This window comes from Thalia democratica, chromosome 7, assembly GCF_965202585.1.
Source record: "Thalia democratica chromosome 7, ktThaDemo2.hap1.1, whole genome shotgun sequence".
Classification (NCBI taxonomy): domain Eukaryota; kingdom Metazoa; phylum Chordata; class Thaliacea; order Salpida; family Salpidae; genus Thalia; species Thalia democratica.
In genome coordinates, this window is record NC_139171.1 from 49084293 (window position 1) to 49145544 (window position 61252).

A 61252-nucleotide genomic window follows, 5' to 3' on the forward strand; every position below is an offset into this window, starting at 1 on the left:
GGACCTGGTGCACGAAAAAACCTTTCGGTTATCAAGTCATTATTAGTTTAGTTATTGTGTAATATTATGTAAAAATTTTGTAGCCTGAAAGCATAGAGGTACTAATGACAGCTTTGAGAACTGTTGCCATATTGTAGCCCAGTGATTGTCACATATAGGTTGTCCTGACAAGTTTAATGTCCTGAACAAAATATTTAGTAATTACCTAGCATGATGTCACATCAATATCAAACTGAAATTACATTAATTTGATGTCTATTTTAACCTTAATTTTAGGCTAAAATTCTATGTTAAAAGCCTAGTATGTTTAGTCTAAAAAGATACTTGTTTTAAACAAACTGTATAAATACATAAATATAGTTAAATGTATTTATTATAAACTAATAAAACTTAAGTATTTAATCACTTTAATTTTACAGTACTGTATTGATATAATCGATTTATATTGTAAATTGAAAACAATTAAATGTTCAAGTTTTATTTTTTTATGATAAATAAATTTTATTTTAATATTTATGTATTTATAACATGTCATTTTTAGCCTAAAACTGTTGTTAAAGTAGACCTCGAATAAAATAAAATTTAAGTTTGATATTAACAACATCATGCTAGGTAATTACCAAATATTTAACTTTATATTGGTGTATTACTTGATAACCAAAAGGTTTTTGTACACCATATCCTAAAACCAAAACTTTTGAGTGCTTGATTTTATTTTACTGTTCAGTAAACTTAATGAATTAACTGAGTACTCATAATAGAATTATAATACAATCCCAGACACTTTTCAGCTTAATATTTTTATTTTGATTATGTTTTAACAATTTCTGTTGACTAATGGTGATTGTGTCATTCAAACTGTTAACTTTACAACATCTAGACTTTAGATGTAAAATATTACAATTATAAAAGTAAAATTTGAAATGACACTATGGTGAATTTTACCATTTTTAGCCCTGGTTGTAACATTATCTCTATAAGTTACTTAAATAAAATTATAGTTTAGTAAATCTAAGTTAAAAGATTAAAATTGAATTTGAAGTATAAGAAATTTCATTGTAGGTAGATTGTAAATAATAAAAATTACATTTTTTTTAGTCAACTAAAGGTAACAGACCTTTAAAATGTTATAAAATGTTGATTCATACTTGACAGAAATAAAGTTGCACTTTTTTAAACTGTTCAATCAAGAGTATTATTTTACTAATTGAAAACTCTGTATTCATCTTAAATTAGTTTAAGAAAAGTTCAAAAACAATATAAAAATAAAGATTTTTGCAACTGTGGTTTAAATTTCAATTCAATAATATCAATCTAAAAATTGCAAATCTGATTTAATATGACCAGTTATTGTAATTCTATAAAAACTAAGTTGTTGTATAAACAACTATATAGTTTACATTTTTTAAGTTTAGTACTCCTTTTATAATTTTTTAATATGAACTTTAATGTTTTTATTTCAATATATTTTTAAGCTTAAATGATTTCTTTATTTAATTAATTCACTATGCTTTGATTTATATACATTGGTTTTATAGATGCGTTTATATTAATTTAATTGATATAAATAACAAAAAATGTAATGGCACTTAAGAAAAACAAAGAAAAGAAAAAGGATAAGTTTGTTTCTTTGATATTGATAAATGTACATATATAATACTATTTTGTACCATTTAAAGGTAAAATTAATTATTTATGTTAAGATTATTAAGTACAATGTGAAATGAATTTGTCTTTATAAGCAAGTTATTACACTGGTTTCATGATATTTAAAAGTGTATAAATTAATTTACTTACTATATTAACTTTGTTTACTCTCTTCATTATTTTTTTATTTTTATTCTCATTTAAAGCATATTTAAGAATAAATTTTGTTGTTTAATTTTATAGTAACTATTAAAAGAAAATTTCAATAGGTATTTCAACAAAACTCTGTATGGATATTTTCTTAAACATGTTAATAATATCTTCACCTTACAGTTTCAAAGTGAAATACAAACTGTAGTATTTTATTTAAAGACTTCAGCTATTGCCTTTGAAAAAGTATTTAAATACTTTTTAACTTTTACTAAAAACATACCTGTTGATAATGTTTTACTTTATGAAGTATTTAGATTTTTTTTGATGATATAGCAACTAATTTATTAATTAAATTGCTAACAGTTGTCAGACGTTTTTCAATTTTTAATAGATAAACTACTTGAAAGAAAATATTGTAATTAAACTGTATGCAGAGCTCTCAATATTGCAAAAATGATCCGAGTTGAAAATAATATTTAATATTTTATAAGTAACTTTTAACTGCTAGAACGTCTAGATTTCTTTTTGGGACAGTTTTTATCTGAATTTATCTTCACTAATTATTGTTGATAGATTTTAAAACTTTATTTTAAGTTGGTAAAGATGTCATTATGAGTAATAATTTTATAAGAAATGTTTATAGTTTAATGGTGTAGTGTGCATAAGGTTTTTTTTTACTTATCTTCTGCTCTACACCAATTTTAAAAAGTTAGATAACCACTAATTTAAGCATCTCTTTCTTTTATTTATTTTTGACATCATTTAACTAGTTGGTATCATTGGTACTCTTTTGATCATAAATTTAAGTAAATTCTATACAATATATTTTTTAAAGAATGTCTTATTGTGCTATCTTTGAAAAAAAAATGCAAAACATTTATTTTAAACAGTATAAAACTAAATTTAGGAGGAGCATCTTAGCAGATCAGTAAAAATATAATAGGATTGAGAGCTCTAGGCCTTTCAAATGCTTTTGAAAGGATAAATCTTGTTATAAATAACTAAAAATTTAAAACCAACAGTTGAAATTGCTTTGATCCGTAGTACTTGACTTGACATAAAATAAGTACAATAGATAATCAATTATGAATGATTTATTTGTAAATAACCTTAGACAATTAAAACACTAAAGTTAATAAACATCACTTGATAAAAATTAAGTTTAAAAGTTATATTGTCAATAAAGTTTACGTATTCTAATTATAAAAGTTGTTGAAATTAATTTTATATGATAAACATTTCTAATCCTTGGATGGTTAAAAACTTTTTAAATTTAAATTCCTGTTTTACCAGCTTTTTGAATAAGATTTAGTGAACCCTTATGATAAAACTTGCTGTTATACTGAACTCAAAAAAAAAAACAAGTCTCCAATAATGTATCCTTAAATTTTTTGAGTTTAGAACTCTAATTGTTTTGCTTCAAAACTAGTTACCTTCACATTAAAACACTTTATTTTGAAAATTTCATAATCAGGTTTTACAGTTTTATTCATTAAACTTTGCCTGTTTTTAATTTTTTTTTATTCCAGTAAAAAAACTGAAGATGAAAAAGCAAATAAAAAGCCAATTGAAGAAAAAGTAATTGATGAAAAAGAAGCAGAAAAAAAGTTATCTGAAATTTTACAAGCCAAATTAGATGTCTGTCAAAAAAGCCGCAATGAGTTCAGGTTTCGGTTGTTTTCAGTCTACCTAAACTTTTTTATGGATATATTTATTAATTCTAGTATTTTTTTATTTTTACGATCTTGTGTACTTTATTTTATATTTATTATCTCTAATATAGTTTTCGTTTTTACTAATAAAGGTATTTTAAAAATAGTTATAGAATCTTAAAAGTGAATATAATTTTTTTTTGCTTTTGTCCTTTTTTTTTAGTTGTTACAGTCGGAATTTTTCTTGTAATGCAACAACTTTCAAGTAACTGAAATTGAAGATATATTTTTAAAGACTTTTAAAAATTTTAAGAGCACTTGCAAAGAGGTTTTTCTTCCAAATGTTTATATATAACTTACTTTATTTCCAATGTCAAAATATATACGTATTATAATCACTATTTTATAATATATAATTTCAACTAAAAATAAGGACAAATAGTAGTTTTTTAAATAAAAAGTTCTTAAGCCCCGGTTGTTTTAATCCAAGCTATACAAAATTAAAGATTAAGATATAAATATTTATTTAAAGGCATTTTTTTCGACCTGATTATTTTTCAATATAACCTGCTCAGCTAAAAAGATGGTTAGCTGTAGAACCCCTAGTAATTTTTTAGATTTTGATTATTTACAGCATTTTAGTTGCAACATCTGCAAAAACTATTTACCCAGCAAATCTTTTTTCAAATCAAGATCTGGCTGGTATCACATCATATGATCTAGTAAATAACTGATTTAGGCTACTTTATATATAAAGTTTTACCAGTGATAAAAAAGTTTACTATAAAAGCAACCAAAAGTTAATAAATTTGAGAAGAAATACTGATCTATGTTTGACTTGTAATTAATGAAAAGTTTAAAACTGTTACTAGCTATAACATAGCAACTAATTTTTTGTGAAAGTTTTGCTGAAAAAAAAAAGTGTTTATAAAGTTTAATTCTTGTAACATTTATTTTAATTACAGTATTATTAATTTAAATGTTTTTTCTATAAAATAAAGTAAAAGTGTTATCTGAGCAAAATAGTTTATCTTGAAATTTATTTTATAGTTAATGCAAGTATAAAAAAATAAGCATTGTCACTATTTTTTTTTAATTTTTAGTAGTTAAGGGCATATGGGGGTTCAACATTGTTTGTTTTTACAAAAGTTATTATTAGACCTTATATGTGTACTCTAATTATATACTGTAAGATACTTTTCACAGAATAAAAAATTGTTATTAACTTTTGAGGTATGGTCAGTTGTATAAAAAATTTCCTATAAAATAAATTGTTACCGATTTTATCTGAATTTGGAAAAATTCACTAAAAATCTAACTTCTTCTTCATTTTTAGATCATTTTGCTTCAAATTTCTTGGAAGTATTCGTTGCTTTAACAAAAAATAAATCGTATAGTAAGAATTAAAAAAAAAAGTTCAGAATTTTATGACTAAAATTAAAAAATTTTTTTTTTTTTTTTTTTTCAAAAAAAAATTCTACTGAAGTATAGAAAAATCTTACAATATAAATTTTTATTGTTTAGTTGAGATTAAACTGAGAAAGTTTCAGAAAGATTGCTTAAAAACTGTAGGAGAGGAAATATTTTTAATGAAATAGTCTTTTTTTTGTCTTTTTACTTTGGTCCAAAGAACTTATTGAGCTTTCCGACTTTGTACCCTCATGTCTCAAAAACTTGTTTTAATTTTACAAATGGTAAAAAGCAACTTTAAGCTAGATTAAAGATCTTTAAAATAAGATCAACATGTAAATAAATGCCTTACTCTCCCTATGCCTTTAAGTAACTCTTTTATTTTTGTTTTTATCTTTTTTTTAAGTAACAAATACAGTTTTTTGTTGTTTTTATTTTGTTCTTCAAGTTATTATTTTTATTTAATTTTAAGAATATAGACTTAATATCTGAATACAATAATCAAAGAAAACTGCAATTCCTGTTTTTACAATTACCTTATATTTTGCATCCTTTATTTTTTCTCAGTTTTTCACTTAATTTGTTGTAAAAAACTAGCTTAACTTTTAAAAACGAATTAATTTGTTAAATTTGGTAGCTTTTTATGCTGTGCCCTTTTATAAATGTGTGAAATTGATATTTTTACTTAATAAAGAAATATATGTAAGTATATGTTAAACTGTTTTAATATTTATAAATGAAGTAAACATAGCTATATTTAAACTTCATCTTTATTGTTATTTACACATTTTCAAAAGCATAATAGCATGTTAAAATATAAAATTGTTATGAATAAAATTTATAATGGATTGTATAGAAGTTTGTTTTTATTTTAATTTATTTATTTTAAAAGAGCTTCTTGAGAATCTTCTAAACTAAACAGAAAATTGTGAATTATAAAAACTTTTGTATACAACTTTTATCATAATTGGAACGGGTTTTAACCTGTTGTGGTGGCCTTTTCATCTGTCTTTGACTCTTGGCTTATCCTGTGAACACTATTTAAGATTTCATACAAAAAAAAATGTTGAAGATATTTTGCTGTTAACTTAATTTTTTACGATTGTATAGCGTAGCAAAAAACTGAAACAAATTTTTAATTTAATTTGATAGAAAAGTTAGTTGTAATAAATAAATATAAAAAATGTATTTCAATTTAAAAAAATCATAAACTTAAATTACTTTATTAATAAAAGTCTTTTAAAGTATTAAAGTTATGACGTTTTCTTGTGCCAATTTAGTAATACAGCTATAGAGATTTTTTATTGGTCTTCTTGTAAAATTAATTTTTATATAAATGCTAGTAAAATTTGAAGACTTAAGTTATGAACCAAAAAAAAAATAACACCAATGATTAATTAAACTTATTTTTAATGTGTTTAAAAAAGAACTTATATATTTATTCTTGATAAGCTGTGAACTTGTTACGATCAACAGAATATACTATTTTTATATTTTTTTTATTTTTTTTAAATATAGGGATAACTACAAGAAAGTGATTCTGGAAAATGAAAAACTTCATCAAACACTATTCCAGGCTGAAAAAGATACAATTGAAGTTATAACGTACTTGAAAAAAGAAGATCTAATAAAGGATGAACAAGTATATATTATAGTAAAATTAAAAATTAATTTAACTAAACTAGTTGCAATACATATTTATAACAGTTCCAAGATATAGAAGCCATAACTAGAATAAATCTCTTATGTTAGTTTTAAAGTATAAATTTTCAAAATTTTCAAGAAAATTTATCTAAACTAATCTTTTTTTTATACCAGTTCAATATATAAGCATAAACTTAATATGCTTAATAATTTTAACTTATTAAGTAATTTTAAGTTGTATTTGATTAATGGCAGACTTTTGTACTTTTAAATGTATGTAAGGAATATACAGTCAATATAACTTGTATTAGCATAAAAAATAAAAATAAAGTTTATGTTTAGAACTTTTACAGTTAAAAGAATAGTTACATGAATAGTTTATTATAAATTAAAAATTACAACATTTTACACATTAAAAAGTTTTTCAATATAGTTTTAAGCTGATGTTGTTAGTTAGTCTAAATCAGAGTTTCCCAAACTCATTTCATTATCGAAATCTAAAAAATAGTCGCCCTGTTTATTAAAGATGACCTAGTAGATTACCCATAACTTTTTTGCTCCTTAACTAATTTTGGAAAACCTTGGTTTAGATCAGGGGTCGGCAAACTGCGGCCCGCGGGCCAATTGCGGCCCGCGAAGGGTAAATCTGCGGCCCGCGAGCACGTTATTTTTTTGAATGGAATGCGGCCCGCGAAAGAAAGTTTTGTGGCCCGCGAGCATGTAAAAGTGGCCCGCTGAGCAATAATATATTTCAAGTAATTTTTTTTTCGGTAATTCGATTTAATTTGTTTAGTTTGGTTTTAAGTCTCTGTATAACATTTAAAAATAATTAGAAGAAGTTACTACTTAAATTTAAAAATGTGAAAAAGACAGATTAGCATTCTAACAGGATATTTGTCTGAGTTTCATAATAACTTCTATTTTACAACAGCAAGTAATTATCTGAAAAAAGAGTGCTTGAATTTAATAAGTTAGTTATATTATACCTATTTATCAAATAAACTAAATGCAAATGTTTCCCATTTTGTACAAAAGTAATGCACAGTAATTAACTAAAGTGTCATTTATTTATAGCTTAGATATTCTTTCCAATATTTTTTATACCTAAGTTTCTTTTATATATTTTTTATTTGTAAATGTTATGTTTTAGTGTATAGTAATAAGAAAAAAAGGTTTATTTAAGTTTTGTTTTGACACATTTTAATTTTTTAGAAGTTTTCTTTGCACTTGAATTAATTTATATGCACACCAACTTAAAAAAATGCTCATATTTTAAACCACTTTTTATAAAATACTTTAGTTAGTTTAAGTTTAGTTTATGCATAATTTTCTAAGTGTGTTTTTTGCATGTAATATCTAAATTTGTACAGACACAATTAAAACAGTATATATGACATAAGCTAATATAGTTTTTGTTAGGTATACATTTTCATTTTTCAAACATTGATTTTGTCAAACTAAGTTAACTTTTATGCTTTGCATATCAATACACACATTTGCTGTTATTTGGAGCTACCTATTTAATATAAACTAGACTTAGGGATAGTTTATAAATATTGACACACACTCAGACTATCACTACTTGAAGACTTCAAATCTCAGGCCAACTAAGTCATTTTATAAGTTTTTGGCTAGAATTGTTTTTTGTATACAAAAATATCAGGAATGTTTTTGTTAATTCAGGCTGGCTTTTTTGCTTAAAAGAGTGGCAAATTAAACTTATGATGTAAGTTTTGCTCAACCCAAAGTGTTAGTTTCAGTTATAATATATGTTATAATATATCAAGCTTTGAACTTGAAAATTTATGCTTAAAAATTTTGGAAAAAAACTTGAATTTTGAGAATTTTTGAAAATGCCTGGAGTTTCAAACAATTTTTACATGCAAAGTAGTGAAATTTCAAATTGACACAAAAAATTAGCAAATAAACATTTCTTTATTAAAAAATATACTAAAGTAGCTTAACAGTGTTTTTTAATATTGATATACTTTATAAGACACTTTTTAAACTTTAATTAAACTTTATACTAAAAATAAAAGAAGGAATTGTACTTCTAAAAACTTTTGGTGCATTGCACCTTTACTTGTAAAATTTCACCGATTGTTGTGCTTCGTGTTTGAACTAAACCAAGAAATTATGCTAAAATGTCAAAGTTAAAAAAACAACTCTAATGAAAATTCTCAGATGAGCAATAGTTTTTCTATCAGTGCTCTCATCTTAACATATTGATTAAAGTCATAATTTGATTTATGCGACTTTATAACCTTAATGCATTTCCTAAATAGGACTTTTTGTTGTCATTGAAGAAACAAACAAAAGTTTCTCATTACTGCCAACAAAAGTTCTTTAAAAAAGTTTTCAATTATAAATGGTATCTCATTATTAATAATAAATTTTGCTACTTTATAACTTGCCTTAACAACTTTTTTCTGATAATTCTGTAGTTACTGAAGATAATCATGTGCTTTGTTGGAACTGACTTTGGTGATTTGTTTTTTTATCGTTTCTCGCAATAACTCCTAACTAACGTTTTTTTTTGTTCTCGTCTTTTATTTTACAACTAATATTTTTAAATTCTTATTGCAGATAAAGAATTGCTGTAATGCTTAATAAAAAAGAAGTTTTTCCCTTCGCTAATGACTAAATTAAGTTTTATACTTTTGTTAAAAATATTTAAGAAAGTTAATTGTCCATTCCAGCTGACTTATATTTTTTTGGCAAGTAATTTGTTTACTGTTAATAAGTTTTGTTATTTCTTTATGTTGTGAACTTTGTTTTAACTGGGTTGCTACACAAACAGGCTATTTTAAAAGCTTGAAAACTCAGATGTGTGTGAAACTTTTATTTCAAACACTTAAATAAATCTAAGAATTCCCAGAATAGTTTTTATGACTGTAGTGTAGTTTACTAATTGTAGTTTTTTCTTTTTTTTTTACACTTTGTGTACTTTTTAATGATGATGATATTTTTTACTAGGTACTTAAGCTTGATTTACAACAATTTACTAGCTTTTTAAACTTTTAATGAACTTAGGCTGGTTTGATACAACTCAGACATTTTTGCTTTTTAAGTGACAACCATGTAAAAGACTAGTTATTAATAAGATATTTTATTTAAGTATTCGAGAATTAACTATGTTAAAGAATTTGTTCTAGCTTTCTATAATACAAACAGGTATTAATTTTATTAAATTAACTAATTACTAAGTTTTTTAATGAATGTAAACTATTTAATACGCAAAAACTTTTTTTTGAAGTTAATATTCTTAGAAATATGAAAAAAGGGGTTAATAATATAACAAATATATAAAAGTAACTAATAAATTGTCTTTCAAGTTTGGTTTTTATAGAGAGTTAAATTGTATGTAAAATTACAAAAGTATTAAATTTAACTTAGTAAGTGCTTATGAAAGTACATAGTTTATAAACACTTAAGTATATTAGTCAATGTAAATTTTATTCTAATTTTATTTAATTTAAATAGTCATTCTATGTATAGCTAAAAGTTATTTAAAATGATAAGGTGAATAAAAGTAAAACTTTTCTCTATTGTGAATAAAACTAAAACCAAAAGATTATTCAAATGTCACTAAAACTAAAACTGCGGCCCGCGAAGACTTTGTAAACTTGAAATTTGGCCCGCGACCACCAACTGCCTGCCGACCCCTGGTTTAGATAGTTACTGCTTTTATAACTTGAGTTTAATCTTCTAACCTTAAGGTTTAATTTCTATATAATATCAAGATTGTAAACACAAGATTTAGTGTTATGTTAAGTTTAGTTATACAATGTCCTTTAACAAATTAAATATTCTTGGAAAACATATTAGATATTAGATAAGTGAATTTTTCTTATTAACTAAAATTTTTGAATAAAAAACAACTAATCCACCTTATTTAACCAATTTAAGGCCATAGGGGGGTAGGCCATGTTTTTTACAAGTTGATCTTATTTTATAGAGTTTTTACTAAGCTTCAAGTTGCTTTTTACCGTTTTTAAAAATTCGAATTAGTTTTTGAGATATGACCGGCCAAAGTCGGGCCGCATAACAGGTTCCTTATGGGGAAGGAAAAACTAAAACGGCGAAAAAAGACTAATGCATTCAAAATCTATCTCCTCCTTCATTTTTTAAGCAACCTTCTTCAAACTTTCACAGTCTATTCTTTATACAATAAAAAAAAAAACGTTATTTGTGACTTTAAAAAATTTCAAGTAAAAATACCTTTTTTTTGAAAAAAAAAAAAATTTGATAAAAAATCACTTTTTTTTTTTTTTTTGTCATAATATTTTTATTTTTTAAAATTATTAAAATTCACAAATAACGTTTTTTTCTCATAATGTAAGGAACATTTCCTGAAAATTTGAAGAAGATTGCTTGAAAAATGAAGGAGAAGATAGATTTTAAAGCCCGTTTTTAAAAACTCGAGAAAAACGGCTTTAAAGTTACCCTTTGTATACCCTTTATAAAGACAACCCTTTATATAACCGGTCATAAAAAAAAAAGTTACTTAATATTTTTAGAATCTAAAAAAAGGATCTGAAAGATTATGAAATTTACTATAATATAAGTCTATATGTTATTTTTGGTCAAAAAATGGCTTCTACCCCCCCCCCCCTATGGCCTTAAATAATATAATGTTTATATACTGTAAATAAACGTATATCTAACTTTTAAAAATATTGTTTTTAACTATTTATTGAACCAACATAAACTTAATGGCCTTAATTATCATAGATAAAAAAAGTTAAACTATGAAAAAATACCTTAATAAATTATATTTCAATTGAAGAATATTTCTCCAATACTTTTTGCAACCCTTTTTCAAAATATTTTTTTTAATAATAATTAAATAAATTCCTTTTATTACCAAAACTAAATTTATTAGCTTATGTTATGTTATTTTTTAAGATTTGCAAACTAGAACAAACTGTACAAGATCTAAAAGAAGATCATAGACTAGAAGCGGGAGAGATAGTTAGTCACACATATTTTTGTAACTTTTTCGTGTACTGTATACTAATAAATACTCATTTTCTTACTTTTTATATATAGTTTTAAACCTATATGAATTATAAGATTTTAAATTTTTTGATTAGTTAAGTTTTTTAATCGCTACTTTTTAAATTGATAACCAACTTTTAAAACTAAGACTTAAGAGCTTTTGCAATACATCTTAGTTTTAAATTTATGATGTAACAGGTTCTAAAGTTTTTTCTTTAAATAAAACTAGACAATTTTTTTTACTGTTCAGGGTTGCCAAAAATCCTGGAAAAACCTAAAATTTTGAACAAAAATCACTTAAAAATCTGGAATTTTAAACAATTTTAACATGTTAAGTAGTAAAAATTTCGATTTGACACAAGAAATCTATCATATAGAAAACTTTTTTTTTGTCATCATCAATTTTTTTTATTAAAAAACACATTTGAAGTAGCTTTACAGTATCTTTTCAATGTTTTTATACCTTAAACTTAACTTTAAACTAAAAGTAGACCCAAAAACGTTGAGGAAATTTTGAAATCCTGGAGAAAATTTGCCAAAAACATATGGCAACCCTCATTGTTTCTTTGGCTAATTGTACATTGAATTTTTGTTTAAAACTAGAACTAAAATAAAATAAAATTTCATAACAAACTTTTTTTAAACACAATTTTAACCAGTTTGCATAAAAAATTGCTACCAGGCTATAAAAAAGTAAAACAGTCTTATTTTTATGTGGGTGCACGACTATTCAAATTCGGACAATTCAAATTCCGACAATTCAAATTCTTAATAAAAAATTGAAACTGCTTAAAATAAAAAAGTAATGTATATTTGTCTAAAATAAAAAAAATGCATATATAAATCATATAAATACCTACAGACCATTTTTTTCTTTTTGCAAAAAATTAAATATTTTTTGAGATATGGATTTATTAAAGAAAAAAATTAGTTATTTTATATAAAATTTAAAATATCTTGAAAAATATTTAAGATTTTTATAAAAAAATAAAGTGGCTTTTAGATATTAATAAGATCTACATAAGCATTTTTTATGTTTTTTCAAATTTATATTACTTTTTTAGATATAGTCCTTTAAACATTTTTTTAAGAATTTGAATTGTCGGAATTTGAGTTGTCCGAATTTGAATTGTCATGTAACCTTTTTATGTTAGGAAATTTTCTATTTACTAATCTGTATAAACAAACTTTCAGATAAAAGAGTTCACGAAGCAGGTGGCGGAGCTGCAGCAGCAGCTGGACGAGAAGAGCGAGGAGGTGAAGATCATGCAGACGGAGCTGAAGCAGGTGAAGGAGTTCAGGAGGAGGAAGGCGCAGATGCAGGCGGAGCTCGACAGTATCCGGGAGAGTCTGTTCGAAACCAACAAGATGCACAAGATCACCATGCAGCGGATGGAGCACAAGGTTTGTGATTTTTTTCTTGTTTGTTTTAAAGTATCCGAGTGGGATATTTAAAAAATATATTTCTAAAATTTTTTAGAAGTGTTATGTTAAGTTCTTATTAGTAAGCTTTTTAAATACTTTTTTAATTTAGTTTTTTTTTTCATGCAGAGGATGCAGCACAAAGAATTTTTTGTCTTCTCATAAGTTCTCTAAGTGTTAAAGTTTAATATTTTAAAATTATTTGTTGTATAGTTATTGTAAGTCTACATAAGAAGCATAAGTAATAACCGGGACACGTTCAAAATCCACCCGCAATCAAAATCCACCCGCGATCAAAATCCACCCGATCAAAATCCACCCGATCAAAATCCACCCGATCAAAATCCACCCGAGTCAAAATCCACCCGATCAAAATCCACCCGGGTCAAAATCCACCCGATCAAAATCTACCCGGTTCAAAATCCACCCGATCAAAATCCACCCGGGTCAAAATCCACCCGATCAAAATCCATCCGAGTCAAAATCCACCCGAGTCAAAATCCACCCGTTCAAAATCAACCCGGTTCAAAATCCACCCGATCAAAATCAACCCGGTTCAAAATCCACCCGATTAAAATCAACCCGATCAAAATCAACCCGAGTCAAAATCCACCCGAGTCAAAATCCACCCGTTCAAAATCCACCCGTTCAAAATCAACCCGGTTCAAAATCCACCCGATCAAAATCAACCCGGTTCAAAATCCACCCGATTAAAATCAATCCGATCAAAATCAACCCGAGTCAAAATCCACCCGATCAAATTTCACCCGGTTCAAAATCCACCCGGTTCAAAATCCACCCGATCAAAATCAACCCGAGTTCATTTTTTTTCGAAATAAGAATTAATTTCTAATAGAATTTTGTAATATTGAATAAAGTTATATGTTTAAACAACTATTGGTATAAAAAAGAGTAAGTATTTATAAAGAAAGAAATTTTAATTTATTTATTAAAATAATTAAAAAAATAAGTTAAACAATATAATTAAACAGCATTAAAAAAAAAATTCATAGTAGCTTCACAAGTATTTAAAATGTTTATAATTTATTAATGTTAGTAGTGTTGGTGTTACTTGTAAGCATTGCGCCTGCTTCGCACTGCTTTTGTGAAGAGAAGAGAAACCTTTTTTCTTCGAGAAGCAGACTGCATAAAAATAGACGTCGCAAGAAGGGCGTAGGCATTCGGCATAGGGTTTTTGATTATACACTTTGTGAAGAGACATTCTTATTTCGCAGTCAGCGAGGGCTTTTAGTTTTGACTCACTTAACGAATACATTCGACATAAGGCCGTATTAGGCGTTTGTTATCACTTAGAGAGGGCTTTGTTTGATTACACTTTAAGCGAAGAGGCTTATTTTTCACATAGCCAGTCCGCTAAAACGTTAGATCGAGAGATTGAGTTTCAACCCGAAACGATTACCGGCGTTAGAAACCAGCTCGAGACGTCTTGTAGTAGTCAGCCCAGTGATTTGTTGTGGTAATTTAGTTCCTGAGCTTTTGTCCTGCACGAGTGTGAGTGTCTTTTTTTGTATCGTAATATTAGTTTTCTGGTGTAAAATAAACTTTGTGTTAACAATTCTCTATCTAACAGTTTAATTTAACTAACTAAGTTTACAATTATCTAAGTTAGATTATAGTAAGTTAACGGTAGATTACGAAAGTAGCATTTGTTAAGTATTTTTTTAATTTTTAATTGACTACGGTAAGTGGTCATTATTACACTAAGTCGAGCCTCGACTAGCTATACCTCGTTTCCAGTTCGCATTACTGAGCTCATTCTCGGTTAAGTGCGGTGAAAAATCAACAGACCGCATTACTGAGTTCCAACTTGGTTAATTGCATAAGAATTCGCACCAATTCGCATTACTGAGCGTTGACTTGGTTAATTGCGGAGAATTCTTATCTGTTTGCATTTCTGAGTTCTATCTCGGCTAATTGCAATTGATTTCTTCACGGAAACTCCGCGGTTAGCTTTTTCCTGGAAGAATGAGTTCCAAAAATAAGAACCCCAAGGCCATGTCAACAACCCACATCTCTGACATGGTCAAGAAGCACACAAAGCGTGCACACTCGGCCGATAAAGCGTCAAGCTTTAAGAGGCGAGACCAACAAAGTAACTCCGAGCTGTTAGCTGATCCTCACGCAGCTACAACCAAACCTTCAACTGTAGAAACCGTACCTACTAAACAAGAATCAAACAAAGATGAAAACAGAGAAACAACAGCGGAGAGTTATAGTGGCGTCCTTAACCGCCCGACTACTCCAACCTTTCAAAACACAAATGAATATATAACGAAGACGATGACAGAAAAGAAGCGAGAGATGCGCAAAACCTGCTTCCCAGAAGGCGGGTTACCATCCATGCCAATGGGAAGTGATTGTGGATCTATGTATCCAGCACCCGGCCACAACCAGGCCGATCACTATTTAGCACCGGATGATGCTGACGAGTTCAATTTGAAACAACAAAACGAAGAACTCAAAGCTCTTTTGAGCGATTGTCGGTCAGCGTTAGCCAAAGTTACACAAGAAAGGGAAAGAACAAACATGGCTGACGCACGATACAACAATTGTCAAAATAATTACGTTTCACCAGCGTTTGACGCTTTGAACATGAGGGAGGGCCAATGCTCGCAAGAGTACAGACCCTCTGTCAGAAAAATGACTAATTATACTTTTGACAAAATGGCGAATACGCGATGTAGTAGAGGGCCAAATTATCTACCGACTTTCAGAAATTCCAACACCGAAGATGAACGTCATGTGCAACAAGCACCTCCCACCAACCAACTCATACATCAAAATGAAGCAATGATTATTAAAAATGAGCCGGTTAGGGATGAGCGGCGTATACAAGTGATGCCTGCCCCCGAAAATATCAACACTAGGGACAGTCGGTACCCGGGACAGTCTAAATTTTGCGACTACCGTGAACCGGTCTACAACAATTTTAACGACAATTCGTATATAAATGTTAGCGATAACGATCTCGAACGTAAGTTCCATCGGTTTAGTAAAATTACTAACCCTCGTCAAACCCTGAATTATTTCATAGGAGAATTTGAACGGTTGAACGTCACAAACGATAGAACTAAATATAATATCATAGTCGGAAAATGGGTTCCCGACGAAGTATCTCAATACTACGGCTTGACCAACCCTGAAGATCGTAATTTTCAGACGTTCAAGGAGTTTTGCGAGAAACGTGATAATTTACTGACACCCATTCTCAGCAAACCTCCAGTTCACACGAGCAAAACACCTTTCAGTGTTTACCTAACCGAGGCTACTGAATGGGCATATGCTAAAGAAGATGATCGTGTAAAATTTTTCCTATACTATCATGCACCCGTCTCTTTAAAAAGCAGGATTGAAGAGTACTTCTTGGAGGACCTGTCACAATTCAAACGTCGTGTACAATCCATCTGGTCCCGCCAGGATGACGACTACTACGCACGAAACCAACAAGTAAATTATGATAGGTCAAGAAGAAACCAAAACCAACGGTTTAGTAAGCGTCGGAACAACGGGAGAGATAATTTCCCTGACCAAAATTACATAGATGATGGTAACTACGATCAGAGTTTCGACAATCGAAACCAAGATCATGGTAACAATGGGAACTACACCCAAAACTCCAATAACCGGAACCGGTACCACGGAAACGGTAACAATAACAGACGAAATTACAACGCTCGAAACCAGAATTACGGCAACAATAGTAACTATGGCCGTAACGCCAATGGCAGAGACCGGAATTACAACAACGACTCCGGTAACGAACGTAATTATAACAACAGAAGGAACTCCAATGACGATTACAATGACCATCGTAATGTCACTCATTCAAATGAGCCTCCTTCCAGGCCGAATAGTGTAAACAATTACCCACGACAGGGAAACTCCCTCCCACCCTCGCAGTAACGCGAGGCTCAGGGGGTGGGGTTAAAAAGTCTCGTGTTAGATTCGCCGAAGATACCCCAAAAGCCTGTAATATAGGTTATGGCCGATCTGACATATCTGATTCTGTACATACTTCACAAGAGGGAAATTCCCCTAATTCAAATGTATATATCCCGGAAACACACGTTGATAGAGACCTAGAGAGGGAACGCAAACATTATACAAAAAGCAAAAATTCCGTTCCTTCACAGGATGTAGATAATGGCGATCATCAACGCAGAATTGGGATTACCGTCGATAAGACGCCAAACATAATTCCTGTTGTACATAAAGAAATGAGTACTCCTGGTTGCTCGAAGAACTATCAAGAAACCAGTCAGATTAAAAATTATAACGTACATGATGACGCTACGATAAATAAAGCGTTACATTCAAATGTCCATGATGAGGACAAAGCCGAGCCACATTGCTCGAAGAGCCATTCGGAAAATGATACTCCGAATGAGTTTCACCTTCATAATGTTTCTAGGGAAGAAACATTGATTTTTCATTCAAATGTCCATGATGAGGACAAAGCCGAGCCAGATTTCTTGAAGAACCATTCGGAAAATGATACTCCGAATGAGTTTCCTCTTCATAATGTTTCTAGGGAAGAAACATTGATTTTTCATTCAAATGTCCATGATAAGGACAAATCCGAGCCAGATTGCTCGAAGAGCCATTCGGAAAATGATACTCCGAATGAGCTTCCCCCTCATAATGTTTCTGAGGAAGAACCATTGATTTTTCATTCAAATGTCCATGATGAGGACAAAGCCGAGCCAAGTTGCTCGAAGAACCATTCGGAAAATGATACTCCGAATGAGTTTCACCTTCATAATGTTTCTGGTAAAAAAACATTGACTTTTCATTCAAATGTCCATGATGAGGACAAATCCGAGCCAAATTGCTCGAAGAACCATTCGGAAAATGATACTCCGAATGAGTTTTCCTTTAATAACGTTTCTGAAGAAGAAACATCGATTTTTCATTCAAATGTCCATTGTGAAGACAATAAGATCCAAATCTGCTCGACGAGTCCCCAAACATCCCTAGAAGAGGTGGAGGAACCTCCCAAAAGAACAGGGGAGAAGACAGGTCTTCCCGAACCACTGGAACCTAAACCTCCACCCAACTCGTCCTTAAACATTAAAGCCCAAGCTGAGAACAGCTGGATTTTCAGAATCAAAAAACCCATGAAAATTAACAAAAATAGTCTGCCTCAACAGTTGTTATATGTTGTGGACAGCACTTCGGGCGTCATTTTTATTATTGACACGGGAGCCGAGATTTCTCTCATTCCCAAGTCATTGACAAATGGCATAGATCATTACTTCCGCCCCAAAACTCGGGCCATTACGGGAATCGGAAACTCTCAAATCTATCCTGTGGGCAGCACAGAAGTTTGCTTGAAACTAGGGGACTTTGACGAAATAAAACACACATTCTTAGTAACACAGGAAAAAATAGACTTCGGTGTCATAGGTCTAGACCTGTTGTGCCCGCACCAACTAGTTATTTCACCATTTACGGCCAAACTGATCAGTAATCTTACAAATCGCTCAGTTGATTTGTATACGGCTGATACCTTGCCGGCTTCAACGTTTAACGTCATCCAAGATGAAAATAACCACAATGAGACAAAAAGTCTAGAAGATCAATGCACACAGATGCTAGATAGATACCCTGAATTAACTGAGTGCCCCGATTACACTAAACCGGTTAAACATAACCATGTTCTCGATATAATCGTAGATGACTTTCAACCAAGACTAGTCAAAGCCCGTAAATGTAACGGCGCCAAGAGGACTGCTGTAGTTGAGAACTTTGCTGATCTCGTACAAAGAGGTGCAATGTCACGTGGTATAGCTGACATGTGTGCCTCTCCAATTACCATTGTGCCAAAAAAGGATGGCTCGATGAGGGTCTGTGTGGATTACTCGTTCCTTAATTCTCACACTCGACCTTTGTCATATCCTCTGCCTAGGATCGACGACCTCCCTGAGATCGTACCAGGAGGAACAAAATTCTTTAGCAATCTAGACTTAAAGGAGGCGTACTATAGCCTGCCCATACACCCAAGCTCGCGTGATTATGCAGCCATCGTTGCTCATCATGGGGTATTCGTTCCTAATCGAACCACATTTGGTTTGAAGAATGCCCCCATGAGATTCCAGCAGATGATGGAATGCATCTTATCACCCTGTGCACAATTTATTTTCGTATATCTGGACGATATTCTGGTATTCAGCTCATCTGAAGACGAACATCTAGAACACGTTGAAAAAGTTTTCCAGACCTTGAGCAAACACGGCCTTTATCTGAATAGAAAAAAGTGCGTTTTTGCCAAATCTAAAGTTACTTTTCTAGGCCATTCGGTAGGCGTAGATGGTATTGACATCTTAGAAGAAAAAGTCAGGGCAGTCAAAGAGTTGCCCATGCCGGGGAATAGAAAGGAACTTAAAAGGTTCCTCGGTATGGTCAACTACTATTTTGACCACATCCCAAAGTTAGCTGAAACGACTAAACTTCTAAATGAAGTTTCAGGGGGCCCGAAATCTACCAATAGGAGACCTCTAAAACTGAATGACGCACAAATATTGGCTTATCATAAAACAATCGACGCGTTAGCAAACGCCGCCACTCTAGCATTTGAACACCATGGCAAACCACTGATTATCTACTGCGACGCAAGCGATACACATATCGGCGCTGTGCTCGAGCAGGAAGGGAATGACGGAGAGCGGCGACCTCTAGCATTTTTTTCCAAGAGCTTATCGCCCCTCAAACGCGTCCGCTCAACTTTTTATAAAGAGTTACGAGCACTGTACGTAAGCATCAGACACTTTCAGAGTCGGATAATAGGTAGGGATCTTATTATCAGGACGGATAGTCAGGCTGTGGAGAAAGCTGTTAATAATCCTTTAGGGAACCAATCCCCTACAGAGCAACGTTATATAGTTGCCATAAAGGAGTACAACCCCACTGTCATACACATTAGTGGCAAAGACAATCAAGGAGCCGACTATATGAGCCGGCCACCGCCCCCAAAAGTACTATACGCTAGATCATACTATGACGATCCAGACTACATCTGTAGCTCTTCGTCGGAGTCTGAAGACTCAGAGTCTGAAGATGATGTTTCAGAAGAAGAAGAGCAATTGATAACTGCTAAATCTTTAAATAGAACAGAAATAGCAAGACTACAAAAAGAAGAACGGGATCTTATCGACCAAGCAATAAAACTAGAGAAAACGGTTGAATATGAAGACCCTGAGGGCATTGCGATCATTCGAGAAGAAGGAAACGCCAAAATCATACTGCCCACTCTACTACGCCTCACAGCGTTTGAGATAGCTCACGGATATATACATCTAGGTAAAGAAAAATCCGTATTAGCTACCTCTAAAGATTATTGGTGGCCAACGTTAGCCAAAGACGTTGAGTACTGGTGCAAAACCTGCGTCGATTGCCAGGCTACGAAAGTAACCAGGTACAATCGACCCAGGATAGGGTTCTTTCCAGATAAAAATGAGCGTTTCCAATACGTTCACATGGATCTGGTGGGTCCTTTGAGAACAGCATCAGAAGAGAACCGCTATATATTGACCGCCAAAGACCGGGGTACCGGTTTCTTGGTGACTGCACCAATTAAAAACAAGAAAGCTGAAACCGTTAGAAACGCATTCATACAAGCCTGGTGCGGAGTGTTTGGCGTTCCACAGGTTGTTGTCACAGACAACGGAAAAGAATTTAAAAATTCCGTTGTTGCAACCGCTTTTGAACAATTAGGTATCGATCATCACTTTGTACCAGTATATAGCCCTTCTTCAAATGGTTTCATCGAGAGGCAGCATCGAACAATCAATGTGGCTCTCCGTGCTTTAACCGATGAAACGAACTGGAGTTTACATCTTCCATTAATCACTGCTGAAATTAACAACGCATTTTTGGAAGGCTCTCCGTTTACACCGTCACAGTACGCGTTAGGTGTCTGCACGAACCTTAGCGGCCGCGTACTGTTTAACAAAGTAGGAAATGAGAAAACGGAACCCGGTGTTTTTGATACCCTACGCTTTTTGTTTTCCATGTCGGGAATTTCCCGAAACCATAAGAAACACTACAACAAATCTATATATTACGAACCTGATTTATTTCAGTGTGAGAAGATCTGGCTGAAAAATCCCACTAAAACACACCTCAGCCCATTATATAGCGGCCCTTATCCAGTTCTAGCAGCAAGTGATTGCTCAATGATTATACAAAAAAACAGTCGTGTGGTTAAAGTTCCCATAAAATTGGTAAAGTCATACTACCCTCGAGAAGATTTGAATGCAAACGGGGAAAAACAGGGACGAACTAACCGCTATTACTTACGAGAACGGAATATAGCTCAAAAGTACAATGAAGAAAGCTCGGGAAGTGACTCTGAGTAACTTATAATTGAAGAAACGAATAACCGTCGCATTAAATCAACAACTTTTCATTATGCGACTGATTCTTTAAATAAACTTCGAGAAAAACCTTAATTTCAACGATTTCTATAGTTAAAAATTTGCAAAAATTTTTTCCATTATTAAAACCATATTTTAGTCAAAATTTACGTGGCATAAAACGTTAAATTCTCTGACATCTACGATTACGATTCTTCGTTATAATATATGATACTTCTAACCAAACTGAAGTTGCATATTGTATAACTTTACCAAATCGAAGCTAACGGGCATATGAAAACGAAGGCACAAGTTTTTTCTTTTCATTTGCAAACATTTTTACGTCTTTTGACATCTTTCAATGGCAAACACGGTTATTTAAAACTCAAATGTTTTCTTAAGTAATATAAAACAGTTTCGAGTTTTAGCCGATTTCGGTTAAACCGTAAAAACGACAAAACGAAATTTGTTTAACTACTAGATTTAGTTACGTTACTTAAAACAAATTTCATTTCGCAGCAAGTGCATTACAATAACAACTACTGAATTACAAACTAAAAACTCGAACGTTGTTTTTGAAATGCTTCTGTGTGAAAATGTTATCGAAATTCAAACGAAACATTGCGTTGTAAATTATTGCCACTTATAAACTTGAATCGAAACTTTCCGTTTTTACTTCGAAAAATTCAGTGTTTGTAAATTTCTTTCGCAACCACAACTATAAAATATTTTAAAGGGAGTAAAAAGTTGAAACATTCCAAACTTTTAAACCAGAAAGTGATAAAGAAATTCAACTTTTCAGCACCAATAAACGTAAAATACAGCTGCATTTATTTTGAATTGCTGAAGTCTAGTAATAGATGCTTAACTTCGTGGGAAGTCGTAAAACTCGTTTCATTATTTCAATTGTTTTTTTGTTTGTTACGTAAACATCGAAACAACCAAAAATAACTTTAACGATTGAAACGAAGTTACAGACTAGTAAAAATAATACATTAAAATCACATTAGCGAGTTAGAGACTAATTATCATTAGTTAACTATCGCACACGTAGCTAAAAAAACTAACTTCAAATAGTAAAAATAATAGTTGTCGATATTCATAAACAAACCAGTACTTGAAAGTTTTAGTAATGAATAACAACTAAACCTTAATTGAATGGCGTACAACGTTAAAAGTGCATCTAACTGTAACTAAGGTAATGTTGATCGCATAGTTATGCCGAGAAATTTAAGTACAAATGAAATAAACTACAAACTATTGAACTTTAGCATAAACTAAAAACCTAATAACTCAACGAGAAGCATCAAGTTTCACTAACTTTCTTCATGTTTACAAAACAGGTCAAAAGTTTAGTGACTTCCAAACTTACTTGGTTTTTTCGATAATTAAATTAGTGGTTTAGGTTTCTTCAAAAGTTTTTTTGATTAATAGTGAACTCTTCACTCAAACTCAATGACTGTAAAGAATTTAGAAACTAGCAATAAGAAACTACTAGGTTCAACTTTTGGCCTTTAAGTTCTTTCGAGTAAATTTGTTTTGATACATTTTTATTGCTCGCATACAAAGCGCCAAAAGTTTATTGATACTGCTTGAAAACAAGACGCGATGGGAGTTCACTTAGTCGTTATTCTCTTGTGCACTCACTTGTAAATTTTTTTCTTTTGCAAATTGATGAATGCATTTCACTTTTTAAATTCATTCACAATGGCAGCATCCAAAGGTAGCAAGAAAGCAGTAAAGAACGTCCCAGCTGACGGTAAGAAGAAGCGCAGGGCTCGTCGCAAGGAAAGCTTCAGCATCTACGTGTACAAAGTACTCAAGCAAGTACACCCCGATACTGGAATTTCGAGCAAGGCCATGAGCATCATTAACTCTTTCGTCAACGACATCTTCGAGCGCATTGCCGCTGAAGCTTCACGTTTGGCTCTCTACAACAAGCGTTCAACCATCAGCAGTCGCGAGATTCAAACTGCTGTTCGTCGGGTTGCCCGGTGAGTTGGCTAAACACGCCGTATCTGAAGGTACCAAAGCAGTCACCAAGTACACCAGCGTGAAATAATCCAGAAGAAAAGAAAAAGACATTAACAATTAACAATCAAACGCACGCTAACGACACGTAATAGGGACCAATTTTTTGTTTTTTTTGAGTAACTCTTTATTCCTTATAGCACTACGTTTTATGAAACTTTTTAGATAATTTTTCTGAAGCTATAAACATTTTAAAAAAGTAAGTATTGTTAGTATTAATCACTTCACTTTAATGTATTAGTGCTTAAACTTTTTAGAGAAATTTTTCTGAAGTTTTACAGACAATTTAAAAAAGTAAATATTGTTAGTATTAATCACCTCACTTTAATGTATTAGTGCTTAAACTTTTAGATAAATTTTTCTGGATATATAGACAATTTAAAAAAGTAAATGTTGTTAGTATTAATCACTTCTTTAATGTATTAGTGCTTTAACTTTTTAGATAAAATTTTCTAATGTCTTATAAACAATTAAAAATAAATAAATGTTGTTAGCACTAATCACTTCACTCTAAAGTATAGTGCCTTTAACAAGTTTGATTTTTTTCAAAAAAACGTGCGTTTTCCTTGTTAATTGTCGTAATGTCCATGTTTTAAGAGATACAATTTCTAAAATTTAACATCTAGATGCTTTTTTCAAAGTAATTCTACTTGTGTACACTATATCAGTATTCAAGTTCTTTACAGATTAAGATTTTCGAAATAATCGATGATATCTGTTATTGTAAATTGTACCACTCATGTGTGTTTTAGAATTTTGTTATTAAATATTAAAAACTTGATTTGAGGGTTTCTTAAAAAGTTTGGAACGTTTTTCAGATAATGTTGTCTAGCTGTTATGTTTTGTTAAATTCTGCAAACTTTACCTTAGTTTAAATCTTAAAATTTATAACACTAACCATCGATGTAAGTTGACGCTACTTTTACGTTAAACGCTACCCCTTTCCAAATCGTTACCATTACAAAGGTTTGTAAACTATTTTCTGTATTTGTGAACTTGTTTGTGGATTTGTAAATTAATGGGTTATAATACCCTTGCATGCTTAGTTTTCTCTTTTCACTTTTTTGCGTTAGTATTATCAAGGCTCAGGGGTAATTGACCACACAAATCCATGGCATTTCAGAAAGGAGGGCCCTGTCCTGTTTTCTTTTAAAAAAATAAAAAAATTAAAATTTAGGGGATAGCAGGTGGCGGTGTAAGCATTGCGCCTGCTTCGCACTGCTTTTGTGAAGAGAAGAGAAACCTTTTTTCTTCGAGAAGCAGACTGCATAAAAATAGACGTCGCAAGAAGGGCGTAGGCATTCGGCATAGGGTTTTTGATTATACACTTTGTGAAGAGACATTCTTATTTCGCAGTCAGCGAGGGCTTTTAGTTTTGACTCACTTAACGAATACATTCGACATAAGGCCGTATTAGGCGTTTGTTATCACTTAGAGAGGGCTTTGTTTGATTACACTTTAAGCGAAGAGGCTTATTTTTCACATAGCCAGTCCGCTAAAACGTTAGATCGAGAGATTGAGTTTCAACCCGAAACGATTACCGGCGTTAGAAACCAGCTCGAGACGTCTTGTAGTAGTCAGCCCAGTGATTTGTTGTGGTAATTTAGTTCCTGAGCTTTTGTCCTGCACGAGTGTGAGTGTCTTTTTTTGTATCGTAATATTAGTTTTCTGGTGTAAAATAAACTTTGTGTTAACAATTCTCTATCTAACAGTTTAATTTAACTAACTAAGTTTACAATTATCTAAGTTAGATTATAGTAAGTTAACGGTAGATTACGAAAGTAGCATTTGTTAAGTATTTTTTTGATTTTTAATTGACTACGGTAAGTGGTCATTATTACACTAAGTCGAGCCTCGACTAGCTATACCTCGTTTCCAGTTCGCATTACTGAGCTCATTCTCGGTTAAGTGCGGTGAAAAATCAACAGATCGCATTACTGAGTTCCAACTTGGTTAATTGCATAAGAATTCGCACCAATTCGCATTACTGAGCGTTGACTTGGTTAATTGCGGAGAATTCTTATCTGTTTGCATTTCTGAGTTCTATCTCGGCTAATTGCAATTGATTTCTTCACGGAAACTCCGCGGTTAGCTTTTTCCTGGAAGAATGAGTTCCAAAAATAAGAACCCCAAGGCCATGTCAACAACCCACATCTCTGACATGGTCAAGAAGCACACAAAGCGTGCACACTCGGCCGATAAAGCGTCAAGCTTCAAGAGGCGAGACCAACAAAGTAACTCCGAGCTGTTAGCAGATTCTCACGTTTCAACATCAATATCTAATACTGCTCAAACTGCAACTACAAATCAAGAAGCATTCAAAGCAGAACCCAACAATATACAGAATAACCCAACAAACATTAATGAAAACAGAGAATCAACAGCGGAGAGTTATATACTTTTAAAAAAATAAGTTAAAAAAAAATAAAAAAAGAATTACGCTCAGTTTCAATCCATTTAAACTTCCTTCTAATTTAATTTCCCAAAGTCAATCATAATTAAATAAAAATATTTACTAAGAATAACTCATAGTAAATTAAAATATCAAAACTATAGAAGTTTATAAATTAGAAGAATCTTTAATAACATTTATTAAGCTAAAGAAAATTACAAAAATCAAATACCAAATAATGTAAATTTATGGAAAATGTTAATTAAATGTTACAAAAAGAAAATTAAAATATTAATCTAAAATTTTTGAGCTTTTTTTTTTGATGTAAAAAGTTTTGTGTTTTGTGCTTTACTTAAATTTCAAAATAGTATTACATACAATATTTTATTATACAAAAAATTTCAACTAACAGTGTTTATAAAAAATAAAATATAGATAAAGAATAATATAAAATTGCTACGTGATAATAAAATAAAAATCCTTTGTTAAATTTAGAAAAACTATCACCTATTAATTATATTTTAAACAATATTGTTTTCGACGTGGAAAAGACGTTAAAAGATATTTTTGGTGTGCGACTCGATAACTTTAAGGTATGTTCGTGCAAGAGGACTTAAGACCAAATATTTTGAGCGCTTTTATTTGTCGTTTAGTAAACAATTTATTGACGTTTCTTTTATTAGTAATTTTTAAAAACAAAACATAAGTTTTAATATAAAAATACGAAAAATAATTTACTAAAAATATAAATGAGGAATATGTAAGAAATCAATAACTGTTTTAAAACAATTTTATTGTTTTCTATCTAATTTTTGTTACAAATATTTTTTAGTTATTTTTTTTTAATTTATACAATAATTTTAGCTGCTATTATCTTTTTTTCAAAGTGTTTAAGTTAATTGAATTTTATTTTATTAAATGTTTTTTTTATAAACCATCTATTTTTGAAAAAACTAAAAATAGTTTCGTCTAAAGTAACTAAAGTTATAAGTTATTTTTAATTAGATATCAACTTAATTTGCTAGTTTTTAACTAATAGTACAAATTAAAGAGCTAAACATTTTTCTATGAATTCTAAAGTCCTTTACATAAAACAAATATCGACTCTACAATTCATTGAGTTTGCTCAAATAGCTTGTAAATTGCAACTAAAAAAGTTAGTAGTTAGACTTGAGCTAGGGAAATTATATACTTTAGAACTGTAGTAGTAAACAAATAAGTTGAGTTTTTTAGAAATGACACTATATTTATAACAAATATTACGAAAAAAAAACATTTTTAATTTATTATTAAAATGTTCTATTTTTACATAGGTTCATTAAAAAAAGTATGTATTTCAGACAAGAGAGTTTAAATTCAAGTATAAGTTATTTTTATGAATTTTTGTACCAGACTGTATCAACTTAAACAATCGTATTATTAATTTTATTAATAGGTTAAGGCCAGTTTTGAAAGTGATTAATTGAGTGGTTTTATAAAATTTAATCTCCTTTGGTTAACGTTTAAATTTTAAATTTAAAATTGTCTAATCTAAAACTTTTAATTTACATGCGATAAATTTTCTTGAATTAATTTCCGACAATTTAGTTGAAAGCTATAACTGCATGTTTTTAATTAATTAGTTGTAAACGTTTTATGTTTTTTTATAAATATAAAGTTGCATAGAAATTGTAATTAAGTAAGATAAATTATTATTTACTGTTCAATATTATATTGTTAATTGATATTTTTTAATTGATAGAAATGGAAATGTTATTATTTACCACTATTTTTTTTAAATATAATCTTCATATAAAAAAAAGTCCATTTGTTAAAACTTAAGAAATTTTAAGTAATTAACTAAAAATGAAACAATATTAAAATTAAACAAAATTTTATATTGGTTATAACGAATTTAAACGGTAAAGACAACTATTGTTATAACAAATTGTTTAGTAGACAAATTAACTTTAAAAGCGTGAAAATTTTGTCTAACAAATAAAACCGAAAATTAATTAATATTTAATTTAAAGTTAATATTGAAAAATCTTTAAATGGCAATACAGTAAAGGTAACTATCTAAAGTAAATTAGTGACCTTTTCTTAACAAAGAGAACTTTTATAGATAAATATCTTGTTAAGACCTTTCACATAAAAAAATTATATTAAAAAAAACACAAACTAAATGAATTTTAAACGTTTGCCTTTTACTTTTTTGTAATTAAAAGTAACGAAGATGCAGTTGGATTTAATCAGAGTCGGCAGACAATTGTTTATCTCGGGCCAAATTTCATGTTTCAATTTTTTCCGCGAGCCGTTGTTTTATTCAATTTTTGTTTTTAATCTGTTTTAGTCACGTTTATCTACTTAAAGGGATCAGGCCTGGCATATTTAAAATGTATATTTTTTTCTTAAGTCGAAAATTATTTTTTTTAAAAACTTGTGTCATATTATTATTTCTATCATTATTTACAAGGTGTAGATCATTAAAAACAGGTGTAGATCATTATGTACACTTTTTATAATCAATTTCTATTATTTTATTTGTATTTTCTTTTTAGTAGTTAAAAAAAATCTTTTTTTATTTAATGCACAGCATATCACGTATTTAAAATTTTAGTGATTTTGTTAAACTAGTTAAAATATAAACAAATATTAATACTTTCATTCCAAACAGTGTAAGTTTTTCTTTTAAAACCTTTAAATACCTTAATAATCTATCTAAAGTTTTTCGGGTTGCAACTTTTTGAAACAAAAAAGTACAACAGTTACTTCAACCCAGTCACCGTGTTTTTAAAAGTTAAAAACATGTAAAATTGCCAATTAAAAAAACTTTGCAATATTATATAAGTAATTTATCCAAGTACGTAAGCTTTTGTTGTTTAAAAGGAAAAGTAAAGTCTAAACTTTAAAGAAAAACTTCTAGATTTACTATCTGTCTTTTTTCACATCTAAGGCTTAAGCATAATAAATGATTTTTAAATGATATTCAGAAACTTAAAAACAAACTATTATAATTTCTTTTTCTTTTTTGAAAATTTCAATTTAAACTTTGTTTTGTTTAGTTGACCAAATTTACATGCTCGAGGGCCACATATTTACACTTCGAGGGCCGCAGTTTGCTGACCCCTAAATTAAATGGATTAATTTGTAGTATAAATGGTAGCTTTCACTTGTAATACTCAGTTTTTATAAAAATTATATCTAGTGACGTATTTGTTTAAAAATTACTTAAAAGTTCTAAATTATTAAATTTTATACCTAGAAACAGTAAATTATAATTGATTGTCGTGTAATTGTGATTGAGATAATACAAGATTATTTTTTCTGGCACATCCTTTAGTTTTCTAAAAGTTTTAACATAGTAATATTTGTATAGTAAAACTTTAATTTATTTATCCTGACGTTGTTAAACTTTTATTAGCTCTTATAGTTATACTTATATCAAAAACAACAGTACCTTTAAAAGCTTCTTGCCGGCTGTAGCTATTCAAAATTATATTCAGTAATCAAAAAAACAAAAATATTTTTGTCAAAAATTCATTATAATAAGCAAAAATACCAAATAACAACTCAAAAAACCTCACAAAATAAGTTCAATCTGTAGTACAGTTTTTATATTCTTAAGTCAATTTATAAGGGACAAAAATACAAGATTTCATAAATGTTTTTTAAATAAAACTTGTTTAAGATTGGTACTTTAGAGTGGTGAGATTTGTTTAAATGATACTTGATTTAAAAAGAAATAAATAAACAAGGTGCTTGTTTCGATTCGGTTGGATTTTGACTTTGGTTGATTTTGTTTCGGTAGGATTTTGACTCGGGTTTATTTTAACTCGGATGAATTTTGATCGGGTTGATTTTGACTCGGGTGGATTTTGATCGGGTGGATTTTGACTCGGGTTGATTTTGATCGGGTGGATTTTAAACCGGGTGGATTTTGATCGGGTGGATTTTGAAACGGGTGGATTTAGAGTTGGGTTGATTTTGATCGGGTGGATTTTGAACCGGGTGGATTTTGATCGGGTGGATTTTGATCGGGTGGATTTTGAAACGGATGGATTTAGAGTCGGGTTGATTTTGATCGGGTGGATTTTGAACCGGGTGGATTTTAATCGGGTGGATTTTAACTCGGGTGGATTTTGATCGGGTGAATTTTGATCGGATGGATTTTGAACCGGGTTGATTTTGATCGGGTGGATTTTGACTCGGGTTGATTTTGATCGGGTAGATTTTGACTCGGGTGGATTTTGATCGGGTGGATTTTGACCCGGGTGGATTTTGATCGGGTGGATTTTGAACCGGGTGGATTTTGATCGGGTGGGTTTTGAATGCGGGTGGATTTTGATCGGGTGGATTTTGAACGCGGGTGGATTTTGATAGTATACCAGTAATAACCACATAGTCAGCTAAAAAAAGTTTGGTTGTTGTCTTATTATTTTAAACTGACAGTGTTTAATAACTGAAACTCTTTGTTATGTAGTTTTTAGAAGTTTATAAAAGACTGTTTTATTTCAAATATAATTACCAAATACTCAGCTACCTCATTCCAGAAATATTTAACTTATTTATTTTAGCGTTTCACAAACTTTTTACTCTAATTTGGTATACAGCATGTATTTTTTTTTTCTTTTAAAACAGCAATAACAGCTCTAAAAAATCAGTGGTGGCCATTAATTTTTTAAATTTTTTCAACCGAAAACCAAAATTATGAATTACATTTCAGTTTATAATTTCAACAGTTTTTCGAAGAGAAGATACGACTTGAGGAAGAAGCCAACAACAAGTTGAAGGAACTGGCCGACCGGGCGCACACGGAGGCGGTGAACAAGCTGCAGGAGACGAGCAAAAACGTTTACAAAGACAACATAACCATGAGCAAGGCGCTGCAAATTCACATAAAAGTTAGTTGATGCTTTACATCGTGTATAGGGTAGTTTTTTTTGTAAATATTTTTTTTCAAACTTTATCTAATTGTATGATGATAAGCGTGAAGTTTAAGTACAGGCATGTTCATGTGTTAAAAAACTTTTTTTTTAATTTTTGAACTTCTGCTGTAGTCTACAAAATTTATCGAGCTTTTAAAACCCGATGTAACAAAAAAGTAAAAGTAAATTGAAATCCACCAAATACCTTATTAAACGGAAGTTGTATAAATATTCGGAGGTTGGCACTAGTAAATAAATAAAACTACTATTAAAATCAAATGGTTAAATAAGATATTAGTATTAAACTATGGGTATTTAAACTTTTTAGTTGTTAAAGAAAACCTAGATCATCATCAAGGGTAGAACTGTCCACCCTGATTTAAAATATAGCTTGAACGTAACGCATTGATCCTCCACAATGTGCAGAAGCTTATTTGTTTGCTTTTTTATCGGCGGACACCTTCTTGATAAAAGAACCCGTAGCTGCTACTTACAGACAGATAATTTAGGGTTAGGTGCAAATTTTAATGTTTTTAAGAACGATTTTGCTCTCCAATGCGGAGCGAGGTGCACTTTCTCGTAATTTTCGGTTAACAATAAAAATCTCAAGCCATTGACAGTTGATTATGTTTTTCGTTCTTGATAGGATCAGCTCATCGACCTACATTAATCGGTAAGTCCCCTATTCTGTGCTCTTTTTGTTTTCTGTAGAGCAACTCGCTGATCAAATGTTGTCACCGCTGAAGAAGTGATGAGTCACTATGTTAAAAAAATCTGTATTTGATTACCTGTTGCGGTCGTTTGCCATTGTTCTGTTTGAGCTTTTTTCATTTCAGCGTATTCTCACAATTTATTTGGCATGTAGCTTATACGACGGTGACCTGTTAAAAGTTGGAGAAACCTGGCATGAAAACTGAATTGCGTAGTTTATTCTTTATAAATATTAGTATGGTTTCGAGTCAAACGTAGGAGCAAGTAAAAATATTTGGTTGTTTTTTTTAATTATCTACTTAAAAACTAATCTAAATATGTTTTAGAACTTTTACAAAATTACTTTATGCGATGGTGGCGCAATTGTGTCTGTGTCATCTTAAGTAAGCTTTATTTTTAAATTTTATTGTAAGTTAACCAACTAATCAAGTTTTCTTTTCAGACTTTTTTGAACCTATAAATGTTATTTTTTGCTCGTTAAATTTCAAAAGCTAGTTAGAATGACTGTACCTGTTTAAAAGTTCAAAATTTCTTTTACATTTTATTTTAATTCAGTGTTTATTTTCATTGGTTAACCACAGGAATCGGACAAACTAAAAAAGGAATTTCAAATCCTGGAAAAGTCAAACACCAAGTTGAAGCACGAGAACGAAATACATTCTGCCACTCAGCAAAAACAAATACTCGAGACGAAAGCGTCCAAGAAAGAAACTAGGAATCTGAGGCTGAAGCTGAACGAACTGGAAACAGTTATCACAAACATGGTGCGTGCTTTTATTTAATACTGTTGGTTGGTATTATTTTGTATAAAGTTAAAATGGTAACATGTAAATCTAAATCGCATTAATCGTTTTATTAGTTTGTTATTTTGCGCGACGAGGCATCAAAAAAGTATTTTGAATAAAATATATTATTCACAAATTTTTACTACTTATTTTCTTTTTAGCTGCAAATTTTTTTAAAAGTATTTATAGCTCATAACTTTTAATATGCCAATCAGTTTCTTATAATAGTTAATGAATTTATAATCGATTTCTGAGGTAAATGCGTAAACGATAATTAAAAAGATTTATTTTTAAATAGCTTTGTTAATAATTTTTTTTTGATGTGTTAATATAATTTTTTAATGATAAATTACAATCGGAAAGTTTAAGTACTACTCATAACATAGTTATTTTTCAGTATTTTTCTATTTAAATTTTATCATGTTTTTTACTAGTATTATAGAATTTGACTTTGAAATTATTCAAAATCTAAATAAGTTTTGAAAAAAGACTATATAATAGATTAGCCATTTAACTTTGAATCCTGGAAAAAACTTGAATTTTAAGGCTTAGGCAAAAATCCTGAAAATTTGGGGTTTTGAGCGGATTTTACATGTAAAATGATGAAAATTAGTATGGATACAAACCATATGTGATATACAGTAAATTTTTGTGTGTTTTTTTCAATTTTATTTATCATAAAACACACTTAAAGTAGTTTTAGATTAGTTTTCAAATGTTTTATACTATTGAAGACAGTCTTTTACCTCAAATTTTATTTCATACTAAAAATGATCAAGAAAACTCATAACTTCAAAAATCTGAAAGAAACTTTTAAAAACCAGTGGCATCCTGATAAAAGTTATTTATTTTATAAGATTTTAAAGTAAATTACTTAAAATTTTTTTATTTTTGTAGTGTTTAGCAGTTTTAGATACTTTGCAGTAAAAGAAGAGTTTTTTTTTATAAATAATTTACTGTAATTGTAATTAGTTTTTACTTAATAAAATTTATATAAAAGTAATAAGCCTTAGTAATTAATGTAAACAAACTTATTTGATAACAGCTTTTGATAGGTAAACCTTAAAGGGTTTTAATTTAAAACATTTAGTTTTTTTACACTTTTTATTTTATTAAATAAGTTTCATTAGTTACATACTTCATTATCTGTAAAGTTTACATTATTTAAAACTGTTTATTAGGTTGAAGAATATTCACAAGAGAAAACTAAAATGGAAGATCGTTTGGTGTTGGAAACATCTGCTAGTAAGGAAGAGTTGAAAAGACTTGAAAAAATAATTCAAGTAAAAGATCAAGAAAATAATAGAGTTAGTTTTTAAATTAGATGCATAAGTTTTTTTTTATTGTTTAGTATTAGTCTTATAACGCTATAAAAATGGTTCTACTTGTATTCTTTGTATGCCTATAAAGTAGTTTTGGCAATGCAGAAAGTAATAAAGGATCTATGTTTTGTTAAAGTTTCTAAAATCTTGAAAAATTTATAAAATAAATTTAGTTAAGTAGCCCTTCCAATTAATATTAAATACGAATTTTAGACCACAAGTCTATAAAAAGTTAAATCTAAAAACCATCCAGTAAATCATATAATTTATATTATTCGGGTTTTTTATATCACCAATTTGCATTTTGAATTCAAATTAACACTGATGCTTCATTAACGGTTATTTAATTGTTTCTTTCAGATAAAAATAGTAGCAAGAAACATAGTAGAACAAAGAAGTGATCTTGAGACATTTTTCCACCAAGCATTAGCCCAAGTTAGAAACGAAATAAAAGCAAGCAGGTTGAATAAGAAAGCAGTTTTTGAAAAAATTTTTTTGTTTATTTTGATATGTTCTTTTGTTGATTTAAAAAATATATTTAAGAAGTTAAACAACATGTAATACTTTTGTTTGTTTATATAGTTTTTTAATTTAATTAGAATGTTTTTATTGTAATCAAAAATGTTTTTATGTTTACGTTTTTTGTATCTAAGTAAAAAACTAAACTAAATACTTCAACGTTTCTTCTACAACTTTTTAAATCATCCAATAACCGTATTCATACAAAATAGCATTAATTATAATTTTAACTGTGATGTGTTTATTATTTTACCTTTTTTTAGTTGTAACAATTTAAACTTCCGCATTATTATACTTCAACTTTATTGCAGACAGCAGTACATTGCAGCAGCCAAAGAGTCGCACAACAAGCAGATGATGTTGGCGTTCGCGGGAAAGGGAAATTACCCTAGCGTGAGAAACTTCAACCAGGGCCTGGTCAACTCGACCAACAACGTGAACAATGATTTTAAGTTAGCAGAAGCGACGTAAGTTTTGATAAAATATTTTTGTGGAATTTTCAGTCTTGCAAGTTTTTTTTTCAATCTTTGTTTTTATTACTTTTTCAAAACTTTAATGATGATCTGTTACTTAAATATGTATTGAGTAACATTCATCTTTATTTTTGTTATTTGCAGTGATTCTGCTACTCAGTGTAGTATAAATTCTAAAGCTAAGGTTAACTAAACAAAATTAATAATAAGATGAAATTAAATCTTATTTATATCTTTTGACCACTTATTTTTTACTGCTTAACTTATTTTCTTAACGAAGTATGAAAAATGTTGTGTTAAAATTTATTCTCTATAGTTAATATTTATGAAATCTCTATAGTTTTCAATATAGTTTTGGAATTATATTAAGTTAGGTTTTAAAAAGTTTAGAGTATTATTGTATAAAATTACAATATGAGATGACAATTTTTTTTACTGCTAATCACATGTTTAAGAAATACACAGTGGGCTAGAAACTCAACATAAAAAAAATATTTTTTTAATGTTTTTTTAGATTATTAGAAAAAAAGCAAAGGTCTCAGTGCATTAAAAGCTTTAAAGTAAATTGAAATGTTTTTTTTTATGTTGAGTTTCTAGCCCACTGTGTATTTCTTAAACATGTGATTAGCAGTGAAAAAAAAAGTTATCATCTCATATTGTAATTTTATACAATAATACTGTTATGCCGATTTATATATACAAGTTGTGCCAGCTGGCACAAGACGATTTGAAGGGTTTTTGCATTGGTCAGTTTTTTATCTTTAAGTTTTTTTTTAATCAATGGTCAAAGAAAAAAAACAATAAAAAATACCTATACTTGAAGTTTTTGGTTTCGATTTCCATTACTAAAAAAATGTGATTTTAAGTTATGTTGAATAAGTTTAATTATTAGTTTCATCAGATATTTCTGACCTTCTTATACTAAAAAAAACTTTCATTTTTTGTCGTAAAAAAAAAAGATACTTTGAAGAAGAGCTGGGGACATTTATGTATAAATTTATTAAAACCTTTTAATTAGTTGTTTTATTTATATAAAGTTATAAAAGTATTTCCAGCTAATCCTCAATTTTTTTAAAAATAATTTAGACAGTTTTACCCAACGTATTCTTGGAGAGTATCCAACAAAGTTTTCTTTCATTGATTAACTTAAGTACAAAAAAAAACTATTTTCATTGTCAAAACTTTATATTTAGCATCTGTTAAACATTTACAAGTTGTTACAACACAAAAATTGTTCAAGTATAAATTTATGTGTTTTATTTTAAAGTCTAAAATAAACCTGTTTTTGTTTAAAACAGCTCATATATCAAAATAAAAATTAAGAAGGTACAACTTAAAGTCTGATAACTTCAGACTTTAAGTTAGGAGTTTTTTTGCTAAATTTTAAAAGTTCAAAGTGGTATAATCTTGGTCTACATTAAGAAAAAAAATCTAAAAAGATTAACAATCATTAATTTTGTACAAAAATACTTACTATTTTTAGTTCAACGCGATTCTGTACCACTGTGCAATATTGGTTATCTAAGTTTGCTTTTTTCTTTCTTGTACAAAAAAATGTACTATTTAGTTTGCAAAAGTAATTTGTTTGTAATGCTAGTCAAGCTATTGACATTGAAAATAACTTCAAACAGCTAACATTGAATATAATTGATAAGTTTTACTCATATGCTTATGTTAAGTTTGTCTAGAAAATGATAACTATAATAAATTTCTTCATTTTTTAAATTAAAACTTTATTTAAGATTCCATTAATTTTTTATATACTACTGTGTACAGGGTGGCCACTAAACCTAGAATCCAGGAAAAACCTGGAAATTTGTGGAATTTTAAGCAATCTTAAATAACTTTTTCATCTTAAGTAGTAAAATTTTGATTTAACACAAAAAATCTATCATGTAAATAAAAAAATTTGTCATCATTAAATTTTTTTATTAAAAAACACTTTTCAAGTAGCTTTACAGTACTTTCTCAATGTTATCAAACTATTTAACACAGTTTTTTACCTTATACTTAACTCTAAACTAAAAGTGGATCCAAAAACGTGTACTTTCAAAAACCTTTAAGAAATTCCGGAAACCTGGAATAAATTTCTCAAAACCCAGTGGCCACCCTGTTTGTTACAATTCTTAGTAAAAAAATTCCCTAAGACTACTTTAGTACAACAAATAACAAACTATTTTTCTATTGAAACGCATCTACTTTATTCAGATCAAATTTACAAGGCCAAAAAGGTCTTGATGATTTGACTTGGGAACAAAAAGAAAAAGTTTTGAAGCTTCTTTTCGCCAAGATTAACCAGAAAGTCAAGCAACCAAACAGCGCTAAGTATGACTTTCATGCGACGAAAAAATTCAAACAAAAAATCAACGAGAATAAGTTAAAAATTTTGTATTTAAAAGTTAAACATTTTAATAAAAAAACAGTAATGTATCAGTACTGCTATAGTGTACTTGCTTGTGGAAAACGAGTTAAAATTTTAAATGTTAAAACTATAAATTTAAAAGTTTAACATTAAGCCATTTCTACCGTTTTTGTGTTGAAATATTTTGCTTAAGTTTTTATGGAATTTAGTTGTTGTACTTTTTACACCAAAACGTTAAAAATTTTACTTTTGTTTTAAATCATTTAACAAAAATTTTTTTTTAACAATTTGTACTTTTTCAGCGGCAAAATTGTGGCCAAGATAATGGGAAGCGAAGATAAGAAGGAGGAAATAATCCCTTCAACCACCTTCATCACAGAGGGTAACTCCCTACATCAAGACAACAATTTGCCCGTTTTACCCGCGATAAACACAAACTAAAAGATTCTGTGAATTATTTATGAAAAAAAACACTGTGATTGAGTGTGCGCTTCAATTTTACTCATCTTAAGTTAAACGACTTCTAAAAATTAACTGTGTTTGTTTGATTAAACGTAAAAAAACTCAAGTCATATTTAATGTCTGTCAGCAAAGTTTGTGAGTTTATCGTAGCTTAGTTTGTTTCAAACATTTTTGAACAAAAAGTATCTGTCACTTTTTTAAGACATTTTGATTTTAAATCTAAAAAAAGTTACACTAAATTTTGTTAGAAATATAAACACTCACGGCAGTTATTAAGCCAAAATAATTTTTTTTGATCAGTGTTGAATAAAGTTTCTTAAATAATTTCACAAGTTGTTCAAACTTTTATTCAAGTACTAAAGACTTATTTGGTAATATTTTTATAAATCTTACTAAGGTAAACTGATTAACTATTTTTTTCTTCTTAATGACTTTTACTTTAAGCTAAGTGAGTTGTATTTATTAATTAGTAAATTTAGCACAAAAAATACCTACTTGTTTAATAGCAACATCTAAAATTGGCTATTAACGATTGCTGGGGATCAAAATAAAAAGCTCTGCTCAATAAACGTCAGTATTTTAAATGATACACTATATCTTAATTAGAATAAAAGAATTAAATTCAGTCTAATCGAGAGCATGAGTTTTAGCAAAATAAACATTTTGAGAATCAAGCTCAGGGGTCGGCAAAAGCCTTCCCGAGAACAAGTAGTTATTTTGAAGCGAATTCAGACTAAAATAATTGAGTAATTTAACGGAACATTCTATAACTTTTGTTTGATAATACATTGTTTATGTTTTGATTTATCTTGTTTTTTGGTTGCATACAATATAAGTATTTAGTTAGCAAACTAAAAACCTAGTTATCTGCAAATAAATTGACAAAAGATTTGTAAGTTAATTTTTGTTTGTTTTATAAGATTAAAAACTTTTATTTATTAAACTAATTGATTCTAAATAAAACTAAAGTTTAGCTATTTGGTAAAAGTTGTTGAAGTTAGTTAAGTTTAATAAAAAATATAAGACTAATAGCAAACTTAACAATGACTTTTTGTATTTACGAGTTGGGTTTATGTTAAACAGTCTTTTTAAAAGTTGAAGATGGTTTTGTTATTTTTATGTTAAACTATTACTCCTGTTTATTGTACAGCGTTGGACTTAGGCATTACAACCTGAGCCGCTAAAACAAAAGACACACGAAGAGTAGAAAGAAAATAAAATATCAAAGAAAAAAAAATTACCATTTTTTAGTTTAAAAACAAATAGAAAATTAAATGAACGAACTACAACAAGTAGAAAATATTTGTTTCTTTGAATTAATTAATAATTATGTATAGTCAGTATTCAATTTTGCTTCCTCAACACTCAAATCAGGTTCTTCATCTCCTCGTTAGATTTATCGTCTCTCCATGTTTTCACGTCTCCAAAAAGCCTCCATGCATTTGGATCGGGTTTGCTATTAAAAAAGTCCTCCACACTCATATCAGGAACTTCGTTACTCTCCTCATCAGATTTTTCGTCTCTCCGTGTTTTCACGTCTCCAAAAAGCCTCCATGCATTTGGATCGGGTTTGCTATTAAAAAAGTCCTCCACACTCATATCAGGTACTTTGTTACTCTCCTCATCAGATTTTTCGTCTCTCCATATTTTCACGTCTCCAAAAAGCCTCCATGCATTTGGATCGGGTTTGCTATTAAAAAAGTCCTCCACACTCATATCAGGAAGTTCGTTACTCTCCTCATCAGATTTTTCGTCTCTCCATGTTTTCATGTTTCCAAAAAGCCTCCGTGCATTTGGATCGGGTTTGCTATTAAAAAAGTCCTCCACACTCATATCAGGAACTTCGTTACTCTCCTCATCAGATTTTTCGTCTCTCCGTGTGTTCACGTCTCCAAAAAGCCTCCATGCATTTGGATCGGGTTTGCTATTAAAAAAGTCCTCCACACTCATATCAGTTACTTCGTTACTCTCCTCATCAGATTTTTCGTCTCTCCGTGTTTTCACGTCTCCAAAAAGCCTCCATGCATTTGGATCGGGTTTGCTATTAAAAAAGTCCTCCACACTCATATCAGTTACTTCGTTACTCTCCTCATCAGATTTTTGTCTATCCGTGTTTTCACGTCTTCAAAAAGCCTCCATGCATTTGGATCGGGTTTGCTATTAAAAAAGTCCTCCACACTCATATCAGAAACTTCGTTACTCTCCTCATCAGATTTTTCGTCTCTCCGTGTTTTCACGTCTCCAAAAAGCCTCCATGCATTTGGATCGGGTTTGCTATTAAAAAAGTCCTCCACACTCATATCAGGAACTTCGTTACTCTCCTCATCAGATTGTTCGTCTCTCCATGTTTTCACGTCTTCTTTTTCGCCGGCAGGCTGGGCTGAATCATTGTCAGCTGTTCAAGTTTTGAAAAAAAATTAAAACTTAGTTTCGGTAGGTATTCCCAACAAAAAACATTATAAACAATATGTTGAGTGTTATTTAATTAAGAATATTGAAAAATTTTTAATGTATTCATTTATTTTCCTGAATTATTTAACTTAATAGATTGACGAATAATGTTAAATCAAAAACAATAAAACATTTTAAAGAAAACTACTCAAGTTGTGTTTAAATTTTTTAAAGGCTAAACATGAATGATACAAATAAGATTATCAATCATAAATTGATTTACTTAAGAGATAAATTTTTGACTGTTTGACACTTTAGCTATACTACTTTATATTTATACCGTGCTGTTTTTTTTTATTTTAACTATAATTAAAAGTCACAGTGCACTTAAATCGTGTTAATCTGGAAATATAGGAATAAAAATTCGTTTAAAATCAATAATTTTTAATTTTCTAAAATGTTAATTTTAATGTAGCTCAAAGTTAAACTATTAATTTTTCGAATAAATTAAATTCTATTTGAACAAACTTTATCAGACTTAAAGTAGTAGCTCTCTAAAACATGTGTGCTTTATTCTTTTTTTCTATGTTGAAAAATAGATTTAATGTAAAATTAAACTTAAAATGCAATAAAAGTATAAAAAAACTAACCATCGCAAAAAGAAGCTAATAGAAAAATATAACAAACGAATGCAAGTAACAACTTTATTTCTCTTTGAAGTAATTATAAAGTTGCTTTTAGGTTTATAAAACTAATTAAATTCTTCAAGAAGTTTATACTAAATATTTCCGCCCACAAAGTATAAGATAACTTGTATTCATTCTATATAATTAGTTGTGTGCTTTAAAATTACAAAAAGTAAGTACAAAAATCCCGCCCACAAAGTATAAGTTTTTTTTAAACTATTCTTACGTAAGTTTAAAACTTTACTGCAACTTGAAATTAATTTCTTAATTGCATTCTAAACTTCTAGAACCTTTGAAACGGTTTTGAATTTTTTATTTGTTCAGTTTAAAGTGATTTATGATACATGTAACCTAACGAAGTCTTCGAAAATTATACTTAACAGATAAAATTAAATTTCAAAAACATGCTTTCCTCAAACTTAGTTAACAGGGGTTAGCAGGGTTGTATAAGTCGCAAGCCAAATTAGAAAAAGCCTCTCGCGAGCCGCACTGTGTAGAAAAAAGTCTTTTGCGAGCCGCAGTTGTTATTGCATTTAAAAATATATAGAAAGTATTGTATAAACCTAAGTTGTGACACTAAAAGCATAATAGTAAAGATAATAATAGCGATAATAAAGCGTAAGTAGCTAGTAAATATTACATTTCGAGCCTAACTGTAATGTTTTACCACATAAACTTTTTTTTACCTCTGAAAAGTACGGTTATAGTTGAAAAGTACATAGTGGGCTGCAGATTTTTACTTTGCAGGAAGAATTGACACGCGGGCCGAAGTTTGCCGACTCATACCATAAACTAACAAAAAAAATTAAAACATTTGGAACTTTATCCTCAAAAACCAGTGAAACTTAGAATTTTAATTTTTCGCCATTATCAAATTAAAACTTTTAAACGAGCTTAACTATTCAGGAGGTTAGTCTAAAAAAACTACCGCCCACAAAGAATAAGTTCATTTAAGCTTTTCTTATGTAAGTGTTATAGTTTATATTCTTGAAACGTTAATTTCCTTTTTGTCAATGGTTCAAACAGTTGTTAAATAAAATAGATTTTAAAGGTAAGGGGTTTACAAAATTCAACAACTTTGAATTTAATCATATTAATCGTTAAAGTTAGTTAGGTGTAAAGATTTTAGAAAATTGTACTAATTTTAAATAAGTTTTACATGATTACTATTTTAGCAAAAAAAGAGTAGTAGTTTAATTATTCGTACATACCTTATTTTTAACAGTATAATTATAAAAACATCCTTCGTTTTTATGCACACACATAATACAAGTTTTAATATTTGTAATATTAAAATATAATTTTAAGCTATATACTTATTTGTATAGTAGTTACTCTAATCCAAATACTAGTTAGTCTTGATTTTGTTAATTTCAATTAACAATTAATTAATTTTAAATTAACAATAGTTATTATATAGTCTACAGTGTGATAAGTTGTTGTTAATATTATATCACAACAATTTTTTTACAAAATCACTAAATCTTCTTTTAAAATTAATAATAAAAGTTTAAATTGAAATGTATAATGTATATGTTAGAATTGTAAGGTAGATACTCAGTTGCAGTAGAAAACTTTTTATAATATTCAATCAGTTAAAGAAAAAAACATCTAAAGTGAAATAAATTTATAAATTCTAAAAATCAATAACCTTAAATTTAAAGATACTCCTCAAAAAAGTTATTTAAATGTTAACTTCCTGGTTAAATTAGAATTTAATTGACATGAAAATTATATAAAAAAGCTAGTAGTAGAATATTATTACCTATACTTAAATTTTAGTAACATAACTACAAAAGCATCCTCACTTTTTTTTAGTATTTCAGGCAAACTAAATCGTTTTTATAGTTATTACTTTCAAATATTTTCTGCAGTGTTGTTATTTTCAAAATGTCGTTCGATGAAAATATTTCGAGCTATGATGCATCCTCGGATTTTTCCAGCGGAAGATTCAATTTCAACCAACTTTCTGAGTTTTATTCCCCTCCTCCGTTCGACTCCGATAGGCCACTCCAGCAGATTTACAACGAAATAGTTTCATTAAAGTCGACTGACGTTCCGGAGCTGAGCGATCGAGTGCGCGATCTTAATCTGAGTTGCGAGCACCACTTTGCGGAAATAAAGTCTGCTGTAGTCGCCAACACCCCGCGTGGTGTGAATGAAAACCAGATGAAGAATCAAAGTGGGAAAGCAGCAGAGCAGCGTTTGAGCGTTGGTAGGACGATTGGTAAAATTTTGTCGGCTGTTAAAAAAATTCAAGCCATATGATCAACAATAAGCGAAAGAGTCGAGGAGTTGAGCAAAAAATCGACTAAACATCAAAACAGTTGCGACCAAAAGTTTGAAAACATTGCTTCAGATCTTGCTGGGATAAGTTAAAGTAACAAGTGCTCTATGAAGGATAAAACTAAACATACGAGTGAGTAGCTGCTGGGTCACTTAAGTAACGATAGCAAGACGTTAAGTGGCATGATTTTCAACCAACATCAGCAGATTTGTTTTGTTATTTTTAAGTTTTGTTGTGGTTGTTGTTTAAAATGTTTCAGTTAAATTAATTACACAGTTATAAATCGAACAGCCTTCAATCGAAAAAACAGACAATTTTTTGAAATTATTAAATGTTAGGTTAATTTGTTTTAAACAATAATTTTTATAAATTTTGAGATTTTTTGAAATAATTGTCTATTTTTCTGTTTCAAATACATATTTAATAAACTTAAAGTGCGTTAAGTTGTATATTTTTTTACAAAATAAAAGCATTAATAAAACAAATTAAGTTTTTCATGTATTTAGAGGTTATTTAAACTTTACATGTAGTCGCCAATAAAGCAGAAACTTAATAAAATAAGCTCCTTTACTAGTTAGAGTAGAAAAATGTTGTCCAATTTAAGATAAGACCTGTCTCAAAATTGGGTAGGTGTCAAATATGCAAGAAGGGTCACTTTTGCACGGCGTCAATTTTGCATGAGGGATCACTTTTGCACCAAGAGTCACTTTTTCATGGGTTAAAAAATTTAGATTTATTATATTTTTTCACTAATTTTGATATTTTTATTATAATTATCACTGTTACCCCTAACCCTTATCCTCGGTTGGTTTTTTAACCTGTTTTATTATAAAGTATTTTTCTTTTTTTTTTACTTTCACTGTTGCCACTAACCCTCGATCACTAGCTTACTTTTTCTGCTTTTTGATTATATAATAATTAATTTTTATTTTTTTTAAACTGTCGTGCAAAAATGGCCCTTAGTGATAAAGTGTCACCGTGCATATTTAACTCGTTCCACTAAATATAATGTATACATCCGTTGGGTTTAAACTTAAGTCAGTTAGTGAGAAGTTTTTACGTTATATTTTCAACTTTTTGTGTACTATTATCGGTAAAATAAATTAATTTAAAAAAAGTATACAAACCGTTTTAGATTATTATTCACTGCTTCTTTTATAATGCATGCAACGCGCTTAAATAATGGGATTTGAATTGTAGTGAATTTGTACCTTTAATTGTTTTGTATAAAAATTTGGAATCTCTACTTTTACAAGGAGAACAATTAACTTAAACTGATGAGCCCTTTCAGCGAAACATTTGCTTAATAAAGTTTTTTAAAATTGTATAGTTTGATACTTGATTTTTACCAGATCTAAAAAAATTAGAACTTTTAAAGACTAAGAATTCACTACAGTACATTGTTTATATAAGCTTCTACATTTAGAAATAAGCAATTAGGTAAAATGATACACAAATGGGCAAAGTTTAGAGATAGTTTTCTCAAGTATTAAAAAACTTCTGTATATATATTGGAAATAAGAATTGAGTTGAGCTTAAATTAAAATTCAACAGCCACTTGTACTAAAAAGAAAATAAAATATTTTTAACTACTATATAATAATAACTGTAAATAACGTGAATTATTAGTAAACATTAATACTATTACTAACTGCGATAAATTTATTTACAACGAAATTTCAAACTAAAATGTCACTAATACATAATAAAATCAAATACGCAAAAAAAATACACAAAAAAAACCGAACTATCCCTATAACTAACTACACCCATATATAGCCCCCAGTTGCCATGAATAATTGTAAGTTTACTAGTTACCGTGTTTTTACATTTACATTATCAATTTTATCATCACCTCTCCCAAAGTTAACTTCAGTTTAACTCTATACTGTGCACAAAAACAAGTTGAATTCTTCAGAAATATACAATACGAAGTACTAAACATCGCCAAATGAACCTGGACATAAACAACATACCTATCATCATACTGTTGTGGAGATATTATTAGAACATTTCATACGTAAAGGCATCAATTAGAAGAAAGTCAATAACATGTATAGCATAGTTATTGACATATGAACACTACCTTTGTCGCAGTACTTTTATAAAATATATATTTCCCCTACTTACACCCTCCTATACTAACCATTGCTTTAAATGCAACATAATTCGGTTTTTTTTAATTGTATTTGCACCTCCAGAAAATAATTTGAACAATTTAGTTATTTACTTCTCCATTAGTCTAAAAACTGCAGAAAATTTTTAAAAAGAAAGAAATTAAAAAAGAAAAATCGTATAAAATGACATGAGAATTTAGTTTCTAGCTTGGAAGATATTTATAAAATTAACAAATAAAACTTTAAAATGTTTTTTTTTTAAGATAGGTCGGTGTTAGCTAATCAAATAAGCTCTGATATGATTGTTAACTAACTTGTGAAACAAAACTGAAGGTACATATACAAAAACAAAAGTAAACAAAAAAACACACAAAAAAATAAAATATATACGCACGAAAATAAAACAGCAAAATGTTTTCAACAAAAAGTTTTACTTAAAATTTTAGATGCAGCAAATAAAATTAGTAGTTCAAAATAAGAGACATAAAAATAATTGCTGCATCTTTTATGTATGTAGTTGAAAGTAAACTAAATTAATCAAAACTATTTAAGTAAATTCGATTGAAAATCTTTTACACTAGAATATTAAGACTAGTAAGGATTTTTTTTAAGTAGTTCACTTTCAACAAAGCATAAAAAATAATTTACGTAATACTAATACACATGCTAAATAATTACACTATTAGAGTTTAGGCGAAATAGTTTATTCAAGCATTTTTTTTTTTAACAATTAAAGAGCTAAGACCGAATTGTTGTATAACAGTAAAAATCGATCAATACTATTTGTAAATAGAAATTGTAATAATAAATTAAAAAACATTCTTATTTTGTCTATTTTCATTACAAAAATAAAAAAATCTAAAATGGATATTATTGGAAGTCAGTATTTAAAAGTAAGTACCATATGAAATGTCAAAGGTTACACTTGATAAAATTTATTTTTCAAGTGTATTATTTCTGTGATTCTTTACAGTTGAAATGCTTCTTCGGGTATGCGTTTCTGTTGTAAATTTTAAAATTTTTGATTATTTTAAATTAATAAATTAAGAACATTTATAAACATTTTATATACTTAAATGTTTTTATTTTTAAAAAGTTTGACAATAGCTATTAAATGACTTATCTATACATAAAAAACTATAGTTTAATTAATGACTAACTTTCAAATTTCAGAAATATGAACAATTTGGTTATGAAATAAATGCTTTATGTAACAACCAAATTTATCCACGTTAATAGAAACTGTAAAACTCGAACATTCGGAGCAAAAATCAATATAACATTGACAAATAACTATACATTAGCATACCAAGTACTAAGATATTGAACGTAAATTACATCGAGCTTTACGTTCATTAGATAAAAAATATCAAAATATCCAAAACAACGAACTTGGCTTTGCAGCTTCATGAAGTTCATGCCGGCGGCTTCGTAGTTCCACCCGTTGTTCTGCAGGCACTCCCGGCTGTACTTCGCGTTCATGCCGCTGTCCTTCATGAACTTCTGCACCATCTCGTTCTGCGCGTCGCACGGTTGGGACGTTTGCGGTTGCTGCGGCAACTGTTGTTGTTGCTGCTGGGCGGCGGCCCCCTTGGCGCATTCCTTCTTCTCGGCGACAGTCAGGTTCCTGATGTGGAGCATGTCGCTCAGCACGATGAACTTTCTGTGAAAATTGGAGTGTTTTTTAGATGGACTATCTTCATTACATAGGTTTCACTGCTCAAGTTTCAAGTAAATCTTAAATTAAGAAACAGTAAAGTAAACTGGACTTCGTCTTTTTAGAAATTAAAAAGTGAAACTTGCACAATAAATATTTTATTTTTTTACTTTTGTTCAGATAAATAATATAACAAAGCAGTATTTTTATCCTTCAAATATTTTGTGAATAACTTACATGTTTGGAGGAGCTGAAATTGCGCAGAATACGCTCCTGCTGAATGCACGCTGCCTAACTTTATCGTTCATTCCAACTGCAAAATTATTCAAATTTAAAAGAAATCAAGTTTTTTTTTATAAAAATATGATGTTGAAATACTTCTGTAAATACTTTTTAGGAAATCAGGAGTGGTAGAAAAAAAATTATAACAAAATAAAGGATATTTTCAATCATTATTTTATACAGCTTTTTTTTCACAAGCAACTCAGTTTCAGCTGAAACAATAACCACATACTTTCTTCAAAAGTGCCGCTGATAACGTAACTGATGAGATTTTCGGAACAGAACGTGACGTCACAGACAAAACTGTCCATGACGTGTCTTGTGCGCGGCAGCTTGCGCAACGTCTTCACAATTTCCTCCCTTCCGAAGTAGTACTTTTGCGGAAGGGGCTTGCGGTTGTTGTTATGGTAACCGCCCCTACTCTTCTTTAGGTTGTTTGCTGCTATAAATTTCAATTGATTAATACCAAGTTAATTAAATCATTTCATTTACAATATTAAAACTTATCAAAAAACTAATCTTTTTTCATATTATTAAAAAAGAGTGATTAAAAAAACTTATTAAAATTTTGAGTTATTTAATCTTGGATCTTTTTTTTAATACTAAATATTTTTTTAACAAAAAGTTTAAAAAACCTTAAAAGCGCTTCTTTTTTTTAAATACAGATAAATATAAAATGACAAACAAAGATTAATGTCTTGGACTGTACATTAATTAATAATTTATATAACAATATACCTTTAACTGTAAAAGAGTAAACAGAATATAAAAAAGTTTAAGGCCAGTTTTAATTTAGGCTATTCAGAAATGTTTATATGTGTTTTTATATCATTTTAAAAGCTACTTTCAGTGGCTATTATCTATTCGCAAAAGAGTATTATAAAATTTTTAAAAGTTTAATGCTGCAAATAATAAATTAGACTCACTATTATTGCGTCTCTTGCAAATTGCCAGGTACTTTGCCATCGTAGGATCTCTGTTGTTGGTTTTGGGAATGGTCAAACTGAATTCTGAATCTTCGCAGTAGAAATTATTCACGTCGTCTGAAGTCTTCACTTGGTCGAAGCAGCTGAACAAGCTGAAATTACATGACATAAAGTTAACACAAAGAAAATCATAATGCGTATTACAATAAGTTTGCTATCTTTAATTAATAAATGTTTGTTATAAAATAAAAATTTAAGGTCTTAGGAACAATTTAAAAAATCAGACCTTTTAATGTGATTGATGAATATTTCTTTTGCCCCATCGGGAATCAACGAAAAGTTGTTTCCCAACGTCTTGGGAAGTTCGTACGTTCCGACATCTATCTTCACCGGCGGCGCATATTCTCTGCAGTTCTGTGGATTTTTTTTAGAAAAACGCTCGCAGCCGTTATTACTTAAACTGCAGCAACTTTCTCCACAAAAAAGTTAAACCGCATTAGACAATTTTTTCAAGACTTTTATTTTTCTTATTTTATTTCATTTAAAACTTACTCTACTTATACTTATTTATGAAAAAAGGCTGCAATTGTCTTAAAATTACTCAAGTTTGAAAAAATAATTTAATTTAAATTTGTAAGCTTAAGCTAAGTTTCACGAAGCAAATTTTCGACCAATACTCATGTTTTATCGTGTAACGACGGTTTTTGATTTAATAAAAAGATCCAACATCCTCACCAGTTTGATCAGGTCTGGAAATATCTTCCGTGCGTCACTGAAAAAGTAATTATTTGTATTAAAAAACTGTATAGTAGAACTTTCTCGTTTCCGAAAACTTGAAGTACACATGACTTCAACGTAACAACATCATACTGATAGTTTATGTCAAGCATACCAAATAATGAACAAAAACAATGAAATGAATATACACATTTAAATAAAAATCGTTTTATCGACACATCGATATGTATTTGAAACTGATTTTTTTTTTTAAACCAAACTGACCTTATACTCTCTGAATCTTCAACAGAGGCGTCTTGGCTGCTGTCGTATATTTTCAATTCGATCAGATTCCATTCACTTAATATTTTCAAATCTTCTACTGTTTCAATCTGTTTTTTGAATAAATAACTTTATATACAGTTCAGAAGTATGTCGATAATTCAAAATATTTTTTTTTTAATTAAGTCACTTTCACTAGTAAAGTTCTCTTTTATTTGTCTAAAAATATTTAATATTCCAAGTAAGTTACAGATACAGTACATTGTAAAATTAAATGCACTTATTTTAAATAATTTTATTACAACATGCGCACAACATTAACATAATAGATTAAATGTACCTATTTCAAATAAATGTGAATCTTAATTTAAAGACTAATCTTAGATAAAATAAATATAAAATATAAATTTCTATTAAACACAAAACTACCTGGTTTTCTGCAATTAAGAGACGATTAACGTTGGGAAACATCTCAATCAGGTGGTCTTTGATGAAGGTGATTGATGTATAATTAAATCTGTTGTTTCCTAAACTCAAAGTTGTAATCTGAGAAAAAACAATAAGCTTGTTTAAACCATAACAATTTACATGCAACTTGTTTACTTGAGTACATTTTAAGTTAGAGGTTAAAAATAAAAATCTAAAATAACTAAATAAACTTTTTAAGTCAAAGAATATATTAAAAAATATATTTGTTAAAAAACTTAAAATCAAAATTTACATACTGATGCGTTTTGTAGAACACATTCTAAAAATTTTAGTTTTCCTTTGGTTAATTTAATACTTTAATCAGTGTATAAATTAAAATAATAGGCTATTTGATTATTCATATATACTTTACTTAAATACTAAAAATACTCAATGAAAACTAAACTTACATTAAACTTAACAAAGCTTTAACTCACTCTTTCATTTTGATCACTTCCTCCAAACAGAGCTCTCAATATTTTCACTACAATTGTAAACGTATCGCACCGATACAAGCTCAACCTTATATTTTGCTTGTTCAGATTTTCGTCGTAGTTCAGTTCGCTCAAGTCGAGTACGCCTTGGTCTATATTCACCCTATTTTTGATGCACTCCTGAAAAAATATCATAAAAATAAGAATCTCAATTGAATCTAAGAGTAGCAAATAAACACAGCTCAGGTAATTTTAATTACTAAAAAAATTATAACATACTTTTCAATTAAACTATAAAAACGCGTACTACGAAATTGCCAATTAAAAGTTTAGGCAAATAATTCTTAAGTTCCATACAATTGTTAAGTTTTATTTAAAGTAATCATGTAATAAAACAACCTGTATGCTAGCCAGTTGTTCGTTGCTGTATACATCAGATCTCGCTGCGTACTTGAGTACTTTCAGCTGAAAAAAAAAGAGTTATTTTTAAGATCTAGATGCAAGCGTTTAAATGGTAATAAATATACCTTTTCGTCACCACATATGCTGGTTATTTTACCGTCGCAGATCATTATCAAATCAGCTATGCTCCTTCCGAGCACATAAAAACTCGCGGCCCCGTTGAAAACGTGATACTGTAAAAATAAATACAGGTCATCATTACAGAAACGTTGTTAGATTTTGTTATAAAAGCTGTAGTTTTTATGTAACCAGCTATTATTAACAGACAATAAAAAAATATTTAAGACAAACAACTTATGAACTAAAAATATGCATTTAATAATTATTTATTAGTAACAAATTTATTTTTGATTTTAACCTAGAAATTTTTATATCTGAAAAAAATTTGAAAGCTTTTTTAATTAAAATATTATTTGTAATAAGAATTTTCATCAAATAAATATTTGATTCAAATAGTACAAAAATAGGTAAGTCTAGCATTAAAAAAAATTTTTTAAGTTTTGAATTTCTTTTACTTATGCTTCAAACAATATAAAAACAGGAACAATTTTATCACTATGATTTATTTCTTATTTTGCTTAAAATTTTAAAGATAAACCTGTAAACATTCGAACAATTTACTAATAACTATATATACCTGTCTGTATACAATTTCTTGGTCAATAACTTCACTCATTTTTTGAATCAATTGAGCTTCTACTTCGTCTCCGCCACCATATACCTACAACGAGAATGGGTGTTATTGAAAATTTAAATGTTTTAAACTTAACTTCAACTTGAGCATTTAGAAAGATATTTTGAATAACCTCTAAAAAAAATCTCAATAGATTTTTATATTCATACACTATGTTTTAAAAAACATGAAAGTATTTTCATCTATGACGTTAAAATAGATCACATATAGCACAACTTCGTAGTCAAAACTTTAACACGAAATTCAAAACACTTATCAAATGTTTTTGAGATGCTCATATTTAAATTAGTCTCTTTTTTATCACAAGAAAAATATTTAAAAAAAATTACTTAACAATTTAAAAATAAATCAAGCTCACTTTTATTTGGTACCAGGTGTTTTCCACGTCATCGTCGACTTTCGGGTTGCTTCTGCTCTTGTTAGTCCTGTACCTGTTATTTTGCCTTTCCTTTATTATGCTGGCGGCGGGAGATATTTTGGTGTCCCTTCTCCTATCCAACTTGTACTTGTTTATTCCGGACCCCCGGTTGCGGCTCAGCGGGTCACTGTGAAAAATTATTGTTGAAATGCGTTCTTGTTGTTTTTGAAATGTTCGGTTCAGTACTTTGGTATATTCCGTGTATTCAACAAAAAGTATTGAGCAGACAGAGTGCACAACTATCAAATGAAAAATTTTAAACTTTATTTTAAACAGTACTTAAAATCTAACTTTAAAAAAATAAACTAAAAGGAGTTAAGTGTTGGCTTAAAGTAATAAAATACTTTAAGGAAATAAACTTTATAAAAACTAATTAAAACTATTGAAAATTAAAAAAGGTATGAGTTAAGGCTAATTAAAAGGTATAATAAAATATTTTTCAAACTATAAAGATAATAAAATTTGTACTTAATAGTACATGATATCATCATCTATTTAACAATAAAGCTTTTATCAATACTTTTCTTCAGACTTAAAGTACATTATACTTATAAAAGCTCTTTTGTACTTCCTATGACGGAAACAAAATTCTAGAAGCACATTAACATCTCAAAACTACTTATAAAAAATAACATACAATTTTTTTTTACGGGCGTAAGAGTCTCCATCCATATTGACACAACCATCATCATCTAAATCATCATCATTATCATTATTTCGTGGTCGCGGTCGACTTCCAAGGCGGTCATGTACGCCTCCTCTTTAAGAAATAATATATCTATTGACATAAAGATGCTAAAATGCAAAACACGATGTTTATGAATCGTTACAGTACAAATTTAATCTACAGCTTTGTAGTTGAAACCAATATTAATATATATAATTCAGTCTTTCAATAAACTTCTACTATTAGTGGAGATTCAATAGAATTCGTGGGGATCAACTTAAGTTAAAAAACAGTTTGATTTATTATTAAATTACTTTGGTTTGATTTTATATGGTAATTAGAGGAGTTAACAAAAATAAATTCTTCACATTATGTAAATATTGAAGATATTTTAGTTAGTTTTTAAAAGCTTAAAGTAAAGTAGCAAATAACTATGTATCAACTAATTCACATACAGCTATTGTATGATCACATACTTTTGTGATATAATATTTTTTATGAACATTACTAAATTATAAACGTACTAGTACTACTTATCTGTTAAAGAACAAGCAACCAACTGCAAATAAAAAAAACTGTAAATATCAGTAAAAAGGTTAAGGCTTGAATATAATTCATGAAAAAACAATACATACAATCTTTTTCTTTTCAAAAGATAATTACAATAATTTATTAAAACTTAAACAAATACAACTTTTATTTTTGCCTAAATTAATATGTAAAATGAATAAAAACCTTGGGCCTCCACGTCCCCTGCCCCTGCCTCTGTGTCCTCCCCTGCTGAACCCCCTGCTCCTGTTTCTATAACCTCCTCTGCCACCACCGCGGTTGTACGAACCTCTGTCTGATGTTCTGGACTCGTAATAGTCCCCGCGATCATCGTGAGACGAGACCCTGTCGTCGTGGTCATTGTACTTTTTGTAAGAACCTGAAAAAAATTAAGTTTTGGGAATGTTCAAGCTACTTGTTTTTATAAGTCAGAGTAACTGATATTGTTGAAGCTTTGACTAAAATTTTTATTTACTTTCACACATCAAAATAAACAGCTCTCATAAATGTGTCCACTAAAGACTTATCTAATATTGGATTTAAATATGGTTTAAATTGGCAAGAGTTTAAAAATAAATAAGCTAAACAAAATTTATACAAGGATGTTTTGTACGGATATAAGAATCAACTCCGGTTTTTAAAAGAATTTTATCGTTCATATTTTATTATTGCTAATAGATAGTTTACAATACTCAATTTAGTATTCAAGATATAAGGGGTCAAATTTTCCCTGTAGCAAATGCAAACAAAATTAGTAAAAATTTCTTCAATTGCATCTCTCTCTTCTTAAGGTTTTAATGTAACATTTTTAAATATCTTTATTTGTTTTTTGTGTAACTTTTTCAGTGAAAAAAATCATTTTTTGTTTGTAATTATATACACAAATGTTACAGGTAAGATAATTAAATAATTTTTATTATAAATCATTTACAACTTTTATACTTAAATCGTTATTTAAAATATTGAAAAGTTTTGTGCTTGTGTTAGTTTTCTTCATTACTACAATATGTTTCAATTTGTATTTATACAGCTTTAGATGCAGTTAGCAAAAATTTGTACATAGTAACTAAGTAGGAAAATTTATATATTTTTCAACCTACTCTCTGTTAAATATAAATTGTTTTTACCTCTTAGTGACTAACAACTTTTCAGTTTCTACTACAATCATTATAAATGTGTTTGGGTAACTTAAAATTTTAAACTTCTATATTAATTTAAATAAACCTTGTTAAAAACAAAATATTACCTCTGCCTCTTGGTGGTTGATAAAATCCTCTGGTTTTCCTTTGAACAGTTCCTTCCATTGAGTTGTTTGTTGTTATTATATTTGTGTATTATCTTATTTCTGAAATTAAACAGAAATTAGTTCTAAATTATTTTGGTATATTTTCTTCACACCATATGTTTAAACTAAAATCTGATCTAATAATATTCAAAAGGTGTAAAAAAGTATTTACTGAAATATTATATATTTACATAATTAACTATCAATTTTTTTATAATAATCTAAAAGCATAGCTTTTGAAACTAAAAAGTTACATAAAAATTAGTTGTCAGGAATTTATTTTTTAATATATGAAACAACAAAATTATGCAAATTTAGGAATGCCTTTTTAATGAGTAACAGGGTTGCCACTCGTTTTTTCAAAAACTTTTCCAGGATTTCTAAATTTTTTCCAGGTTTTTTAAAGTACACATTTTTGGGCCCATTTTTAGTATAAAGGTAAGAAACCGTGTTAAAAAGTTTAAAATCATTAAAAAGATACTATAAAGCTACTTTAAATATGTTTCCAAGTAAGAAAATTTGATGATGACTAATTCTTTTTATTTATATGATAGATTTTATGAGTCAAATCGAAATTTTTTACTTAACATGTGAAAATTGTTAAAATTCCAGGTTTTTTTTAGTGATTTTTGTTCAAAATTTCAGTTGTTTTTTCAAAATTTCTGAAATTCCAGGTTTTCAAGGTTTTTCCAGGTAAAGTGGTAACCCTGTTATTTATCATTTATATTTAATACTAAAGTTTATACCAGAATTGTTTTCTTATAAAGATTTGTTAACTATTATAAATAAAAGTGTTTAAAATATTTCAATCAATAAATAATTTTTAAATAGAAAGGAATAAGAACTCTAAATTAGTAGAAAAATTTTAAAGGACCTGATAATAATATATAAATTTTCAATATCTAACATTTAATTTGTAAAAAATTATTATAGTTTTAATTATGATTTCATTAATAATTAGCCAATATTTTACAGATAGCTTAGTTATTATTTCTGTCATTTAGATAAATTAAAACCATTGTAATTTTAAATCTTCATTTAGAGAAAAATTTGAACAACTTGTTCAAATTTCACTATACTTGATCATTTAAAAGAGTCTTTAATCCATAATCAGTTTTAAAATTAACAGGATTGCCATTTTTTAAGTCCAAAAAACTACACTTACAGACCAAATTTATCCAGAGTTATCTTTTGTGTGTGGCAACTTTGCTGAAATCTGTCCTGAGTGACCTTAAACTGTACTGAGTCATCCTGAATTTTTCAATCTTTTACAACGTTCTTAAATCATATTTTTTATCTAAAAACTTTATAGTATCAATAAAAATAAAGTTTTTGGACAAATTTGGCTATAAAATAACATATTATTGCTTATGGAACAATATCTCATTCATGGTTTAGAAAAAAAAGGACTAGGATTTTCTTAAATTCTTAAAAGTACCTTGATTTTTTAATAATACTGGCAAGAGTCATCCTGAATAAAAAAAAACTTATTTAAGTAACTCTGAGATTTAATAATTATTAAACTATCGTGAGTATCTAACTTTAAATCAACTCCATTTCAATATTTTCTGCCTCAAGCTCAATACTGATTGCCAAATGATCTCCAGGTTTTTTAATTTCTTCTAGGTTTTTAAAATTACACATTTTAGGATCTATTTTTATTTTAAAACTAGGTTTAAGGTAAAAAGCTGTGTTAAATACTATAACAACTTAAAACGATATCTTAAACCTTCTTTAAATATATTTTTAATTAAACTTTTTTTTAATTAAGATACAAAAATTTTATGTACACGATACATTTTTGTGTCAATTTGAAATTTTACTACGTGTATAAGTTGTTTAAAATTCTAGGTTTTCTAATGATTTTTGTTCAAAATTCCAGGTTAGTCAAGGTTTTTTAGTCTAAATTGTCAAATTCTAGGATTTTTTATGCTTTCAGGGTTGCCACTTATTTTTTTCAAAAAATTTTCCAGGTTTTCCAAATTTCTTCCAGGTTTTTAAAAGTACACATTTTTGGGTCTATTTATAGTTTAAAGTTAAGGTAAAGAAAAGAAACTGTGTTAAATAGTATAAAACATCAAAAAGATACTGTCAAGCTACTTTAAATATATATTTTTTTTAAAAATATTGATGATGACAAAAATTTTTTACTTATATGATAGATTTTTTGAGTTAAATTGAAACTTTACTACTAAACATGTGAAAATTGTTAAAATTCCAGGTTTTTCCAGGTTTTTTATCCTCAATTGTCAAATTCCAGGTTTTTCAAGGTTTTTCCAGGTTTTAAGGTAAAGTGGCAACCCTGGAGTAAGTGTAATCCTAAACTATCAATTTTTCTCAGTCTTAGTTTATATATTTAACTTTAACTAATAACAAGGTTAAATTCATACTAATCATCTTAGTTTAAAAAATATCTATATTCAATCTAATTCAAATCAAAACCTAGATACATTTATATAACTTTTTACTTCTACACAACAAGAGCCTGAGAAATTAATGACTTACCACTTTCAACAGATAATGCTTTAAAAAAATCTTTAGTGAAAATTAAACTTATAAAGATCTAAAATAACTTTTAATTCTTTTTAATAGTCTAATCAGTTATTGTAAAGCATTTCATATTTGTTTTAAACTTCTAATTAAGATTATATATCTAATAAAAATAAAGATACTCAAAAACATTTTGAAAAGTACTATAATTTTTAGGTTAATTAACTAGCCTCATTAAGCTGATTATAACTTTCAACATTATTTTGAATGAACTCAAAACTAACAAAAAGAACTTTTTTGGCTAAAAACATTTTTAACTTAAAATGTAGTTACTGGTATAACGTTTTTTTCTACCCACTAATCAGTGTAATAAAAAACAAAAGAGTAGGTAATTAAAACAAAAATAAAAAAATAAACTGTTACAAAAAAAATTAACTGACAACTTTTATAAATAATAAATACTTTAGGTTAGTATGACATTTTGAAGAATGGTAAAAGCATTTTGAATAACAAACAGTACATCCTAAAAAATTAAGATGCTTATAAGTGACTAAAATAAAATAATAATAATTTTATGATATAAAAAATCTGTATGAATGTCAAAAATACACCTTTTATAATCAAAAATAAACTATACTAGACAATTCAAACAAATATATATTACAATTAAATTAAATATGTATTCCTCAATTTTTAAAAAACTTATAAAACCTTGATAATAAAATGCAGAATAACTTTAAAAATCAAAACTTAAACTCAAAAGCTAAAAAATATATAAACGTAAACGCTCCAAATTATATACATTAGAACTAATGTTAGAAAGACTTAATTTAGTTATTAAACTAATGACCTTAAACTTATATGAGCTTTTATTGCTTATAAATAATAAATGATAAAAATTAACAACATATTTTCAAAATACTTGAGTTCTTACAAAGTTTGGTAAGCATTTTACTTGAGCAATTGCTACCAATAGTGACCATGTAATTTACAGTCCACTATGATCATAAGACCATTTTCTAAATAAAATTATAGTTTTTTAATTTTTAATTCCAATGTCTTTCCTACAAATGTAACTATAAAAATTAATTATTTACAACATCAGGCAAAATGCTACCTTTAAAAAGTTTATTAAACTTTAAGCATAAGACAATATAATGTATGATAATTACATAAGTCTACAAATTCTAAAAACTGTAAGCTTATAGAAAATAAATTATGAAATAGTTTATTAGCTTATTTATCTAAACAACATAACTTTAAATGGTTAACATAATCATAAGACACAGATAGCTAACAAAAGAAAAATTATATAAGTTAAACAATAAGCACTACAAAATAAAACTTAATGCTTATAGTAAATCAAAAATATAATTACATTAAAGGTTTATTTATGTGTCTGAAAACTTATTTTCAATTATCTAATCTAATAATAAAAACAGAGTTGACATGATGTATAGAACATTACAAGTCTACAAATATCTAAACCTTTAAAGATAATTGGAACAAAACATTTCAAAAATTAAGACTGACTAATAATGTTTTTAGTATTTAAACTAAATACTTTGTCAATATAGTACTAAATTTAGTACTTATGGAACTATTTTTGTTTTTAGATATTCAAATGTAAAAGTCAATTGCAATAAGCTAAAACTGCTTCATAACCTAAAAATTAAAACAACTCTTTGTACTCCTTAAATTTCAAAGTATTTTTAATTAACTTTAACTTATGACAAAGATAACTATGTCATAATAAGAGTTGAACTTAAAATTAGCAGCTCTTCAAAATCTTTTATAGTTTATTAGATATAATCAACCATAAATATATTAATTTTTTCAACTTAATACTAATGCAGTGTCTTTTAACATTTCCACTTTAAAGTTTATTTTTTTAATGTTAATACCATAATATTTAAATATACTGTCAGATCAATTAACTATTGGCTGCAAAGCATAAGTTTATTTTTTATTCTAAATCTTTAAAATATACTTAGCCTTTGGAAATATTATCAAACAGGGTTGACATTCTTTGAAGCAAAAAATAGGAGCTTTAGTAACAAAAAACTTTGCATGAGATCATATAGAAATTATTTAAAAAAAACATAAATACTACTAATAAAGTTTGAATACCTTTAAAAAAATAATATTAATAAAGGACAATATATTTATAAGAAAATAAACCTGATGAAAAAGAAACCAGGGTCTAATAGGTTATAATATTTGTTATAATATATATTTTTTTTAATCATGATGAATAATTGTGTATATAACTAAAAAGTAGTTTTGCTCAGGAAAAAAAAAAGTAAAAGTGAGAAAATTTCATTGTTTTTAAGATTTTCTTAATTTTATTCAGGAAAATTCAACAAAGTGGGATTTCTACCATAACTTTAGAAAATACTTCCAATATAAATAATATAAAATGAAGTTTAACATAAGGAAACACTTATCTTATACTTAATGTAGAGTTAAAATGATAAAATGTAACTGTTTAATTGTAAATATTTTAACAATGTAAATGGTTAAAATTATTAAGACCATAGGGGATAAAACAATTATTTTTTAAATTAATATTGGCTCTTATATGAAAGCTTTAAGTATAAACTACAAGTCAGTTTCACAAAAACCTAAACCCTTCATTTTTTGAGCTAGAGTTCTCAAACTTTTAGGAAATATTTATTTTATAGATTAAAAGACTTCCAATGTTGGAATTAAAAATATACGTAAATATAAAAATTTAGATATTTTTTCTTCTTTTTAATAAAGAGAAATCATGCATTCAAAAGAATTAAACATTAGTAATGGACCTACTGTAAAAATTTGAAGATGGTTGGTTAAAAATATGAAGAAGATAGGTTTTTAATGAAACAGACTTTTTTGGGTTTTTAGTTTGCTCCTTCTATAGGGAACCCATTAAGTTTGCACCCCTTTTTGATTGCTTATATCTCATAAGTTACTTTGAATTTGGTTAAGTGGCTAAAAATGGGCTATTGCTAAGAAAAATAACATAATAAGATCAATTTGCAAAAATCAAGGTGAACCCTCCTATGGTATTAATTCAATTTTTGTTTATTAAACCAAGAACTTAGCTTTGAAAGTTCTTCAACAATAGAATTTTATTTTTATTTGATTATTATAAAGCAGATTACAACAGATGGAATATATTTTCAAAACCTGGGGAAAATTTGCTGAAAACATCTGGCAGCCCTGTATACAGTTTAAAAAAAAATTTTAATACAACTTTCCCAAACTTTTCAAAATGCATAAGTTCTTAAAATAACAAGATCAGCGTATTTTTTTAAACTTAACTTACTGTACAAATACCTTCATTATTACTACATCATAATAATTATAAAATTTTTAAATTCTAAATTTCTGTTAAACATTGTAAATAAACTTTAGCTTTACTGATGAGTATATGAGGTAATATATCTCATATATGAAACGGTCGTATAAACCTTTTTTTTCATATAGTCAAATAAACAATATATTTATTTATTTAGTTTTTAATATTTTTTTGTTTTAATTAAAATTTAATTTAAATTAATAAACTTTTATCAACCAAGTTGGAATTTTAATTTTCTTAATGTTTAATTTCTTCAGTTAATGAAACAATGATAGCTTTAACCTTATTGGAAATTTACAAGAATATTAGCTTTAATCACGTTTTTACAACTTGATCTTATTTTGAAGAGTTTTATTAACATCACAAGTTGGTTTCAAGGTTTTTTTAATTTAAACTATTTTTTGAGATAGTTAAGCAGGGTGATAAACTGTTTTTAAGAAACTTCTTCCTGGTTTTCAAAATTTCTTCCAAGTTTTTGAAAGTAAACAATTTTAAGTTTTTTTTTAATTAAAATTATGTTTAAAGTAAAAAGTTATTTAGTATAATAACATTTAAATATACTAAGCTACTTTAAATTTAATTATTAATTTAAAAAAAATTAATGTTGTAAAATTTCTCTTATCTATATGATAGATTTTTTGTATGAAATCAAAATTTCACTATTAACATGAAAGAATTTTTTTAAATTCAAGGTTTCCTAGTGGTTTTTATCATATTTAAATTTTAAAATTCCATGTTTTTTGACTATCCTGGTTAAAGTTGGATAGCATAATATGTTTCCTAGTGGGAGGAGAAAACTAATACAGCAATTAAATAATCAATAAAAATATATCTCTCAAAAATTTTTAATTTGTAGAATCTTCTAAACGTTGCAAGAAAAATTTCCTGAAAATTTGAGGTAATTATCTCAAAAAATGTAGGAGTAGATAGACATTTAGTAATTTCAATTTAGTCACCATTTTAGCTTTCTTTCCCACAAGGAACTTTTTGGGTTCTTTGACTTTAACCAGCTATATCTCAAAAAATAGTTTGGTTATTAAAAAGCTGTAAAAACAACTTGTATAGCAACCTTATGCCCTTAATTTACAAAAGTTAAGATATTAATGAAATAAAACTTACCAATTTCAAAACTTTTGTATTTGGTTATAAGACATTGCATAATTTGTTTATGCCAAGTTAAAAGAAAAAGCTTAAACATTGCTATAGTATTATAAAGGTCATTAAGTTTTAATAGTTGAAATAATATAGTATAGAAGTATAATTATGACAACTTAAAACATTTAAAAATAAAACATTGATATGTTTAGGATTTTTAGGATTGATATGTTTAACTAAAAAGTAAGTTAATTTCTATAGAACTTTTCTTAGCTTTCATTAGTATGCTTCCACAGAGTCCTATCTTCTCAATTTAAATTTTAGATTTGCTGATACAGGTCTATCTTAAGGGCAGGTGGTGCTGTATTAGGGGAAGCTTGAAAATATATTTTTTACCTGCTTTATATACATGCAGTTTTTATTTTACGCTTGAGTAAGTTTGTTTTCTTATTTATATTCTTTTTATTTTTATACCTTATTTTTTAACCCCTACCCAAAGCTTACTCTAAAACCCTTACTTAAGCATTTTTACAAAAAATACTGAATGTATATAAAAAAGTCTAAAATTTTGCAGCTAGTAGTGCTAAAAACTCAGCTGACATTTTCAAGCCTCCCCATTTCGCTATTGTTTGAAACTAATTGGAATACAACTCGATAACTGAAAGGTTCTTTGAGCAAAGGTACTAGGAAAAAATATTCTGAACGTCATTTTTTTTTGTCGTTCAAAAAACTAT

At 28.5% G+C, this 61252-nt stretch overlaps 2 protein-coding genes across 3 annotated transcripts; one reads left to right on the plus strand and one right to left on the minus strand.

Annotated features, from left to right (window-relative positions):
* Positions 1-1536: 1536 nt before the first annotated feature.
* On the plus strand, positions 1537-37653 carry LOC145840602 (basal body-orientation factor 1-like). The gene is made up of 12 exons (XM_082947909.1): positions 1537-1620; positions 3330-3467; positions 6381-6504; positions 11415-11480; positions 12702-12911; positions 30449-30610; positions 31927-32109; positions 33312-33437; positions 33813-33913; positions 34283-34438; positions 36653-36820; positions 37109-37653. The coding sequence occupies exons 1-12, from the start codon at positions 1583-1585 to the stop codon at positions 37245-37247; spliced, it is 1611 nt and encodes a 536-aa protein (XP_082804035.1). The 5' UTR covers positions 1537-1582; the 3' UTR covers positions 37248-37653.
* A 6627-nt stretch (positions 37654-44280) lies between these two features.
* On the minus strand, positions 44281-53652 carry LOC145840334 (nuclear RNA export factor 2-like). Of its 2 annotated transcripts, none has more exons than XM_082947560.1 (17): positions 53552-53652; positions 52492-52684; positions 51727-51849; positions 51030-51216; positions 50615-50698; positions 50043-50150; positions 49915-49980; positions 49519-49695; positions 49043-49159; positions 48617-48723; positions 48350-48386; positions 47901-48028; positions 47615-47766; positions 46921-47127; positions 46644-46719; positions 46142-46412; positions 44281-45749 (listed from the first exon to the last, which is right to left on the minus strand). In XM_082947560.1, exons 1-17 carry the CDS (start codon positions 53607-53609, stop codon positions 45717-45719), a joined length of 2124 nt encoding a protein of 707 aa, XP_082803686.1. In that variant the 5' UTR covers positions 53610-53652; the 3' UTR covers positions 44281-45716. The 2 variants fall into 2 exon arrangements, with proteins under 2 accessions (XP_082803686.1, XP_082803685.1); XM_082947559.1 differs by having other exon boundaries at positions 46921-47130.
* Positions 53653-61252: the final 7600 nt, after the last annotated feature.

What these genes read in the sequence shown, in the direction of transcription:
- LOC145840334 (XM_082947559.1), bottom strand. Translation starts at nt 53,609, where the DNA reads ATGGAAGGAACTGTTCAAAGGAAAACCAGAGGATTTTATCAACCACCA. An exon ending in TCTTAATTGCAGAAAACCAG is followed by an intron (nt 48,724 to 49,042) that starts GTAGTTTTGTGT and finishes TTCAAAAAACAG; the next exon opens with ATTGAAACAGTAGAAGATTT. An exon ending in TTGCAAGAGACGCAATAATA is followed by an intron (nt 47,131 to 47,614) that starts GTGAGTCTAATT and finishes TGAAATTTATAG; the next exon opens with CAGCAAACAACCTAAAGAAG.
- LOC145840602 (XM_082947909.1), top strand. Translation starts at nt 1,583, where the DNA reads ATGGCACTTAAGAAAAACAAAGAAAAGAAAAAGGATAA. An exon ending in ATCTAATAAAGGATGAACAA is followed by an intron (nt 6,505 to 11,414) that starts GTATATATTATA and finishes TTATTTTTTAAG; the next exon opens with ATTTGCAAACTAGAACAAAC. An exon ending in CGCTGCAAATTCACATAAAA is followed by an intron (nt 30,611 to 31,926) that starts GTTAGTTGATGC and finishes GGTTAACCACAG; the next exon opens with GAATCGGACAAACTAAAAAA.